The 72,089-nt window shown below is 38.2% G+C and overlaps 1 protein-coding gene across 1 annotated transcript; it reads left to right on the forward strand.

Annotated features, from left to right (window-relative positions):
• Positions 1 to 10,734: 10,734 nt before the first annotated feature.
• On the forward strand, positions 10,735 to 13,250 carry LOC148011956 (cytokinin hydroxylase-like). The gene has a single exon (XM_087670845.1). It carries the CDS (start codon positions 11,591 to 11,593, stop codon positions 13,013 to 13,015), a length of 1,425 nt encoding a protein of 474 aa, XP_087526971.1. The 5' UTR covers positions 10,735 to 11,590; the 3' UTR covers positions 13,016 to 13,250.
• Positions 13,251 to 72,089: the final 58,839 nt, after the last annotated feature.

Below are 72,089 nucleotides of genomic sequence, written 5' to 3' on the forward strand. Positions count from 1 at the left end.
AAAATCAAAAAGGGTAGAGTTGAGCTAGAAGATAAACTTCTAGAAGTCAAAAGGAGTCTGAGAGTGTTAGAAGAGGAGAAAATTGGGAATATTAAGCTCTATTTAAGGTCATGGTGGGCTAGAAAGATTGATAGGCCCACCAAAGAGATGTTTAACATTATTAACAAAAAAGAAAGATAAAGAGCTGGTCCCTATGCTAATTAAAAAGAATGGGAATCTAGAAGTCTCAAAAGAGGAGAATCTAGAAATGGTTAGAAGCTTTTTTGAAGAAATTTTTAGTCCACCCCCAATTAAGTTTGAAGAGGTTATTCCAGCTAGAGTAAAGATAGCTAGACTAATACAAAAAGTGGGTCCATAGTCAATGGCTAATATCCTTGACTCAAAATTTTCTAAAACAAAAATTTCAAACACAATTGACTCCCTAGCCAATGGTGAAAGTCCAGGGTTGGATGGATTGCCTAATGAGTTCTACAAATCATTCAAAGATCTCATCCCACTATTGAATGGAGTATGGAAAGAATCAATTATGTTTGGAGCCCTTCTGTTAGATCTTAACTAAGGAGTCATCAAGTTTATACACAAAAGGGATGATAAAAGTAACGTGTCCAACTAGAGACCTATTACTTTCTTATCATCAATCTATAAAGTGTTTGCCACAACTTTAGCAAGAAGGCTCAGCCTAGACCTAGATGGCTAGCTAAGAAAAGAGAAAAATGGATTTGTGAAAGGAAGATTCATCATGGACTCTATCATCAATCTATGGGGGGGTTTTGAGTATGCTAGGAAAAAAAATTGGGACTTTCTCTTTTTGAAAATTGACTTTGATAAGGCCTATGATATGTTGAACTAGTGTTTTATACTACAATCCCTACAAGACATGGGACATGAGAAAAAATGCATTAGATGTGTCAACACTTTATTTAGCAATGTTAGTGTCAAAATTGCAATCAATGGAGAATTCTTAACTCCCTTCCCCCTCTTCAAATACATTAAACAACGATGCCCCTTAGCCCCACTTCTCTCTTGCCATAGTCTCTGATACCCTGGGTTGGTTGGTAGAGGAGAAATTCAGACAAGGGAGATTAAGGGGTATCATAATCCCTAATGATAAAGACATGGTCCTAAACCTCTTTATTGATGATACTAAGGGGATGGTAAACAATGACCCTAGCTCTATCAAAGCCTTCGGGGGGTGCAAAAAAAGCTTCTGCCTTGCCTTAGGTCCATAGTTAATCCTGCCAAAACAAGGATTAAGTCACTGATGAAAACACCCCCCAATGGCTAATAGATGAGGGCTGTAAGGAGATTGAAGAGTGCAAAGTGTTCAAACTGGTAGGAATATCGATGGGGTTTGGGGTATATCTAAAATAGATACGGGACTGGGTACTTAAGAAAATCAAGAAGAAACTTGATTACCTGAGAAGTATACAAATTTGTTCATTTGCATGGAGGGTTGTAGTGCTTAAGCACATCCTCATCCTTTGTAGGGAGGGTTGTGGTGCTCAAGTGCATCCTCATCCCATCAACCATCTACTTCTTATCCTGGTGGATGCCATCAAACACAATATTAGTGAGTTTGGGAATCTTCCAATTCTCATTTTTTGAATACTAAAAAGGTGGCTCTCAGATAACATGCCCATAAGTTTCTCAAAACTATATGATATGACCTATCATCGAAAAGCGCTTTAAAAATGGAATCTATTGAGCTATGGAATGCTTGATTAAGAGTCATAGTGTTCAAGTTATGACAAATCCAAAGATTTGACCATGTGTCCCAAACTTATGGGAAATTCCCATATTCCCTAATATGGTGTTATCAAAAGCTAGACTTAAAAACTTGGAAGTTTTGGCAAGGAATTTCTTGTGGGTAGGCAATGGAGAAAGATTCAAGCTCCCTAAAGTTGCATGGGGGGACTGTACCAAACCCAAAGAGGAAGGGGGACTCAGATTACCCAACCTGGTTGTACGAGCAAAAAAGATGGTTACTAAGTGGATAATTAGAGCCTTCTAGCATGAAAATGAGAATTGGGCTATTGCACTTATCAAACACAACTACTCCACCTTTCCTTCAAGCATCTATCCCTAGCAGATGGAAAGGACATTTAGCCCAATTGGTAGCATTTAGCCAAGGAGAGTTTAGTATCAAAGGATGTTCTAACCTTACCAAAATCCTATGGAGTGCATGGTTCCCCTTCAAAGAGTCTGTTAGGCTCTCAAGCCGAGCTTTACCTTAGCTTGGAGCTTAATAGACTCAATATGGCACAATTTGTTTCTAGGTTATCCCCCTAGCCTATAAAATGAGCAATAAAGGAATGAGTCAATGGGTGGACCTCTGGGATTACAATACAGAGGAATGGAAGTCTCAAGCAATGCTTACTCAACAATATCGAGTCACGCGTGAAGAACTCTAGATTCTCATAATGAGACAAAATATGTGGGATCCCAATGTCATCAAAACTATACAACTTCAAATGAACTCTAACCATAGAGGTATCTGCTGCTATTGGGAAGATTTCAAGCCTCTTCTTCCCATCAAAAATCTAAAACCAAGTAAAAACCAACTTTTCACTCAGATTAATAAAAGATGGTTTCTCAATTGGACTGAGAACCAATGGAAGTATAGGTTCCAGATACTATGGAACCCATATATATAACCTAAATTCTGTTGCTTGCTATGGCTTATCATCCTTAAGCTACTTGGACTAATCATTGTGACCAGTCAAAATAGGGACATGCAACGAGCTGTGCCCGATGTGCTATAATCATCAGGAACATGAAAAACTTTAACTCACCTTTTATTGCATTGCAGGTCTAATGCTAAGGTGTTAAAGTTTTTATAGATCATCATTGATCCCTTCCACCCTGTAAAACAACTAACATGGAAAGAGCTCCTTGTGGGAGAAATTTTTGGCCTTCCGCTTGTCACCTGGAACTGGCTAAGAGGGCTATTTTTGTGGCAAATTTAGAATTTAAAAAAAAAAGGTTTTTTGAACAAAGGGATAAGGACCCTTTACAAATATTGAAGTCGAGTTTTTGTGGCAGGTTGGCTAAAAAAGCCAGTAGATTGTTAGAGCAGCCTACATCAAATTTCAACATGAAAAAGGCAGGAAGAAAAAATGTATGATCATAAGTGATCACAATTTGAGAAAGGAACTCGAGGAGCGAGGTGAGCCTCGTCCATGTTCAAGGAAAATATTTGGTTCGATGTTCGACTCCGCTACTTTGTCTCATCGGATGAGTGATTCCACCTCATCCCACATTTGACTTTGCCACTCCATCTCATTCAACATTTGACATGTGTGACTATTTTCCCGTTACTTTTGGGCGAGAACTGGCCATTCCCGCAACTAGGTGGAGGGCATGCAGCCCTTCTTGCAGCCGTTGGACGCCTTGGCCAACACTTTTAGGGGTGTGGTCGAGGTGCTGCCTCCTCCCACAGAGATTCCCCCTTCTCTTACTACTCCTTTGGTGACAAGTCCGTTCAATCATTGCACTTTCCCTCAACTTTTCATGAATGGAGATCTACTACGGACTAGAATCCTTTCCACACCTCGAGCCAGGATGGATATCATCACAGGGGCCATCCCCTCTACAGCAAATACTACATACCTCACCCCACTTTTCTTTGCCATACGTGCATGTTAACCCGCTATTTAACACCTCTCAAGATGTTAGTTCTGGACTACCCTAGGGTCTCACCTTTGGCTCACATATTGTAGGTACTTCGACATTGGCCAGCCATGGAATACCCCATTTCTCTAGCTTGCAAGGAACCTATTCTCCATAGGCGAGAACACATAGCACAGGCTTCACCACTAGAATGGTACATTCCTACCCTTAAGTGGCACACTCCAAAACAAGGTCCAAAGAGGAAACACCCACATCACAGACCGAACGTTAGAACTCCTCCCCGAACCAAGAAAAGGAAGGCATGTGCTCCATTACATAAAAGATCGTGTGTTTTTCCCATATTAATATTGTGCCCTTATTGGCCTTTGCCATGGCCCGAGACCTCCAATCGAGGTCCTGAGATCGTGGATTAGAGTGCACTGGGGCAACCTAGGATACAAGGTTGTGTCTACCAGATATCTATCCAATAACTATTTCATCTTTCTATTCGAGACCAAAGACATGGCGGTCTCCGTTCTGTCTCATGGACAATGGATGTTGTGTAATGATCCACTAACTTTATGCAAACAGTCTATAGATTTCGACCCTAATGGCCCCAAGCCTACAAAAGTGCCGACGTCTAGATTGAGCTCCCAACTTTTCCTAACACCTTCCACTCCCTCCTAGGCTCAGTAGCAGCCCCGTTAGGGAAAATATTAGGGCAGAGACCCTCCTTTGATATCAATCCAAGGTGGCATCCCCAGATTTTTGTGGAAGTGGATGTTAGTAAGAAGCAAAGGACAAGATAATAATCAAGAATTCGAAGGGTTAGCCCATTCGTACGCAACCACTTATATATAAAAAACTCCCCAATGCATGAAACAGGGACACTTTATTAGGGATTGCCCTAAATGGGGCAAAGAATAGAAGGAGAAGGAGCTAAAGGAGTCCCCCCCCCCACCCCACCACCAACAAATGGAGATGAGGAAGGATTCCAAAGAGAGTGCAAAATAGAAAACCTATTAACAAGAATCAAAAGTCTTAAACAGGGAAAAAGCATAATAATACTATGTTTAACTCTTTGAATAGATACATAGCCTTGCTTGAGAATTGTAGCGATATAGTCCATGACGCTAATGGGCCAAGGAAAACCATAGAGGTAGAATCTCACGAGGATGACTTTGTCGATGGAATGCAATTTTTTCAGGAAACACAGATGCAGGTAGATGAACTTGAGAAAGAAATTAATGACTTAGATGCAATTAAAATGGAGGTAACATTGGCCGAGGGGGTCTCACATAATGAGAAATCAAGGGCGGAGGAGGACCTACCCTCAACCTGTAGACGCAAGTCATCACCCTTCTCCCGCCCCATCCAATTTGAATTCTGGAAGTGCTGGAATCAATAAAAGAAGATTATCTACCATGAATGCAGGAAATGCCTGCCCCTGCCAACAGGTAAGGGTCCCAAGGCTAAAGGCTCCAACTCTAAAAATAACAATAATTAATGATAGAAAAGCTCAAGAGAATTAACTTCAACTATAAAGGGCTTACTGACCCCAATAGGGACCGAACCATCAAGACCTGGATCTTTCAGGACAATATCAAACTAGATGTAGTCTGCCTATAGGAAGTGAAGGTGGCCAGTCCCCATCTTGCAAAAAATCTAGATATTCTTTCACGCCAATTTCAATGGATTTTTACAAACCATCCAGGTGGAGGTGGTGGCATAGCCATAGGGATTTTAGTAAAATTATCCCATCTCATCAAAGCAATTTTGAAGGACATTGCCCATGCTTGGGTTTCAGTAGTCTTCAAAGGACAAAAAGACTAGGCGGTCACGTCAATCTACGTTCCCTCCTCTCCTAGAGACACGATCTCCACCTAGAAATCTCTAAAATCCATTCCCTTCCCCACGATCCTTGCAGGGGATTTCAACAAGGTGGAACATATCCAAGATCACTTTGAAAGTAAAGGCAACATCATAGGGAGTGCTTAGTTGCTAGAATGGAATGGACTAATGGTAGATATTAGCCAAATAGGGGGCTTTAGTTGGTCTAACAACCAAAACCCACCATATATGAGGAAAGCTTGTCTAGATAGGTGTTATGTATCTACAGCTGTCCTTACATCCCTTGCTAACTATATCCAAACCACATCACACACCATAGCAATGTCGAATCATAAACCAGTGATCTCTTCCTTCTCACTATCGTCATCTGCCTCATGTAGAGCGGGCTGGTTCCACATGGACCCAAACATATTTAAATACCATCATGTCCATAAGGGAATCGAAACCATATGGTTCAATTATTTCCCAATGACAGGTAGCCCATAAGGAAGTCTCTCTTTATGTTACAAATGCATTGCATATCTTTTGTGACACGGACTTGAAAGGTTGGCCTAATTATCATGATTAAAAACTTAATAAATAAAAGCCTATGTGACTAGGTGTCCCCTTTTGAATGGGTAGTTTCTTTCGAGGGGAAGAGCATTTACTCCCATGCTTAAGCTGGAGAGATAGTGGTGGTAATTGGATTTGTGATAAGTACTATAAGATGGATTGGATTTTGATGCACCCAAATAGGCAAGAGCAAAGGGAAAATTTATATTAGGAAATCTCTTTCATAGAAGATAGAATAACTAAAGGGAAACCTCACCTTCAAGATCTGCTTCTCTCTAGAAGGCTTGCCCTTAGATAGGAAGAGGCCTTAAAAACTAGAAGTTTACAACTTTTTTTTAGATATTGGTGGTCATACCACACAGATAGACCGACTAAGGTAAGTTTTAGTATCCTAAAGAGGTCAAGCAGGTCAAAGAGAGGCTTCCCCCTGCTGGAAAAACCTAATGGCACCTTTGCCTCTCAGACCAAGCATAAAACCTAACGGTCACCTTTAACCATTTTTTTGACCTTTTTGGTAAAACAAACAAACCTACATTAGAGCAGACAGCCACAAAAGCCATGATTTTTCGATATGGAAAAAGAGTTATCCCACCCGAATTAACTCCAATTTTGGACATAGATCTCTCAGCGGCGGTTGAGATAGCAGACTTAATTGATCCTTTAGCTAAGAGAAAGACCCTGGGCCTTATTGGGCTTCCCAAAAAATTCTTTCAAGAATTCAAAAACCTTTTGTCATGCCCCTTATGGAGATATGGGATGAAGCAGTCCATTATGGGGCTCTCCCTATCACAATTAACCAAGGGTGGTTAAACTAACTCACAAGAAGGGAGCTAAGCAATAACTAAGCAACTTGCGGCCCATAACCTATCTCAACTCCACGTAGAAGGTCTTCGCCAAGGCCTTGGCAAGGAGACTAGTACACCATATGCAAGATTGGATATGGAAGGAGCAAAAAGGCTTTGTTAAGGGCTGCTATATACTGGATGCTATCATCAGTTTGTGGGAGGGAATGGAATATGCAGAGAAACAACATCAAGACTTTGTGTTTCTCAAAATAGATTTCGATAAGGCCTATGATAGGCTGGAGTGGGACTATACACTACAGTCCTTAGTAGACATGGGATTAGGCAGAAAGTATGTCAATTTTATCTCTATTCTACTTGGGAATGCTACCACAACCATCTCAGTAAATGGCGTACTAACAGAGTCATTCCATTTGCACAAGTCCATCCGGTAAGGATGCCCTCTAACACCTCTCCTCTTTGCCAAAACTGTAGACGAATTAGACTAGATCTTAGAGCACTTTAGACTTTAGGGTAAAATTAGGGGCGTCAAACTACCCAATAAAGGAGAAGTGATACTTAACCTATTTGTAGATGACACTAATGCCGCACTCAATAATGATGCAAAGTCCATCCTCACATTTTGGAACTGCTTGGACATATTCTGTTTAGCCTCAGGCTACAAAATCAACCATACCAAAATAGGAGTCAGAACTCTTATCTAGGCCCCTCCTCAATGGATCCTGGAGGTCAGTTGCCAAATAATCCCGTAAGGAGAGGTTTTTCAGCTATTAGGTATCCCTATGGGCTTTGGAGTGACACTAAAACAAAGATGGCAATGGGTAATGAACAAAATCCATTCTAAACTAGAAAGATGGAAAGGATTCCCACAAGGAATGGCTTCATGCAGTGTTATTCTCAAGCACATCCTGATTCCTACCTATGTCTACTTCCTAGCATGCTAGCGCCCCCCCAAAGGATCCCTCAAACAACTCGAATCCTTATTTAGAAACTTTCTTTGGGGAGGAGACCCTTATAAATATAAATGTCCTAAAGTTGCTTGGAACACGTGTACCCTCTCCAAAGACAAAGGGGGATTGGGGCTTATAGACCTCTTTGTTCTTTTCGATAAATTAGCTGCAAAGTGGGTCATCAGATGCCTGCTTAACTAAGAGGAGGACTGGGCAATCCTTCTGCTCAGTCATATTCAAGATTTCAATGTTGATCAACACTCTCAGTTTAAAGACCTACCAATCCACACCATAGTATTCTCCCTAGACAAGTATAAATTCCGCACTGCAATATCCCCACTAATCAAACATATATGGGAAGCATGGCAGCAATATAAAAGGCTAATAACCATCCTTGAGGCCCAGAAGTCAAGGATATGGAGTAGAAGAGACTTTGTCTGGCTAAACCTCACTTGAACCTCATCAGTATGGGATAGCCTCCAAACTTAATAGGAAAATCAAAATCTGGTTGGACATTTGGGACAAGGACAATAGGACCTGGAGGGATCCGGAAGAGCTCAAAAGGCGGTAGAGACTGAAAAATGACGACTTAAGGTTCATTCAAGAGCGGAAAAGAGTCTGGCAAGATGTTAACCCAATGCTTATTCAGTGTAATGTGCAAGTTAAGGTGAAGGATTTCGGGTTGAACACCAAGTGCTCTCTACTCCCTCTGCCCAACTTACCCAAGGACAACAGTATACTAATCGTTGCCCTCAATTAGAGATGGTAACTTAACTAGAATAACTATCAATGGGAATATCATTTTCAACAAATATCAACCCTCTACCTCCCCCCAAAGATTTCTCATCTGCTATGGCTCATACTCCATAAGGCGGTCTGGAGAGCAGAACGTGTCGGGATAGGCAATGGCCTGTGTCCACGGTGCAAGAGGGATAAAGAAACCATAGTGCACCTTTTTATTTTATGCCCACGTAAGAGGTGTTCTTCAAACTGGTTACAACAATTCATCTCTCCTGGTCATCCATATAAACTGAAATGAAAAGAAATCCTCCTAGGTGAAGTTAATGGCCTCTCCCCCTCCTTGTGGACCTTGATACGCGAAATGCTTCTATGGTCCCTATGGTTTGTTCACAATGAAAAGTATTTAATGGTAAAGATGTTGATTGGGTCCCTCAACTAAAAGTGGATCTCTACTGGTAGGTTCAAAGAAATGCCCGAAAATTAGCAATGCATGATGTGTAGACCTCCATCAAACGTTTGGGTACCAGATGCTTCAAAGAGGAAAGAGAAGCTAAAATCAAGAAGGAGATTGCTGAACTTTTCCAGAGCATTCTAAGTACTATAATGACTAGGGACTACACCATCAGGATTCCAACCGATGTGTTCTTTACCTCGTCTGGTTGGGATTCTCCATCAATAATTTCTTGGGCCACTGGGAACCCATTTGCAATGGATAACCAATTTCTCGGGCCACTGGGAACCCCTTTGCAATGGATAACACGACATGCCAAATGACTAGTAACCCTCATGCCACCATACCCAATAGCTCCCATGATAGCCCTCTTTCTTCGCCACTTCTGACCCAACCTATGGAGCTCCCCCCAATAGCTCAATCCTAGGCCCCTTACATACTGGACACTGATAATGGTTCGCAAGTTGCGCCACAGCCAATTAGTAGACTAATGAACTCACCTCGATTCATCCAAATAGACTAGCTCCACAAAGTCCCTTTGTCTAAATATTTTGAAAATGTATGCTCACTGTAGCCTTGTTAGTCATGCTTTTGGTTGATAAAGACATACTTATTTTACTTAAATACATTTCATGTCTTCATCAAAAAAAAAACATGAAAAAGAAAACTTGGACAAAGATAAAGACATGGGTAGTAAAGGCATATTATGCACTGAGGAAGAGACTGAGAAGCTGGATGAGAACATCCTCTTATAGGTGTTTCAAGAGAAGTACCAAGAGATACCGGACACCTTGCGCAACCGAGCTCTCTCAAACCACTAGTCGCTCACAACCGAGCCGTCTCAAACCACTAGTCGCTCACATTTCCATATTTGCCCTTTTTTTCTCTTAGTTTAATACATCTTAACGTGGCTTTCTTCAATGTGGCGCGAACCTCGTGAGCTCGTGGATCGTCTCGACACTCGAACGGTCAAACCGTCTTGGCTGTCCATTCTGACGGCCCACGGGTCAGTCCTATCAAGTTGACAATGATCTCAGACTCATGGTCTCGTCTCTTTTCGCTGGTGTACGGTGACATCATGACTGCAAAGTTAGCGTTACAGAATGATTGATGGGTGTCGGCACCGAATCTTTCTGGTGGTGAGTCACACAATGGCATGGAGCCTGGACCCTGGAGGGGGCTGGAGGCACGCCGCAGCCTGCAGGGACTTTAAACTTTACGTTGTATTATTGGAATTTGGCATTGCGCATATATATTATATTTGTTGAAAGCCAAGCCTTCCAGGCTCGAACGACACGTCGTGACCATTTTTAAGTAAAAATCTGTAAGACACGACGTTACAGCCTTATTAATGAGTGTTCTTTTTTGTCCCCGCCGTACACTCCAGTCTTCATGGTCGCAACTTGCAATGAGTCGACATTGACAACATTAGTATTACATACAGGTGGGTGGGCACTGGGTACCTGTAAAAGTTTGCTTGGTTTTTTTATTTGCTGGAAGCGTGGAAATCTATAAACCCGTAAAAGTTTCCTTGTAGGGTCGAAACCAGCATCTTTTTTATGGTCCCACACTATTAAAAACCTAGTATACGATCAAATTTCAATATTGTGTCGCCTCTGGAGTCTGAGGGCATTAAGAGGTCGTGCGACTCGTGCCGCATGCGTTGTGAGCTTTCGATGGCATGAAGCTCGTGGGTTGGTACGGTGGTGCTGTATAAGCTCCCCCCTTGGATACGTACTATAAACAGGAACCAAAAGCAAACAATTTAACAACAGACATCACGTTGTGTCACACATCTGAAAACGCAAGCCCAAGGATGGCTACTAAGCTCTACGGATGCCTTTGCCTCTCTACTAATAATAGGAAGGATGCATCGCTGGAAACGGAAGGATGGCGAGGTTCGTGCTGCTGTGCATGCACAGTACACTCTGCCTTTCTAATATAACTTTGCAATGCAATGTGTACCTCTTGAGTATAACTTTGCCGCTCCCAGCCTTCCATCAAAAGGGAAAGAACGGCGGCTGTGGGTTCCGTTCACCTCCCCCTAGTCTCCAATGACTCTCCATTTCCGTCATCCTAAGTAGCTCTGAACGATGCTCCCGTGGGCCGCTACCTCTGAGATTCCGAACTGTAAACTATTGCAAAAATTGACGGTTTTCCATATTAGGTCAGTTTTCCATATTTGACAGCCAGCCAAAATGACTAAAACCGGGTGGAAGGTGGGTGCGACTCTCCTTCACGCGCACGAGGCACGAGTGCCTCTACAAAAGCAGGACACTGTATTGTGATGTCATCCCAAGCTCATTGACTTGCCCCCGCCCGATGGCTGATAGTTTGGCGACCCCCGAGGGCCAAGCCACCGTTGTTGAACCCCGGCAACGATTCGTGCCAGCCGTGCAAAGCGCGCCTGCAGTTCCTGCGAAAAAGAAAAAACAGCCCCCCTCGCGGGACCCCTCGGTAGAACGAAAGTATCTCCCTGCTCTCTCCCTCATGATGATTCCCGCATGGACAAGTGGCTATAAATGCCCAGCCTTCCCCTTCGATTGCAAATTGGAGCACTCCTTGGTGTGCTGTGTGTGCAATATATTCCGATTGAGTTGCTGCTGGTGTAGCCTCCCCTGCGCGCCGCCACCATGTTTGTCACTGTAGCCGTGATGGCGGTGAGCCTTTGCGCCTATGTCACCTTGGCCTCTCGCCTGGGCTACACCCCCCACCTCACACTCGCCCTCTTAGCCGCACTGCCCATCTTCGTCTACAAACACCTCTCTGCTTTGAAGATGTCCGTGTCCTCTTTTCGCCTCGCCACCTTCTTCAAACTGCATGGGCCTACCGCCTTTCTTCTGCTGCGAGAGAAGCTCTCCAAAGGTGACGAGACCTTCCCCATCGGCAAGTACAACCTTGTGGTCTTCAACCTCAACATCATCAAGCACTGCTTGGTGCAGAAAGCCTCCAACTATGACAAAGGGGGGCGAGCTGCCAGGCTCATGGGCGACGTCGTGGGACCTCGCGGCATTCTCGGCGCCCTGGATGAGGATGACCACGTACCCTCCCACCAAGTTTTGAACCCACATACCAAGCAAGCCGAGAGAATTCAAGCTTTTGAGGACCTGGTCCTCGAAGAGACGGACAACAAGCTCAGAGAATGGAAAGGACTGGTGACTAATGGGAAGGCCAGCCATGAGGTAGACCTGTATGTGGATTTGAATGAGATTTTCTTCAAGGTGCTCTATAAGTTCGCATTTGGGATAGACCTCAGCAAGGAGAAATTCCACCACGTGCATCACCTTGTGTCGAAGCTTGAGAGATACTCGGCGGTGGTGGGGTTTGTCCCTGCCAAGCTATTGCCACTCTACAAGCTCTATCGAAGTGATGTGCGAGCTCTTATAAGTGGCCTCAACAAAGTGGTGGAGGAAATCATCAAAGAAGGCGGTGCAGGATCACCCCTAGCGGAGTTGCAAGAGGATGCAGCAGGCGTGGACAGTGAGCAACTACGTGATACAGTGAAAAATTTGTTGTTTGCGGGGGCAACGACAGCAGCAAATGCGCTAGGGTGGGCGGTGCATTTGGTGTCCAACGACCTAAAGTGGGGTGAGAGGGTGACTAGGTCAGCAAGGATCAAGGATCTTAACTTTTTTAAGAATGTGTGCTTAGAGACGAATCGAATGTACCCGCAAGCCAATGTGATAACAAGGCGAGCAAAGAGTGATGACTACGTGGAGGGTTATGGGGCCATACCTAAGGGCAAAGTCTTGGTCATCCCCATCATTGCGCTACACTATCATCCAGTGTACTACAAGAATGCGCAAGTCTTCAACCCGGACCGTTGGGTGGAGGGGCAAAAACTACCACCACTCATGTCCTACATTCCTTTCACGGCAGGGCCACGACAATGTATCGGGCAAAGCCTCTTCAATCGAGCGGGGCCACCACTATTGATGCGTCTCTATGACACCTTCTCCTTCGAACCGTTGCACAGCCACCCAACACCCAAGTGGCCCAATGCTGTGCTACCCCCAAATGCTGGTGGCTTTAGGATGGTCATCCATCCCAATGCTTAAAGGTGTAGAGCTATCAGCCCTATGATCTCTTGTTTTATGTATGACACTCTTGTCCCCGTTTAGTATATGTATGCTTATGTGTGTATCCATCAAATAGGATTGGCCATATGCTCAAGCTTATAGCAACACTCTCTTCAAGTTCTACTTGAGGAAAAGCTTTGCCATGAACATGTTAAAAAATAAATGTAGAAATTTAAGCACTCATATTATTAGAATCTAATAAAAATCTTATTAATGGTTATCTTTCTTTACAAATATAATATTATATATTTATAAATTATTTAAAGTATTGGTAAATATATGTTTTACACCCTCTCATTTGTCATTGGTTACATATATTTTTATAGTTCACAAAACTTTATGCTAGGATAACAAGCTATTGAGACACTATTTCCTTGTTATTTTAAGTTTACAATAATTTGTGATGTGTACACCTACTCGAACAAGTGCTCGAATAGGAAAATATGAATTTCTCATTGATTGTGCATGTCCTAGAAATCACATGATAAAACTTCTTATGGATGAGAAAATCACTTTTAAAAAGAGGAGTTATCCTAGGAATTGCCTTCTTGTATATGCACCAAAATGAGCCATTCTCAACCTTTTTTGTTTTATCTCTCATTAAGATTTGATACTCAAAACATCATTGCAAAGAAATAATATGGTTGTCCTAAGTTTGGACCATAATACTAGCATATTCTTTGATTACAAAAACTAATAAATAAGACATGACATGTATGATTATAAAGTCAAGGTACTCTCTAGTTTACAAAAAAGAAAAGTCTAAGAAAAAAGGTGGAAGGTAGCTTGGTGACCAAATGTTACTAATTTATTTAGGAGTAAGGTCTATAATGTTTAGACGTGTGTAGAAATATTAGCCTATTTAGTTTCCTAGATGTGCCAAGACATAATAAAATAAAACTCTTTTCCATTGACTAGATTTAGTTTATGTTACTATGTTATGTTTAAAACAATGGCACTAGTGCCAAAAGCAATACCTCTTGTTTTGTTTCAATGAAGTTTCCAACACCAATTTAAACCAATGTTATTCATGAAAATAGTACACGAAAGGATATATTAGAGCTTAGTGTTCATCTATTTTGATGCAGAAATAGAGGTATTATTACACTTGATTTGGAAAACATGATGCTTTCTTGTATGAAAAGTATACCCCAAAGCAAGGCCAACTCTATGCCTTTGTGTCTAACCAGTAGTGTTCAATTTACACCTCATTTTTAAAAAATGTATCCAAGTAACTATTGTGAGTGTATGGTTTACCTAAACATCCAACAAATGCATTAAGAAAGGGATGTGACATCTAAGTTCTGAAAATATACATAAATAAGACATGATGCATTGTGAAGTGCAAGCAAAGTACAACCTAAGGCAGTGAGTGTATTATAAAAAGTATGATCTTTGACATATTTTCTCTTAGAGTCAATGGAATACATTGGATTGAGATGAAAAATTAAAGTCTTTTGGATACAAACTATTAAGTATGATTTTTAATACATATTACATGAAAATTGATGCAATGCTTCAGAAGGATAGGTGAAACTGTTGAGCCAAATGCACCAACAGTCAGGACTTTGGACGGACTTCTATTGTTTTAGAAGCTGCAACTCACTTCAGCGACAATCTCTCACCTTGTCTCTCACATTCCGCTCTAACTAGCGAAGCATCCTCCTTTCCAACTCAAGAAAGCAAGAACACAAGACTAGCTTTGAGTTGTAGTGAACTAACCTAACTTACCTTTTTGTGTTTGATGACTCGAAGGCTTGAAGATGGTTCCACAACCACGATCAACACGATCCAATGCTATCGCTCCTTCTCATCCACCACCAAGCACACCAACGAGTTGACGACCTAGTAGAGAAAAAGAGAAAAGCAAGAAGACGATGGAGAGCTTCACCTTCCCTCAATCCCTCGCGTAATACACCTCTCACTCTCTCCCTCTCAATCACTCTCACAATGCAATGGAAGCAAGATGATAGAATGGAAAGATAGAATAGAAAGCCTAAGTAGTCACATAGACAGAGCTTCCATAGCATGGATGTGCCAAAAGGGTGAATACAACCGAGACCTCCCACCCTTATATGGACCAAGAATTAGGGTTAGGGTTAGGGTTTGTGTTTTGTGTTTAGGGTTTTCTCCCCTTTTGTGTTCAAGGTTTCCACAACTATGAATTAGGGTTTGCACCCTCTCTTGGGCATTCTTTCCACTTACTGGGCTCTAGGCTGGTCAATCCTTGAAACATGCTTGTACCTTAACCTAAATAGACTAAGGCTATGCTAATCTAATCACAATTCCATGTGCGCAGCCCACAACACACATGGCATAGAGTCTCAAGGTGAGCCAAAGGTGCTCCAAGTTTGAATCTAGACAGAGATGATTCAGGTGAGACCATTGCCCCTTTTAGGGGGCCTTTTCAAATTGTGGGTCCCATGAGATTGGGTTACCCAATAAACCCATAAAAACCAACCCATCATCTTGACAAGTATCCACAGCTTGTAAAACATACATGTTCTAACTTTAAAATATTAAAAAATTGATGCAATGCATCAAAATGACCCACAACAAACTACAATACTCTGATGCAGTGTGGACTTCTAAAGACACAAATGACTCATTCTATGACACATCGCAATAGAAATTCATAAAGTCAATATTTAATCAATATATTGTTTTCCTTTATTTATTAAAAATTTAAACAAATCTTCGAGACATGGTATGCTTTGATGGCTATTTTTTGACTTTGTTATGCAAAACATTTTATCTATGGAGTTACAAAAACGATTAGTTGTTAAACATGTGCATGAACTAGACCTTGGTCACTTTTAATTGGTTTTACTAGTTTGAAATCTTGAAGGGGGATTTCTTCTTACCTTTATTTCCTTATGAAGCCTAAATGAATTTGTAACATGGTTGTCTTGATAGCATTTCTAGCCTTAAAAGTAAAAGCTCTTGTTAGAGAACTCACTTATACTCTTAGGCTTAAGGGTTTGAAAATGTACGCATTTTAATAACATGAAGTCCACTATGCATATATTCTCTTTAGAGTAAACCATCCAAGAAGTATGCATTTATACTCATTCGACTTTTATAGATGAATTTACATTAATCGAGGCACCAAAATAGATTAGATGAGCTAGAGTGATTTAAAAGCTTATAATCTCATGTTTAAAAATAGAAAAGTGATTACTATAAGATATAATAGTTATTTGGACTTTTGGATAGGTCCTATAATATATGAGTTAGTTTGAGAGGAATTCAGCATAGTAAATTTATATATTTCGTTTTTGTCTTCAGCTTTTGTATATTAAAGTTGACTTAAGTGTGGTAAGATTGCATTGGAATAATACAACATACATTTTCTTTGATTGTGTACTATCATTTGAGCTCAAATTTCCCCACCTTTTTGTGACTCAAGAAAATAGCAAAACCAAAAAGTAGAGGATTTTCTAGCTCATTTTCAGTAATTTGTGAATAAAGAACATGTCATTTTGAAAAGTGGCATTGAAAATACAAAAGTCTAAAGAGAATATTTAAAACTACTCCAAACATTTCTCCTAGGATGCAAAAACACCCAAATGGTTTGTGATAATGTTAGGACTAGGGCATTATAGGTGTTCCTTCTATTCCGGCATGCACTAACCCAAATATGCATAATGCACAAACACACCACTAGTGGTTAATGGTCATGACATCATGTCTCCCAAGTAAGTCTTAAATAAGTTTACAATTCGCACTAATGATCAATGGTTGCTCAAGAAAATGAAGGAGAATATACTATCTATTCCAATTTATAGAGCATTCACACATGAACTTAAGTCTATAGACAAATATGTTGAAATAGATTAACATGTAGTGTTCACTTGACAAAATCGTACCATGAATAAATTATGAACAAGAAAGCTAGATCCAAATTTGACATGTGAAGTAAAATAAAGGATGATAACATCTAGGAATATGTTTAGTTATTGCGTTGCAAGTTTTCTTTTAGAAAGAAGAGCAAAATTTCAAGTTAAAAGAGATATTTTTGTATGGTTCTTATAAATTAAAAGAAAAATGTCTTACATATGGTTCTTAGATGGTTGAAACAAAAGCCATAAAGGGGAGCAATCAATAGGCTATAGAGGGAAAAGCCCGTGTTAACACCAAAATAATAGATCAAGTAGAGTACAAGCATTCACTTATCATGTAATAATCTCATGAAAGAATAGAGAATTGAAACTTTGTTGGGACCATAGTTGTCACTTGCTTGCATGAATTTCTACTCGGGCTACATTCAAGTTACTTAAAGAAGTGATGTAGTTCTTATGAATTTTAAAGGAACCTTTGCTTCATATTAGCTTTGAAGGAAGGGATTACACCATGATGATCCTTTTTCTTGAAAATGACATTATTCTTGTTCAACCACACATATGACAAGGAAATCACTCCAAGAGTGGCAAAGTAAAAGGCCTACATGATTGCACACACCAAGAAAAATTTCTTGCCGATCGAGAAAAAAATGACATAAGTCTCTCTAAATGTTATGTAAAAATGTATGAAAGGGGGAGATGTGGGGATAAGAGAGAAAGATGAATGAGAGTCTTAGGATGAAGCTTGCATCTAGGGCAAAGATTATTTTGAATATCGAGCTTAGGAACCCTATCAAAAGTCTAAAGGGCCTTACATAAGACTAGCCACAAATGGCAAGCAAGCTTGTTACAAGGGGAGAAAGCCGAGATATCTTAAACTTATTACCCATCGATTATCAAACTAATTAAATGACCACCTTTCATTCAACCAAGTGAAAAAAGAGGGGAGTTTGGGGTGAGGTTGGGAATCTTGAAATGTTTTTTGCTACTAGACCATCTGAAATGTAAAATACGAAGGTTGTTATGGTTGTTAGACTTAATGGTAAAACACGTCTGGAAAGCTCAAAGTTTGTCCACTTAATGGTCGTACAAGATCTAGAAAGCCCAACTCTAGTTGTGAGATTTTCCACATTGATCCATTTGTCATTTTTACATTAGTCTTGCCAATGAATAGGCCTCTTATTGAGCATCTAATTATGAGCCTTGATTAAATGGTTGAAATGATTATGGTTTAAAGTAATTGAACCAAATAGAGTTGCCTAATGAAACCCTCTTGCCCTTTTAAAATGAACTTGTTCATATGTAAGGTGTTCATCTAGAAGAGTAAGAGCAAAAACTTTGTGCACTAAGTTAGATAAGAAATAGGCTTCCAATTGTATGTCACATCCCTATCCTCCCTCTTATGAACAAGCTTAATGACCTTGGTGTTCAGAAAGATAAGAAGGGCTATGTAGTATTGCATAGCCTCCTTTCATAAGATCATAAGGTAAGTTATCAAAGAATCTTTAAACTCAATGAGAAACTCATTAGGAAGACTATCTCATCATGGCTAGGGGTCTTGCCTACTTGAAAATTTTCAATGTTTAATTTTAGCTCCAAAGGGGAGAGGGGACGATCACATACTTGAGCAAGATTAAAAGGCATAGTTTTCTTCTTATTCTAGTAATAGATCCTTGATCCTTAGCAATATGGAAAGATTTCTCCATACAAAGATACTACATTGTATTTTTTGACAACAATAAAAGAACTTCTGATAATTCTTGTGACTTAGATATATCAAACATCGTGAATAGAAAATGGTATGGAAATCTCTCTCTCTCTCTCTCTCTCTCTCTCTCTCCATGTGTGTGTGTGTGTGTCCCCCTGTCTCTCACATCTTGGACCATTGCTTGTCAGCTAGCTACCTTAGTTGCAAACCACAAGGTTATTACTTCAATACTACCTCATTTGTTGTTCATATCAAAATATTCATTTCCAAGCATTGCAAACCACATAAAATAAAAGATTCAACAAAATGACAAATGCTTCGACTCTCCTCACAATGTTACAATGTGCAAATAGTTGTGAATATATAGATCTAACTAACAAATATCATTGTAGGTTGTGAATATTTATAAGATAGTTGCAAAAGTATCTAATGGATATTTGATTTTCTTTATTTTTTGAACTTCTCTCTCTCTCTCTCTCTCTCTCTCTTTCTCTCTCTCTCTCTCTCTCTATTTCTTTGTGTCTCTTAAGACACATATTCACCCATGTACACACAAAAGTTGAGAGCAACCATGGTTTCATTTTATGTGGGCATATCTAAAGGCCTTTGAAACTTCTTGATCTTTGAGCCTCACACACACACACACACACACACACATGTTTAGACACTAAGAGGAAAGACATAAACAACAAAACTTAGTTTAAGAGAAAGTCAAGCAAGTTGTAGTTGCATTGAGAAGTACACTTGTTTTGCTTGCATGATAATTAATAGATTTATTTTCATGTTTTTAATGGAATTTATTCTCATAAGATTGAGACATTAAGTGCCATCCATAAACGAATAAATTTCCCTACCCAGTAAATTGATCCAAAATCTAATTAATGAATTGAAATGGATAGTAATACTTAACTATCTGCTTATTAAGCTGTCTAAAATCTATGTAAATCTGAATCTAATTATTATTCTTCTTCTTGATGACAACTAGTGAGCACCACTTTGTGTGTTGTAGTGAAAATATTAGGCTAGCTTTCTATAGTTTTGTTGCTTTGTTGAATAGCATGTCCCTTAGTTCAAACTGCATACACCTTACTTTTGGACACGCATAGGGCAACCCTCTTCCTTTAAGGGGATAGTATGCATAGCCAAGTTGGGAGGAATGCCTCTTAGCTCATCATAACTCCAAGCAAAGATGTCGTAAATTCCTAAATCAAGGAATCATAGTCATTTCTCTTTTCCAAACTAAGCATGGACCCTAATTTAATTGGTCATGAATATTTCATTGTACCAATGTCTAACTCAACTACATCTACATCCCTTATCTTCTCGGGAGCTTCTACTGGCTCATTCAAAGTTACTTGATGGATATCCTCTGTAGTGGACCCCTCATTGGATTTATCAATTGACAGTGACTCACTTGTTGAGATATCGAGCTCCACTCGTGATATGCCAGGGTGACCGTTGTGCATTTATGTCACCGACGTGTCAGTTGCAGATGCGGTTGGTACACCGCCCATGAATAATAGCTAGATGACAGCTATCCTTATCTACTCTAGTTCGTGGCTCAGTTAGTATGCCACCTTAGTTAGTTGAGTTTGGTTTGAGACCTATATATAGGGTTCTTCTATTTCTTTGTACTTGACTTCTTTTTGGCTTACACAACTAAGAAGAGGAAAACTGTTTTTCAGCCTCCACCTTTGTGTTTATTCCCCCATTGTGCAAGCAAGAAAGCTACAAGTGAGACTCCTTCCTTCTCTCCCACAATCTTGACATGGTATCAGAGCCTTGTTCGTGGTAAGGAGCTCAAGAAAGCAAGCCAAGCTCGCGGTGTTTTGGTAAGAGGAGCAGTGTTGCTTTCATTTTCTGTTTTGGGAGCAGATCTCTGCAGGTAGCACAGCCGGAAATTGCAAGAGTGCATTGACTCAGGTTGAGACGCCCTTCGCGGTGAAGCAAGAGGGCAGTATATGCTGCGGGATTTGGCTAAAGCCCTTGGCGACCCTGTTTTTTTTATTTGAGGCCATTTCGGGGCCTGTTTTGGAGGCGGAAGTTTTCTGCACGCACTCAGGAAAAGGCCCAGTTTTATGCTGTGCAGCCACTGTTCTACAGATTTGCCCTTGTGAGGCTTGAAGCTGTGTTCTCTGCAGTGATAGAATTTTTTGCAGTATTCTGTAATGGCGTCTGATTCTCTTTCACAGATTGTAACTGAAAAGCTTGACAAGAACAACTTCCAAGCATGGAAGTTTAGAATGACGAATTTCCTTATGGGAAAAGAATATTGGGAATTTATTGCAGGAAATGAAGAAGAACCAGTTCTTCCTGATGTTCCCAATCAACAGCAAATGCAGACATTCAAAGCATGGCATGAGAGAGCCAGGAAAGTTATGTACTGGCTGTCTATCAATATTTCAGACTCTATGATTGTGCATATTCAGGATGCAAGTACGCCAAAGGAGGCATGGGATACTTTGTCAAAAATGTATAACACAAATACGCAAGCCAGGAAAATGCAGCTCAAGCAAGAGTTGCATAATGTGCAAAGAGAAAGTATGAGCATCAATGACTACCACATGAAGGTGAAGAAGATTGCAGATGCACTTGCTTCCATTGGGTCGCCAGTGGAAGATGATGATTTAGTTTCTGTGACCTTGAATGGTCTAGGAAAGAATTATGCACAGTTTCGGACATCCATTTCAGTTCGTGAAAGATTTCCTGATTTTGAGGAGTTGATTGCTCTTCTAATTTCTGAGGAGCAAAGAAATGATGGTGCATCTTCTTCAGGAGGAACTTCAAAAGAAACTGTCTTCTACTCAAATGCTGGAAGAGGTAGAGGCAGAGGTAGAGGAGGCCGATTTGGAGGCCGTGGTAGAAATTAGAATATGCAGCAAACTCAAGAAAACCAGTCCTATGGAGGAGGACGTGGTAACTCTAGAGGCAGGGGGAGCCAAAGAGGTCGTGGTGGATGGCAAAGAGGCCAAAATGCAAACAGTAATGTTGAATGCTACTACTGTGGTAAAATGGGTCATATGGCTAAAGACTGCTATAAAAAGCAGAATGACATCATGAATGGAAAACTGCAACAAGGAAATTATGCATCTTCTAGTAGACAGGGTGATGACAGAAATGAGCATTTGTTTATGGTGCAGCACATGAATAATTCTGTGACAAGTGCAGAAGAAAGCAACGATGTATGGTATGTTGACTCAGGTGCATCAAACCACATGACAGGTCATGCAGAATGGATGGAGGATGCAAGGAAAATGGAAAAACCAGGATTTGTGGAGATTGGTGATGATACTGCACATCCTATTGTGCAGATTGGAAAAATTCCTTTGTCTATGCAGGATGGGAAAAAGAAATACTTGTCCGATGTATTTCATGTCCTGAATATCACCAAGAATCTGGTTTCTGTTGGTCAAATGGTTGAGCAGGGCTTGCAAGTCATATTTAATCCTCATGGATGCTTTGTTGAGGATATGAAAAATAAAGGTCGCTTGATAGCAAAAGGAAAGAAGAAGGGCAGAATGTTTACGTTGGATGCAGACATGTCTGAATTGAGTGCAGCAATGTTTGCACATGGGACCGGTGTAGTTGCAGATATTGATATCTGGCATAAACGGATTGGTCATGTTAATGTACAGCGACTTAAATCAATGCAGGCCCAAAATATTGTTGCAGGATTGCCTAAATTCAAGGTTGCAGAAATGCATAAGGTATGTGAAGCCTGCCAATTTGGAAAACAGGCAAGGAAACCATTTCTTAGACATGTTCAAGAGAGTGAGAAGCCATTGGAATTAATCCACTCTGATGTGTGGACTACTAAAGCTGCATCTCTTGGAGGCTGTCATTATTTTGTCACTTTTATTGATGACTATAACAGAAAAGTTTGAGTGTATTTTATGAAAAAGAAAAGTGAAGTTTTTGGGCATTTCAAAACTCTTAAAGCTATCGTTGAAAAAGAAACAGGCATGCAAATAAAATGCCTAAGGTCAGATGGAGGTAACAGGGAACAATCTGCCCTTAGAAGGTCTTTTAGATGCAACCTCCAACTTGGTCATTACTCTTCTGATCAACTGGCTATTAAATTATCAACTTCAACATCAACACAAAGATGAGCATAATGGAAGAGAAATTGTAGCCTACCTTGATGTAAAGTTTTATTGCATATGTTCATTCATCAAGCATGACCAATGACAACACTAGCTATGCATGCATGATATTTCCAAATATATTCATCTTAACCAATACTTACTTTATGCGAAAAGCCCAACTAGAGAGTTTGATGGTGGGCCCTTCATAGTAGATAAATGTCTATTCTTCCATCCAAACCCACATGAAGCTCATGAGGCTCTTTATTGCTAAATCAACCTGTTATGAAAAAAGTATTTGATTATTAGTACAAAAAAAAGGACCAATATCACCATCTAAAACTTGATATAATATATATAAGAGGATTCATCACTAGCAACATGAGATACCTAGTTGTAGAGATTCTCATGCCTTGAGATGAATATGGAGCATCCCAATCATGATAAACTTGCATCCTCCTCCATACCCTTAGCCTTACTACTAGATCAACTCAGATTGTGTCAGAAATGTAGCAGGTCATCATAATCAGTTTAAAAAAAGTATAAAGCAGCAAGGAATCATAACCAATAGCAACTTAAGCGTATAGTCTGAGCTATCCATTCCAATGAGAGAAAAGTGTGACTTGAAAATGCACTATATCCTTGATACAGTCAAAGATCCAACTCTTATGTAAAGCTTCCACGAACATCTGGTGTGAGGATTATAAGAGGGAACAATCTGCCCTTGGAAGGTCTTTTAGACCCAACCTGCAACTTGGTCATTGCTCTTCTGATCAACTGCCTATCAAACTATCAACTTCAACATCAACACAAAGATTAGCATAATGGAAGAGAAATTCTACAATTTGTACTTATAGATCTTGGTTCTTCATATGTGGCTCCCTCTATATTAGTAGCTATACTACCCTGGTTATTTTAGATGTAGCATACTAGGACGCTTCATGGTTTCAACCTGCTAACCTACTGCTCATGCTTAAAATTAGAAAAGTGATTACTTTAAGATATAATAGTTATTTGGACTTTTGGATAGGTCCTATAATATGTGAGTTAGTTTGACAAGAGTTTGGCATATCAAACTTGTATATTTCTTTTTTGTCTTTAGCTTTTGTATATTAAATTTGACTTAAGTGTGGTAAGATTGCAGTGGAATGGTACACCATACATTTTCTTTGATTGTAGACTATCGTTTGAGCTCAAATTTCCCCACCTTCTTGTGACTTAAGAAAATAGCAAAACGAAAAAGTAGAGGATTTTCTAGCTCATTTTCAATAATTTGTGAATAAAGAACATGACATCATTTTGAAAAGTGGCATTGAAAATACGAAAGTCTAAAGAGAATCATTAAAACTACTCCAAACATTGCTCCTAGGATGCGAAAACACCCAAATGGTTTGTGATAGTGTTAGGACTAGGGCGTTATAGGTGTTCCTTCTATTGAGGCATGCACTAACCCAAATATGCATAATGCACAAACATATCACTAGAGGTTAATGGTCATCACATCATGTCTCCCAAGTAAGTCTCAAAGAAGTTTACAATTCACACTAGTGATCAATATAGATTAACATGTAGTGTTCACTTGAGAAAATCGTACCTTGAATAAATTATGAACAAGAAAGCTAGATCCAAATTTGACATGTGAAGTAAGATAAAGGCTGATAACATCTAGGAATATGTTTACTTATTTCATTGCAAGTTTTCTTTCAGGAAGAAGAGAAAATTTTCAAGTTATTTATAGAAGTGATGTAGTTCTTATGAATTTTAAAGGAACCTTTGCTTCATATTAGCTATGAAGGAATGGATTACACCATGATGATCCATTTTCTTGAAAATGAAATTATTATTGTTCAACCATGCGTATCACAAGGAAATCATTCCAAGAGTGGCAAAGTAAAAGGCTTAGATGATTGCACACTCCAAGAAAAATTTATTTCCAATTCAGAAAAAAGGATATAAGTCTCTCTAAATGTTGTGTAAAAAGGTATGAAAGGGTGAGATGTGGGGACAAGAGAGAAAGGTGAATGAGATTCTTAGAATGAAGCTTGGATCTAGGGCAAATATATTTTTGAATATCGAGCTCAATAACCCTATCAAAAGTCTAAAGGGATGTACACAAGACTAGCCACAAATGGCAAGCAAGCTTGTTAGAAGGGGAGAAAGCCCATATATCTTAAACTTATTACTCATTGATTATCAAACCAATTAAATACCCACCTTTTATTCAACCAAATGAAAAAAGAGGGGAGTTTGGGGTGAGGTTGGGAAGCTTGAAATGTTTTTTGCTACTAGACCATCTCAAATGTAAAATATGAAGGTTGTTTTGGTTGTTAGACTTAATGATAAAATAGGTCTAGAAAGCTTGAACTTTGTCCACTTAATGGTAACACAAGATCTAGAACGCCCAACTCTAGTTGTGAGATTTTGTTTATTGATGCATTGGTCATTTTTACATAAGTCTTGCCAGTGAACAGGCCTCCTATTGAGCATCTTATGAGCCTTGATTAAATGGTTGAAATGATCATGGTTTAAAAGTAATTGGACCAAATAGAGTTTCCTAATGAAGCCCTCTTGCCCTTTTAAAATGAACTTGCTCATATGTAAGGTAGTGCATCTAACAAGAGCCAGAGCAAAACCTTTGTGCACTAAGTTAGATAAGAAATAGGCTTCCAATTGTATGTCACATCCCTATCCTCCCTGTTATGAACAAGATTAATGACCTTGGTGTTCACAAAGATAAGAAGGGCTATGTAGTATTGCATAGCCTCATGTCATAAGATCATAAGGTACGTTATCAAAGATTCTTTAAACTCAATGAGAAACTCATGAGGAAGACTATCTCATCATGCCTGGGCGTCTTGCCTGCTTTAAAAATTTCAATGTTTAATTTTAGTTCCAAAGGGAAGAGGGGAAGATCACATACTTGAGCAATATTAAAAGGCATAGTTTTCTTCTTGTTCTAGTAATAGATCCTTGATCCTTAGTATTATGGAAAGATTTCTCTATACAAAGATACTACATTGTATTTTTTGACAACAACAAAAGAGCTCAAATATACCAAACATCATGAATAGTAAATGGCATGGATCTCTCTCTCTCTCTCTCTCTCTCTCTCTCTCTCTCTCTCTCTCTCTCTCTCTCTCTCTCTCTCTCTCTTTGTTTGTATGTGTGTGTGTGTGTGTGTGTCTCCCCTGTCTCTCACATCCTAGACCATTGCTTGTCAACTAGCTACTTGAATTGCAAACCACAAGGTTATTACTTCAATACTACCTCATTTACTATTCATTTCAAAGTATTCAAAACCACATAAAATAAAAGATTCATCAAAATGATAAATGTGTCAACTCTCCTCACAAGATTATTGTGTGCAATTAGTTGTGAATATATAGATCTAACTCACAAATATCATTGTAGGTTATGAATCTTTCTAAAATAGTTGCAAAAGTATCTAATGGATGTTTTATTTTCTTTATTTTTTGAACCTCTGTGTGTGTGTGTGTGTGTGTGTGTGTGTGTGTGTGTGTGTGTGTGTGTGTGTGTGTGTGTGTGTGTGTGTGTTTGTGTGTGTGTGTGTCTCTTAAGTCACATATTCACCCATGTACACACAAAAGTTGAGAGCCACCATGGTTTCATTTTATGTGGTCATATCTAAAGGCCTATGAAACTTCTTGATCTTTGAGACACACACACACACACACACGCATGCGTGTGCGCACACACGCACACGCACATGCACACACACACACATGTGTTTAAACACTAAGAGGAAAGACATAAACAACAAAACTTAGTTTAAGAGAGAGTCAAGAAAGTTGTAGTTGCATTGAGAAGTACACTTATTTTTCTTGCATAGATTTATTTTCATATTTTTAATGGAATTTTTTCTCATAAGATTGAGACATTAAGTGCAATCCATAAACAAATAAATTTCCCTACCCACTAATTGATCCAAAGTCTTATCAATGAATGTCAATGGATAGTAATCCTTAACCATCTTATCAAGCTCTCTAAAATCTATGTAAAGTTGAATCTAATTATTATTCTTCTTCTTGATCACAAGTGGTGAACACCACTTTGTGTGTTATAGCGAAAATATTAGGCTAGCTTTCTATAGTTTTGTTATTTCATTGAATAGCATGTCCCTTAGTTCAAAAGGCATACACCTTACTTTTTGATGCACAGGGTAGCTCTCTTCCTTTAAGGAGATAGTATGCATTGCCAGGCTAGGAGGAATGCCTCTCAACTCATCATAAATCCAAGCAAAGATATCATGAAATTCCTAAATCATGGAATCATAGTCCTTTCTCTTTTCCAAACTGAGCATGGACCCTAATTTAAATGGTCGTGAATATTTCATCGTACCAATGTCTAGCTCAATTACATTTGCATCCCTTATTCTCTCCTGAGCTTGTATTTCCTCATTCAAAGTTACTGGATAAATATCCTCTATAGTGGACCCCTCGTTGGATTCATCACTTGACAAGGACTAACTATCATATGGAGCATCTAGTGTGTTTAACTCTAATGAGGATAAAGGAACTGTCTCACCTTTGAGAAGATTCAAGATAGGCATCTATCACCACACGCCTAGAACCTCTACGAAAGATCAATTGACCAACAGGTATATCAACCTGAGAGTCTACTTGTAAGATCCCTAGCTTGCCTAGCAATACTTGATAGCTAGATGGCCTTGCAAACCTAATGCCCTATAGTCCAGAATGCATTCCACATTGGCAATGGTCACATGGACTTTAGTAATGCAATCTTCAAGTTGTCTTAAATCGTATAGGCACATTTTTTTATTTCTAATCCCAACCTCTAGATCAATTTTGAACTCATAATGTTGATAGAGGATCATGTGTCCACAATGTCATGATCTACTAATATTCCATCAACATATGATGCTAGCTGTGGACAGTTCTTTTCAACATGTTCTAACCAATTATCACCTACTCATGCTATTCCCAAGGGCTTAACCATATACCCACCAGTGTGAAGAATCTTCTTAAATTCTTTACACACTCCTAGGGATAACTTAACTGATTGTACGAGGTTTACATCCAACTTAACTTTGCAAAGAGAACTTGCTAAATCAACTTTATGATAGCTAGCAAGAGATTACTTTTCTCACCAGACCATTCTCTTGTTTGGTCTTTGAATCGTCTTTGACACCTCTTTCTTAGCTTTTGTCTTCTTCTTGGAAACTCCTTATCCTTCTTGGGGTCAGCTTTACCATCTATGAATTTTAGAGGTCAGCCTTTCATATTGGGATTAAGGACATGCGTTCCCTTATCATCTTACTTAGGAGTTCCCTTGACAAGTTTTACCTTGTCTTTATTGGCTTCTTTACCCTTTCACCTCTCGTAATAACACATTGTTGCAGCGCGTAGGGTTGAAGGTCACCACAGGGATTTGGCAATAGAAGAATGTATAGGGGTTCAAGAGTTTAGACTCCAGAGATGGTAGAGATAAAAGAGGGGTTGAAGGTTTCAAGCCAAGTTCTTAAAGATAAGAGACAACACGGTGAAGGTAGATTCAGGGAGAGGAGTAGATGGAAGAGAAGGGGTTCGAATAAATTGAAGACGTAGAAGAATACTCAAAAAAAGAATTAGAAAATGTAGAAGAATACTAACAAAGATGAAGCCTGTCATTTTCTTTCAGCATTATGATAAGATACAACTCTAATAAATAAAAACATGTATAAAATAATACCTTCCCCTAAGCTGCTCAGATCGCCAATCTAATGCTTCCATTGGCTTCGAAAGGGGGGTAAAATACCAGCACACCTAGCCAAAATTCTGCCAGATCACTCCTTCGTTATCTTGCCCTTTGGAGTATTGTTCACTACCTGAAAACAACAATCGCACGTCCCGCGATTTTGTCAATCTCTCTTTTTACATAAAATCTTCTCAAATTAGTTGAAAGCTACATGCTTTCTTTTACACGTCATCCTAATCTAGAAGTTGTCTATAGTTTTATATATTTTTATAAGAGATAATATCTAGAATATCAAAAATTGGCTAAAAACTTGTCAAAAAAAATCCTGATGTTTTGAACCATGGACACTAACACTAATGCCTAAAGTGGCATTGGCTCTCTAGATCTAAAAGGAAGCCATACTCTAGATTTTTTTTACACGGTGTATACGTAGTGGCAGGACATCCACCCCCTCCTAACCTGCACATCCTCTGGCATGTGTCAAAGTCTTACGGATTTGCAGGTCACAAGAAGTATCTTCTGTCATGTCAATGTCTTTATCTTCTACCTCTTCTTCTTCCTCTATGTGTTCATGTTCTTGAATTATATTATGTGTCAAAGTCTTACGGATTTGCAGGTCAGAAGAAGTATCCTCTGTCATGTCAATGTCTTTATCTTCTACCTCTTCTTCTTCCTCTATGTGTTCATGTTCTTGAATTATATTCAAATCTTCTAACTCATATGTTGAACTTTCTCTTCGTTTGAAGAGATTGATTCTTTTTTCACCTAAAAGTATCTTTATGGTGGTCCCATCCAATTCAGATAATGAATATGTGGCATTGTTATGAATGACCTTTACCACATATAGGCCAAACCAATACTTTACAATCTTCCTAGAAGCACTGTATTGATTGTCTAGGCTATTGTCATAGACAAGCACTCAGTCATTTTCTTAAATTGCTCTTAGCTGAAGTCAATATCACTTATCAAATCTTCTTTTGTTCTTTAGTCTTGCTGTCTTTAGCTTCTCAATAGCTGCTTGAACATCTTCAGCCCTTCTTTCTAGCTGCCATATGTGCAAAGTCAGTAACTCTTCTCTACTGATGCCTTCCTCCCAAGGTAGAAGACTCCATATGAGAATAGATTCTTCAATTGGCATAATTGGTTGTTGTCCATGCATAAGTTTAGCTGGCATATAGCCAATCATTTTACTATGAGTAGTCCGGTCAACCCATAATGCAAAAGGTATCATTTTAGGCCATTCTTTGATCTTTCCTCTACAAGACTTGGCTAGAGATTTGAGAATAGGTTGATGACCTCTCTCATTCTTTCCATTGCCTTCAAGATTGTAGGCTGATGTCAAAGCCAACTTGATACCCAATTGAGCAAAGAAGTTGCATGCCTCATCAGCACCCAATTCTCCTCTATCTGCAGTTACTTTACCCACACAACCATATCTGCAAAACACATCTTCAAGCAAAAAATGACAAACAACTTGAGTGGTCTTGGTTGTTAAGGCTTTGCCTTCAACTTGATTGGTTAGATCCTCTCTTGCAAGCACTAAATATCGCATATTCCATATTCCTGTAGGCATGGTTACAATATCAATAACCCATCTATAATGTATACCCATCTCGATGCGCTTGACCATAGAATACATTTGACACACATAACAAGGTTCAACAAAATGTGCTATGTCCCGATACATGTTTTGCCACCAATATTTTTCTTTGACTTTACTAAAGGTTCCCCATATGCCTCTATGGTCAGCCCACAGGCTTTCATGAAATTCCTTCATTACCTGTTGTTGTAATCTTTTGTTACCTAAAACTCGGACAAGCGTTCCTTTCTTCTTCTTCTTTGCGTGCTTCCATAGATGTCCTTATTTAAGAAAAAAGCCATAAGCTTTCCTCTTGATATGCTTGAACTCCTCATCAGTCCAAGTCTCCTTCTTCTTCATTGTGCTCAAATATTGGCCAAATCTTCTTCGTAATCTTCTTCAAGGAAATGAACTAGAACTTGAGCAATGTAATGAGCATGTTGGCTTCTAGTGAACCACCCTCTTGTTTTCAGCTTTGGATAAGAATATGCAGTAACTGAAAAGGTATTTTTAGCAGCCATGGAATGAAATTCAGCAAGTATAGATTCTTCAGCTTCATCTTCTTCCATCAGCTCTTTTTCATTGCCATATCTTGCACATGATAGCATGTCAGCAACTCGATTCACCTTTCCTACAATATGCTTTAATTCCGGGTTGGGAGATTCAATATATACAATCCATCTTAGCATAGCAATGTTGAGTGTAGAGTAGTTGGCAATCATGACCAAGAGTAGAAGACAATCAATTTCTACCACTATGGCAGCACCTATAAAGTATTCACGATCACACTTTAATGTTGTTACAACTTCTCACAATTCCCTTTTTACTTATCCATACCTTCTTTGACGTTCATTGAGAACTTTTTGCTCCAAAATGAATTGCATACCTGTTACCTTCAAGATCCTCTTGGCCAACAGCCCGCCAACAGCCCATCCTATTCCAATGGGATTTGCATCCAGAGTAAGGATGATGGGTTGACCGTTTGAATAATCAGCCCTTTTGAGAGTGGGGGCTAAAATTAAAAGCTTCTTTAATTTACACATAGTGAGAGTATGCTCATTTCCCCAAGAGAATCTTTGGCCTTTTCTTAATAATTGATAAAGATTTTCGGCTACATGGGCAAAATGTGGTATCCATATGAGATAGAATATGCATGCGCCAAGAAATCTTCTTACGTCTGAAACATCTGTGCATTTTTCTTGCATTCTGCTGATGGCATCTATCTTGATTGGTGAAGGTTTGCGTCCATAGGGGCCACATAGATGACTGACCACTAGGACTTTTTCTACTCCAAAAATCAACTTAGCTCCAGAAAGGGTAAGATGTACCTCTCCTAGCCTTGTCAAAATCCTGGCACAATCATAAATATGGTTAACTACAAATGTTCTGCAGCCATCTTTGTCAAGCTCCTCATTCTTTTCATTGACTTCACATTCTCCTTGATAGGTACATCATCAAGAAATGGAAGAGTAATTTATGGAATAAAGTCCCCTTAGTCTTTGTGCATGGCATTCATCATATGGGCTACGGAGTTTGTTGCACCTTGTGGTAGAGTGCACATGCGGACCAATCCAAGAGGTGTCTTCATTGTGGTAATGTCTTGGCTTTCTAATGAAGGCTAAAATTGGTCATATCCTGAATATAGATCACCCATAGAATAAATTGCTCTACCTGTAAAAGATTCAGCAAACTCGTCAACAATTGGACCCAAACCAATATTTCGGATTGTGACACAATTAACATGCTGTAGATCTTGGATGAATCATAAAGATCCATTTTTCTTGGGTACAATAAACCATCTATTTGAGTAAGCTGCTGAAGAAGGTTCTAAAATCTTCATTCGGATCTTCTCATTTAGAAGTTCCAATAATTTCGGCAGATGCGCCCTTGGAATGGGAATGGGCTTGAGGTTCCAAGGCACATGTGGGACTGTAAAAATGACCATAGGAGCCACAATATTTGGATCCACACAACCTATTTCACATGGTTGAAATGCAAAATCTTTTCCATGTTTCATTAGCATTTGCATAAAAGAGTGTTTTTCAGCCGACGAAATGAAAGAATTTTCACCTATTTTGAGCTCTTTTATACTTTTAGATGTGAACTTGTGACCCAATGTTGGAAGGATCACGAAGACTTGGCTGATTTTCTACCTTATCAGCCAGCCCTTTACTTTCAGGAGGCAATGGGACTGCCACAGGCTGACTTTCTTATCCACCATCTTGTATTTTATCTCCACTTGCGCTTGAGCCTTATTGAGTAAAGCAATGTCTTCCTGCTCAACAAATTCTTGAATTGTTTGATAAAAATCCAATGTAAATACTTCTATGGATTGATTTTCAGCCTGATTTTATGTATGAGCAACTGTATATATTTTAGCCAATGTGTCAATAGTAATCAGTAAAAAAAAAAGCCCAAAATGTCTTTATTTTCAGCCATCATGTCATAAGTTTTCAGCTCCTATTTTACATGACATAAATATTTTCTTTCAGCTTTAGTCATGACTGGAAGTGACTTATAACAACCTATACTATTGGATGTACATACATACAGATTTGCTAGAGACACGATTTTCGTAGTATAAGGAGGTTCAATATTTTTACATGACGCACTGCTATAGCCTCCTTTTATAGAAGTGCATCCCGAAAACCCTTGAATTCTTCGGCATTAGGAGACACAGGATAATCATGCAGTTGATCTCTATTTCGATAATGGTTAACACACATAGTAAGAAATTGGACAGCTCGTTCATTATTCTTACTTCGGATTCGAGGATAGGAAGAACAATCATCAAGAGCTTTTGTTTCCAAGCAGGCTTCAGGTAAGGTTGCCCAACAATGATAGGATAACTGCAAGAGTCTTTAACAAAAAAGTAAAAATGGTCTTTTATGTCTCTAATAGTTACCTGCACATTAGGACATGTAGCATATAACTCTCCAAAAGAGTTGTTTGCAGCTCTCATTCACCAACCTAGATCAACATCTCTGGGCCATCTGCCACATTTATAGAGACTCCTTGCCATGATGTTTATCTCCAAGCCATGGTCTAAGAGTGTAATACATGGTGTTTATTTTTCTCCAATTTTGATGATTGTCTCCGTTGTTTCTCGTGCCCAATGTGTACGAGAGTAGTGACAACTTGGAATGAACCAAGACTCTTCCTCCTCATGCATGTGTTGTAGACAGCCTTCCTTTTGAGAGGTGGGCTACCCAATTGGTTTGGACTCGTCGACCATTACATTTTCAGCTTTCACTTCTTTATTTTTGCATTCATGCTTTCTTTATCTTTAGCTTCAATTGTTGCAATTAATTCTTTAACTGTTTCAAGTTGAATTCCTTGTGAAGTCAGCTTCTCTTCATCCTGCACAAAAACTCGAAGAACTTGCAAAAAAGCATGCACTGTTTCTTCAGCTTCATCACCAACATATTGTCTTTTCCTTTTTATTACATTAATAATTTTATCATGGAATTCGCGTTTGGCAATTCCAAGAATTTTGCGTAAGGTGAATTCAATTTTACTTTCTAGAATTTGTTCTTCTAGGACTTGTTTGAGATCGATTGCAGATTCTATGTTAGATTGCAATTTGTAGCCGACTACTTGCCTTTCTTCTTTCCTTCGGTCTTCTTTGTTTGTAGTGCATCTTCCATCTCTTGATCTGGGTTTATATTTTCAGCAAGCTTTGGTTGTTTAGGCGTTCTCCTAATTACCCGTTTCGGAGGGCCAGAAGAGGAAGGCCTTGGGCCATCTTCTCTTCTTCTCTTTTCTTCAATCAAGACTTCTTTATGATTGACGTCAGCCAAATGTGCAAAGGCGGAAAAAGAATCTATCGGTTCTTTCCAACCAGTTATTCCTCGAATGCACTGAGTGGCGTTAGCTAAATCTTGTTTGGTTTCTTTACCACATTCCATTTGATCTAGTGCCTGCATCCATACTTTAGATTGCACATTAGCTTTACATAATTTCAAACTTGATTTAGTTGGCTCAATTTGCAACCCATAGCTAGTTGTATTAATTGCTGCATAGGCATTCTTTATAGCTAAATCTTCTAATCTTTTCTTCATTCCACCATTGCCAATATTTGGCTCCAGTGGAAGACTAGTTTCAGCTGCATGAATTTTTCCATCTTTCAAAAATACGAGCTTTTGTGCTTCAGCCTCACGAAAGGCAAAACACTCCCTCTTGTCATGTTGTTGGCTATCACACCAAATACAGTGCCTCTTAAAGCTTTCTCTCATGGTTCTTTGAGTTGATGAACGTTCTTATTCTTCAACTTTGATATCCAACTTCTCCACCTTGGAACTAATTTTTGTAAGATTCAGATGAAGGTCATGCATGCTTTTAATGAGCTCATCCATGACATCATTTTTAGAAGACACAGAAGAAGAAAGATTTGGTTGATTAGTTAAAGGAATAGGGGATTTTGAAGGTGGAAGAAGCTCCATCAATGGAGTTGTTGAAGTTGAAGTAGAGCTCAATCTTAGTTGCATCTGCTCTCTTCGAGCAATCATGTTAACTGCATCAGTAACATCTGTCAATGCAGTCTTGACTCCTAATTCGAAGGTAGCATCTTCTAGGTGATCAGTAAGCTTCTCTTACAAAATGGGATCTGCAGCCTTAAGAAATAATTCAATCTTCTCACCTTCCATACTTTGGTGGTCTTCAGCATCAAGTTGTCCAAATTTACTTTCAAACTCATTGTATAAAGTGGTTGCAGCAAGCAGTTGCAGCTAAACCTTTGTTGGGTTTCTCAACCCAACCAATGAAACTTTTCTTCATCATTCGGGTAGAGTCTTTTGAGAAGAAATCTTTGCGTAGGGCTTTTTTGAATGCAGGCCAATATGTATCTTGCTTAAAAAGACCATGAATTGTTTATTGAAGACTATGCTTGGCTAGTCTGGCAAAATAGAGACTCCATGCATGTTGCGGTACACCAAAGAAGAGCATTTTCTCAACATATAAGCGAATAAAAATAGAGACATTTTGACCATTAAATTGTTTTAATTTTTTCCCAACTTCTTTTAGGGCCTTGATAGCTGTGGAATCAATCTTCTCTTCATCTTGCCTTTGTTATTGTTGTTGTTGTAACATTTGGATTTGTTGTTGTTGAGTCTGCTGTAGTATGCATACCAATTGTTGTAGAGTATCTCCTAAAGAATCCCCCATATTGGAGTTCTCTTACACCGACCTTCACGTCAGGTTCACCAATGTTATAGCACATAGGGTTGAAGGTCACTAGAGGGGTTTGGCAAGAGAAGAATGTATGGGGGTTCAAGAGCTTAGACTCCAGAGATGGTAGAGATAAGAGAAGGGTTGAAGGTTTTAAGCCAAGTTCTTGAAGATAAGAGACAGCGCGGTGAAAGTAGATTCAGGGAGAGGAGTACATGAAAGAGAAGGGGTTCGAAGAATTTGAAGACGTAGAAGAATACTCAAAAAAAGAATTAGAAAATATAGAATAATACTAACAAAGATGAAGCTTGTCAGTTTTTTTCAGCATTATGAGAAGATATAACTCTGATAGAAAAAAAAATATATAAAATAATACCTTCCTCTATGCTGCTCAGATCGCCAATTTGATGCTTCCATTGGCTCCGAAAGGGGGGTAAAATACCAACACCCATGGCCAGAATTCTGCCAGATCACTCATTCTTCATCTCTCCCTCTTCGGAGTGATGTTCACTGCTTGAAAATAGTGATCACGTGTCGCGCGATTTCGTCAATCTCTCTTTTTACATAAAATCCTCTCAAATTGGTTGAAAGCTACATGCTTTCTTTTACATGTCATCCTAATCTAGAAGTTGTCTATAATTTTATGGATTTTCACAAGAGATAATGTCTAGAATATAAAAAATTGGCTAAAAACTTGTCTTTAAAAAATCTAATATTTTGAACCATGGACACTAACACTAATGCCTAAAGTGGCATTGGCTCTCTAAATCTAAAAGGAAGCCACACTCTAGATTTTTTTACATGGTGTGCATGTAGTGGCATGACAACATAGGTTAGAAGCTTCAGTGCCATTGACACAACAACTTCTATGAGGCATCTACTTAGAGGGAGTTCCGTAGCATCTTCATGTTAAACATCACATAGCACACACATAGGGAGTACCCCTGAGTTAGTCACCGTGGCTTCACTACTATGGCTCTCTGAAACCTTGGGGATTGGCCCCAAGATGCGTCGCGAACATAAAACACATTTGAAACAAAGTCCACTCTTTCAATTAAATGATCCAAAAGATGATAGATAAACTTCACCAAATAAACCCCAAGAAACTAAATATCTAATCATATGGTTTGGGATACCTCACACTCTAAGTGTCAAGCCATCACTCATACAAATAGGTGCTATGCATCCATGATACGATACCATGTGGTATATCAATACAAGTGTGAATATGACCATTGTGCCAAAACCAATATTCATTGATGGACAACAACGTGAAAGTATGAAGATAATTCTTTTCATGACTTTATTTTCCTACGATAGTGCTTCGTTGCTTAGGGCTAGCTCCGAGCTTCCTCGTGCTACTAGTCCCTTTGAATTTTAAACAACCATGAACCCTATATGATATGCACCATGAAACATCAGCATTTAATATACTTCAAGCACTCAAACACTCGTACTCCCTATCGTTTAAAATTTTGCATGCGTTGATAGGTGTAAGGCATGGTTTTTTATGTATTTTTCTTTATTGAAAGCAATAAAAAATCACTCTAATAAAAAGATAGGACTAAATTAAGGATAAATGTCATGCTTCAACTCTATCATATGTCCAGAGATATAAATCTTATTTTTTCTCATTTTATGATGCGAAAAACCTAATTTTCTCTAATTTTCTTTATTTTTCTATTTACTTATAGAAAATTGTATATACTTAGTAATTTTCAAGTGTAAACTTATTTCTCTTATAGAAAATGATTTTCTTTATATGTTTCATTCCATGGGAATGACAAATGCACACAAAAAACCCAAAAATTGTATATTTCTCCTTAAACCATCTAGTCTCGGGTTTGGCATGTTTTGCATAAAATTATTATACGACTAATTTTTTATGATTCTTTCAACATGACTAATCAAATAGAGGATTGGCAATGAAATCCAAGCATGCTAACCATTTCAAACAAGAATTCATCATAAAACGGTAAAATCTCCATTTTTCTCATAAAACCACTCATTATTATGATGTGCTTTTTTTTACATTAGAGGCCCGCTGATGCTCTTTCACGGCCGGCCGCTGATGATCCGTCCAACCTCAATTTACATCTCTTTCCACTCCTGCATCATTGTTTGAAAAAAAATGTCCATCTCAGCCCATCCCCCTCTCTTTTACATCGATCCATGAGAACAAACCATAAGAGGAGAGAGGAGAGAGAAAGATTAAAATCAGATCTTGCTATAGAATGTGTCATTTTTTATCATTTCTAAAGTGATGGAAATGAATAATTGATGGAGCTTGTTGTCTTGATGATTCCATATATGATGTTGATCACATAAATCCATTTTTTAATCAATTTAGGGAGTGTTAAAAAAACAGCGCCCCCCTATATTTTGCAAATTGTGCCCCTTCATATCATAAAGCTTATTTAAGATTTAAGCTTAAGTTTGAAGAAAACTGGTTCAAATTTTTGTGTTAGTAAGCTTAGATTTGAGATCCGTCTAGACAGATGGCTTCGTGATGTCATAATCTATAAACTCGATCATTGTGATGCACTTTTCAGCTCCCAGATCATGTAGATGCTTCATAACATGAAGCCTTAAGGGGATTAAATAGGGATTCAAGTGCACTATGATTGACAAATCAAGACTTGTGTTGGGTCATTGGCATCCAACTCCATCTAGGAAAACTCTAGCTCATTGATTTGGAACCGTTTCATTTTGCATGAAATTTTGGTCTTTTACAGCCTCCTAGGCTCTTTTCGCTTCAAAAATAGCTTCTAAAATCCCCTCTCACAAGCTTGGGGTGTTTTTCCACACTTAAGAACCCAGTGCATATATAGGAAAAGTGCGGTGAGTGCTGCTTAGGGAGACAAGTCTAACCATAGTTGAGTGTGACCTCCCTATAGGTGTGTCTTGCCTCCTTGAGGTACCCTAAGCGTGAAGTGAGGAAGAAAATGGGCTAGGAGGATAGACACGGAGCCGGTTGACTAAGGCCACTGGATGTGCCTAACTTGAGGACCCCTTGGTGCAATGATTGTGATAAGTCTCAAAGAAGTTCACAATTTGCACTAGTGATCAATAGTTGCTCCAAAAAATGGATGAGAATATACTATCTATTCCAATTTTTAGAGCATTCACACATGAACCTAAGTCTATAGACAAAAATGTTAAAATAGATTAACATGTAGTGTTCACTTGGAAAAATCATACCATGAATAAATTATGAACAAGAAAGCCAGATCCAAATTTCACATGTGAAGTAAAATAAAGGATGATAACATCTAGGAATATGTTTACTTATTCTGTTGCAAGTTTTCTTTTAGGAAGAAGATAAAAATTTTATGATTCTTGTAAATTAAAGAAAAAATGTCTTACATATGGTTCTTAGATGGTTGAAACATAAGCCACAAAGGGGAGCAATCAGTAAGCTATAGAGGGCAAAGCCCTAGTTAACACCAAAATAATAGATCAAGTAGAGTACAAGCATTCACTTATCATGTAATAATCTCATGAAAGAATAGAGAATTGAAAGTTTGCTGGGACCATAGCTATCACTTGCTTACATGAATTTCTACGCGGGCTACCTTAAAGTTATTTAAAGAAGTGATATAGTACTTATGAATTTTAAAGGAAGCTTTACTTCATATTAGCTTTGAAGGAATGGATTACACCATGATGATCCATTTTCTTGAAAATGATATTATTCTTGTTCAACCACACATATCACAAGGAAATCACTCCAAGAGTGGCAAAGTAAATGATGCCAGGAGGCATATTCCACGGTGGATTCCGTGAGGTTTTACGGTGGATTCCGTAAACTAACTTAGATGACCGGGGCTCATACGCAAAGAGGATTCTTTGTGCGAGAAGTTGATGGGGACGCCTGTCCTTTTTGGGCGTTTCTGGTGCGCAGATCGGATGCAGATAGCTCACGTGGTGAATTCCCAAAGGTCCCCAAGAACAAAGTACTCTACTTTTTAGCACAAAAACCAATGTAAAAGCAAGCACGACATGAGACAAGAGACAAATTGGGTTCAATCTCCCCCATGCCTTGTGTGAGCGCTTCACAAAGCATGTATTTAATGTATATTTCCAATCTTTATGCTCAAAAATAGCCCAATTACAAAAATATGACAAGCTTTTAGCTTTTGAGTTTGCTTTCTACCAAAAATAGGAAAATAAAGCTAATGGACGGTGCCCAAAGAGTCTGGCACGCCCAATCTCAATGTCCAAATAGAAATAACATATCCAGGCGCATAAGCGCATACAAAATAATAATAAATAATCGATGTCTCTATAGACATAACAAAATATAGGCATGGCGCCTATCAAAATATAGTCCAAAGATCGAAAACCCGCTAGACTCCAATGCTTTCCTCCGCCACTGCTGCTATCTCTACACATCAACTGAAGCATTCACAATCGTTAGTAAAATAACACAATTAAACCGACAAAAGTGAATACCTAGCAGTCTTCAGCTACATAAATAAATCAACTGGTTAGAAATAAATCCTAACCTTAATTTATTACGAGTGCGCACTCTAAACTCATAAACGTTTATTAATTTAATATGCATTTTGCGGAATCACCCGCTATGGAATCACCCATGTACACACTAAATTAATGAAACGCCCAAAAAGGACAGGCGTCCCCATCAACTTCTCGCACAAAGAATCCTCTTTGCGTATGAGCCCCGGTCATCTAAGTTAGTTTACGGAATCCACCGTAAAACCTCACGGAATCCACTGTGGAATATGCCTCCTGGCATCAGTAAAAGGCGTAGATGATTGCACACTCCAAGAAAAATTTCTTACCAATTGAGAAAAAAAGGATATAAGTCTCTCTAAATGTTGTGTAAAAAGGTATGAAAGGGGTAGATGTGGGGACAAGAGAGAAAGGTGAATGAGAGTCTTAGGATGAAGCTTGCATCTAGGTCAAAGATATTTTTGAAGATCGATCGCAGCAACCCTATAAAAGTCTAAAGGGTCGTACACAAGACTAGTCACAAATGGCAAGCAAGCTTGTTAGAAGGGGAGGAAGCCCATATATCTTTAACTTGTTACTCATTGATTATCAAACTAATTAAATGCCCACCTTTTATTCAACCAAGTGAAAAAAGAGGGGAGTTTGATGTTGGGAAGCTTGAAATGTTTTTTGCTACTACATCATCTTAAATGTAAAATGTGAAGGTTGTTATGGTTGCTAGACTTAATGGTAAAAAAGGTCTAGAAAACTTGTAACTTTGTCCACTTAATTTTAATACAAGATCTAGAACGCCCAACTCTAGTTGTGAGATTTTCTACATTGATCCATTGGTGAAAAATGCTTCAACTCTCCTCACATTGTTATCGTGTGCAATTAGTTGTGAATATATAGATCTGAATCTTTCTAAGATAGTTGAAAAAATATCTAATGGATATTTGATTTTCTTTATTTTTTGAACCTCTCTCTCTCTCTCTGATCTCTCTCTCTCTATCTCTCTCTTGCAATGTGTGTGTGTGTGTGTGTCTTAAGACACATATTCACCCATGCATACACAAAAGTTGAGAGCCACCATGGTTTCATTTTATACTGTCATATGTAAAGGCCTTTGAAACTTCCTGATCTTTGAGCCTCACACACACACATATGTTTAAATACTAGAGAAAAGACATAAACAACGAAACTTAGTTTAAGAGAAAGTCAATAAAGTTGTAGTTACATTGATAAGTACACTTGTTTTTCTTGCATGATAGTTAATATATTTATTTTCATGTTTTGAATGGAATTTTTGCTCATAAGATTGAGACATTATGTGTAATGAGCAAATTAATAAACTTATTTTAAATTTTTAAATGGAAATTCTACTCATAGGATTGAGACATTAAGTGCAATGAACAAATATATTCAAGTTTTAAGTTGAAGAAGGTTAAATGTCTTTCCTAATTTATAATGTTCTTTGTTTTTTGACTCTATAATGTACATTCAAATTCCTAAGTTAGACAAGGTTAGATACCTTCTCACTATGATAATGTTCATTATTTTGTGACTTGTTTATATGAGTTGCATTGGTGTTTGTGGCAAGGATCTCCATTAGCGATGTTGAGAGTTTATATGACTATGTTTTTTTATGTTTTTTGTAGGATTTTTGGATGATTTGAATATTGATTGATTGGTTTGAAAGTGTTTGAGAGAGTTTTAGATAAGTTTGAATAGGTTTGAGAAGTTCATGATGTTTTTTAGTGCAGATATGACGTGCTAAAAAGTTCTGTTGAGTATCTAATAGGTTCGGATTGGTTCTGTTACCCTTTTGTTTTGTTATGTTTTCATTTTGTATGAGAGGTTGGAATGATGATTGATCGAGTTTGAGAGTGTTCGGAAGATTATTGAGTGATTCTTGATGGTTTTAAATGATTTTAGTTGAGCTAAGTGCTTTCTGATTACTTTCTCTTAACCCTCTATTGAGCGTTTGTAGAGTCTCTATCTCTATTATGTTTTTGTTCTATATGCCTCTATAAGTGTTCTGTTGGATGAGATTTTAGCCTAGAAAAGTTTTCTAATCTTGTGAAGATATGAATATAAGCTCAAAATAGCTCAAAGAAGTATAAGAAGTAGTTGCTAAAGACTCAAGTAAAGACTAAAGTAATGGTGACATTGTTAAGCTATGAAAGGATATTATAGTTGCTCTAGTGACCCTTCATATCAAACGTACCTCTTGGGAGGGTTATCCATGACCAAAGAGGGGTTATGAATGATTATTCTTGATTATTCCAATGTACCATTGAGAGAGAGTATGGGTGAGAGAGGTAAAGAGTGAGAGATAGCCAATTTTTCATATAAAACAATGTATCTATGAGTGAGAGATCAAGAGAGACTATGAAGACAATGAAGCCATTGAAGGTAAATACTATGTGATGGTTTTCATTCAAAGTGGAGAATTTCTTTGTGTTCTCTTGTTTTTTTAAATGAAGAATATGAAGAAGTTTTGTTGTGATAAATTCGTGGAAAATTTGTTATGTAATGCTATGTGAAGATTTGAGAAGATTGGTGTTGTTTTTCTTATTATGGCTGATTCAAATATGAAGAAGATGCTTATTGATAATACAAGATAGATTTTTTTCCCTAGGTTCCCTGTTTCTCTTGGTATTCCTCTTAGGGATCCATGTTTTTGGTGCGTAGCCGGGAAATTATTCCATTAACAAGGACAGGGAAGAAGTGGCACTGTTGAAGAGAAAAAAAGCAATGGAAGATTCGAGAATCCCTCCAACTATTGAGTAATCATAGATCTTCATTACCAAAGCCACTTTCTACAAGAAGTTTATCCCTCAATGATGGAAGCATATCACTATCTTGATGTGGGCTCTATGTGACAGACTGATCCCATTATCCTTTGAAGCTACATAAAGTTGTATTACAATAGCCAACTATTTTACACAAAATTGAAAAAAAAAAAGCAAAAACAAAGAGGATGACCATTAGTGGGAGATTTGGCCTTTATTGAATAATTTCTAGATGTCATCAAGTGGGAGATTGTGAAGAAGCTTCAAGAGTCATGGGCAGTTGAAGTTCACAATAACAACAAGGAAAGGAGTTGGAATATGTTCGTGGATGCTCAAAAACAAGATGCATGGGATGCCTGATGCATTGACAACCTTCTATTTTTCCAATTTTTAACAACCCACTAGAAGTAGAGTTTCTTCACAATCTATGCTATTGAAATTCTCCAAAGTTGGTATTATCAAGACAATGGTATAACAGCGATCCTTAGAAGAATGATTTTCAGAACTGAATAACTTCCTCTCTATAGTGGAATGAAAGCTGAATTCAGAGATGTTGAAAATAAGGAAGTAGAAGAAATATTTGTAAGAGAGTCCTCTAGATATTGAAGCCCTTTTGATTTTGTTCCATTGAGTACAAACAAACTAGGTGGAGCCAACTCCTCCTTGATTGAATGACGCGATCAAGAGGCAAGCACTAGAATGAGTCTAGAGGCATGTGAGAAGAGAGAAGAAAAAAATTAAAGTCAAGAATAAACTAGCAATAGAAGCCTCATTTGATGCCCTTGCGGTGTCGGAGGGGTTTTTGTCGAAAGGTCGAATCCACTGGGGATCCGAGGTAGAAGGAAGTAGAGATAGGAGATGGAAGAGAAGAAAGAGAATAGACAAGAGGTAAACACGACAAAAACAAAACACAATGAACTAAATCAATATGTAATGAAAAAACCTAGAATCTTTGTACTACTCATAAGCAATCTCCAGGCATTAGATCTCCTGAAGCTTCTTCATAGAACAAAACATGCATCAAAATTACAGCTCCTTCTTTGTTGCTTGAAACCCAAATATGATGGCTTCGTTGGCTCCGTTGCCTCCAAAAGGGGAGTAAAACCTCAAGACACCTCAAGACACTTGCTCATGGCTCTCCGAGATCACTCCTTCTTTTTCTTTCAGTTCAAAGTGCAGTTTTGAGCTTGTTTACAGTAATCGCAACGCGTGCAATTTGTTTACAATAAATAATATAAAAAATAGGCTAAAATTATCCAAAAATCTAGTACTTTTGGATAATCCATGCAACTCACACTAATACTAGTGACTCAGATCAAATTGACTCTCTTGATTAATAAGAAGCCGGATGATGATGCATTCCATGTTTTTTCACACTGTGTCCACATAGCATCACGACATCCACCCCCTCTGAACTTGCACATCCTTCGGTATGTGCCAAAATCCTAGTTGTCACTGGATTCTAAGTCCTCCTCATCCTCTGTAACCATATCCTTTGCTTCTTCATCTTCCATATCTTCATGGCTATCCCTTTTATCATGGCCACCATTTTCTTCCAATTCTGGCAACTCATAAGCAGTAGATGCCCGCCTCTTGAATAATTTGATTCTTTTCCATGCTTTTGGAAGTTTTATGGTTGTTCCATCTAGCTCATTTAATGCATAAGTAGCATTGTCAAATACATGTCTTACCACATAGGGTCCAAACCATCTTTTGGAAACTTTACGCATGGCATTATGCTAGTTGTCTGAACTGGTATCATAAACCAATACCAAATCCCCATCTTATATGGTTCTTGGTCTCAGTCTATGTCTTTTGTCAAACTGTTTCTTGTTCAGTATCCATGCTGCCCTTAACTTTGCAATTGCTGCCTCTAGGCCATTTGACTTTCTTTCCAATTGTCTAATGCGTAAGGCCAACAACTCCTCTAGAATCAACTCCTCCTCCCAAGGTAACACACCCCATGTGAATATCATCTCTTCTATCGGCATGATAGATTTTTAACTATACATCAATTCTGCATGCATATGTCGTGTAATAGCACTATGAGTTGTTCTGTCGGCTCACAAAGCATAAGGGAGCAATCATGACCACTCTTTTACCTTCTCTCCACATGCTTTTGCCAATGCCTTCACAATAGGTGGATGACCTCTTTCAATTTTGCCATTTCCTTTAGGGTTATAGGCTGAAGTTAAAAGCAAGCTTTATCCCCAACTATACAAAGGAATCATGAGCTTCATCTGCATCCAACTCACCCCTATCTGCTGTAATTTTGCCCACACAGCCATACCGACAAAAGATCTCTTCTAAGAGAAAAGTACACACATCATTTGTTGTCTTAGTACGTAAAGATTTCCCTTCCACTTGATTAGTCAAGTCTTCACGGGCAAGCACAAGATACCTCATTTGCCAAAGACCTGTAGGCATTGTAACCAAATCCACCATCCACTTAAAATGACGAGACAATGGATATGTGGGCTGGAATCCATCCCAATGTTTCACAGATGAATACATTTGACATGTCGTACATGTTTCCATAAAGTGAGCAACATCCTTATACATATCCTGCCACCAATATCTTTCTTTGATATTTGCAAAAGTACCCCAAACACCTCTATGACCAGCCCACAAGCTTTCATGGAATTCTTGCATAACATTTACTTGTGAAGCTCTATCACCCAAAACTCGCAATGGCATACCCTGTTTCTTTTCAGCATGTTTCCATAAATATCCATCTTTTAAGAAAAACCCATATGCTTTCCTCTTGATTTTCTTAAACTCCTCATTTGACCATTCATCTCTCTTTGTTAATGTACTAAGGTATTGACCAATTCTCAACCACTCTCTTGCATATTTTTCTTCTAGAAATACTTCTACACAAGATGCAAAACATCTAAAGTATATTCTCTTTGTTTTCCAAGCTTTTGTTAATGCTGTAGCAACACCTTGCATTGCTAAATTCACTCTTGCAACATCATTTTCAGCCACGAGAAAGTCATATTCTTCCTCCTCATCCATCATCCCATCTTCATTCTCATAACGTGCTTGAGATAACATGTCTGCCATAGTTGGGGTATCTCTTCCTGCAATATGCTGAAATTCAAGGTTCAAAGATTTGATGTATGCAATCCACCGGAGCATAGCAATGTCTGGGGTAGTACAACTAGTAATCATACCCAATACCGGCAAACAATTGGTCTCAATGACTACATGAGCACCCATAAAATACTGCTTATCACATTTAAGGGTTGTGACAATTTCCCATAATTCTCTTTTTACATGTGGATATCTTCTCTGTCATTCAGTCAATACTTTAGCACCAAAGTGAATTGCATATCTTTGCCCTTTCTTATCATCTTGCCCAATTGCCCATCCAATCCCGATTGGGCTTATATCAACAATAATAATGATAGGCTTTCCATGTGAATAGTCAACCTTTCTCAATGTTGGAGCATATTTTAAGAGTTGCTTCAATTTCTTCATTGCTTTCTAATGCTTCCTTTCCCAATGAAATTTTTGACCTTTCCTTAAAAGCTGATAAAGAACATCGGCTACATGTACAAAGTGAGGAATCCATATCAATTAGAACACACATGCACCCAAGAATCTATGCTCCTCTAATACATTCATGCATATATCTTGCATTCTATCAATCCCATCTATTTTTGTTGGTGATGGTCTTCGCCCATAGGACCCACACATATGCCCAACAATCAAAACGTCTTCAACTCCAAAGATAGACTTTTGTCTAGAAAGAGTTAAATGCACCTCTTCTAGACGTGTCAAAATCCTCTCACAATCCACAATATAGTCTACAACAAAATGTTTGCACTCATGAGCATCCATCTCTCCATTCTTTTCATCCACTACACTCCCTTTGATTGGAACATCATCCAAGAAGGGCACTATCAATTGTGGTATAAAATCTCTGACTACCTTATTCATAGCATTTGTCATGTGTGCCATTGAGTTTGTTGCACCCTATGCGAGAGTACACATTCGTACTAACCCATTAGGGGAGTTTTGAGGTCTCGAAAATGCCTTTTAGGATGTGGAGAGAGAGTGCTCTAGACCAATAAGAGCAAAGCCTCCGTAACGGAACTTCTAATTAAAAAAAATTAAAAAATCATTTTACAAAAATATATAAATATGATAATATTACGAATTTGTATTTTTATTATGTATTTTTAGTCCCTTATATTCGTGATTATGACATATTTTGCATTAATGGCATAGAGTCTCGGCTACTTTTATTTAATGATGTTTCTAGATTAATGATAATGACTGATGTAATCGAAATTCAAATTGGTGAAAAGCATGGCGCTCAGTTTTTTCCCTCCTTTCTTTTATTCCTCTATTGTTTTTCCCTCCGTTATGATAGCCTAGTCCTGTGTGTGTGTGTGTGTGTGTGTGTGTGTGCATGTATCTCTCTCTTCTACCATGGATACAGAAATTCGACCTTCAACAAGGCGTCCAAGCTCCCAAAGCACATCCATATCAGTGTTTAACTCATTCCAAACTGATGGAAGATGGATTCCTACTATCATTAGCAAAGGTAGTTGGATCACCATGCAACAAGCAAAACGTGGAAAAAGGCAAAGACATGAGAGCTCGTTTATCTCTGCTTGGAAGGGCAGAATCCAAGATTTTAAGCTTGGACCAAATAAGAATAGTATCAAAGAGGTACTAGTGCAACATGTGTTCATGCATAGAGAGCTGTGTTTGAAACCTGGATCTTCAAAGCTTCCAATGCATAGACCAAATTGTAAGAATTTGATTCTTAAAGTTTTTCCTTTCTTAAACATGGTTTAGGTTTTTCCATTATAATATTTCTTTGTCTTGTAGATGTCTATCCCTCTAATCTTGAGGAATGGCAACCAGTGGAATCTATTATTGATGTTATTGATGTTATACATGGTTCAATTTGAGAAGAAATGTATAGAGGTAGAAAGAAGATAGAGCTTGCAGAGAATGGAATATTCTTTTATGACCATTCTTATGTTATTCCTATGCGGTGTTGCCAATGGGGATCAATAAAACTCCTTCCTTTGCCAGATTTTTCAAGCTTTGAGTGGCCTTTGCCAAGTCCAGCTACTAGTGAGGGCTATAGATGTAAGATATTTTCTGAGATCCAGAAAGCACTAAAATCTAATATCTCAAGTAGGCTAAGCAAAGTTACTTTATTTATGCCTATTAATATATTTATTGATTTCTTCTCTAATATGGAGATAAGAATAACAAAAACCATGCTTTCAGTGAAGAGACTAACATATGATCATATCATACAATTTGTTGATGAAGGATGGGATACAAGGACAGAAGGAAAAATTATATGTAAGATAGATCAAGACTCTATAGCTTGTAAATATATGATTGCTACTCAAAATTTTATCCTTAGCTTTTACTATAGTCGATGGAATTTTGTTGGTAGTAGTCTAGTTGCTTTAGACCAGAATCTTAATGACTTCAGCAAGGATCCTATTGTGGATCTTGATATTTGGTTCAACGAGGATATTATTGCAATCTTAAAGATCAGAAAATCATGTACGCTACATCAAGTGAGGATGGATTTACAAAATGAAGACATTGAACTACCATGCTTCTTTGTATTCCAACTTGACAAGAAACGAGTAAGTTTTCACATCATATTATATCTACTTAGATGTATATCAAGATCTCACTTTCTAACTAACAAACATTTGTAATTTATTTTTTGCAGATATCGAAAAGGAGAGAAAATAAAATACACTGCAATGACATTCAAGAAAAGATATCTTTACTATCAATATAAAATACATGTACAAATTTTGTAGCAGATGTCTATCTGCCATCTCTATGAGATATACAAGGGCTGAAGGGCAAATTTCTATATATGAAGGCCTACAAGGCGATATGGCAAAGCTATTTCTTTTTTGGAGAACTATCCTTTCTAGGAGTCCTTTTGCCTTGCTTTGATGTCTTGGGTATAGAAGGTGTTGAAGTTGTGGATTTGCCTTCCGTGGTTATAGGCACCGCATCTCCTTCATGGTGCAAATCCCCACCAATCTCTGTTGTTGGTTGTATACAATTGACCATCATATACTTCAAGAGCTTTGCTCTGATGTACCAAATATACTCAGATGTATAGCAATCCTTCGAAAACTGTCACACATTTATAGAAAAAAGAGTTTTAGTTCATTATTGTTCTTACAATAGATTATATTTTTACCATCAATGGACTATTTGCAATTAATATCTATCTTAAAGTTTAGCATCTTTCATATTACCTTTACATGTTTATCATCATTAAGATAAACAAAGTTAACCATTCTTCTAGCATTTGCAATCACCCTCCAGCCACAAGAATGGGTAGTTCATAGAATAAACTCATGTTTCAATTATTTTAATGAATAACTTACCGCAACTTGTCTATATTGCATTGTTGCAAGCAAATCAGATGGCATAGGGGGTCTTTTCTCTAGCTCTTCAATTAATCTTTTGGCACCTCTGTATATAAAATATGTTGAAATTTAGAGTACTTACAAAAAAAAGAATTGAAATATCAAGGAGCCCTTGGATAATATAACTTACAATTTAGCATTTCCATGGCTTCCTTTCATAGAGTTGATTAAAAAGCATTGCTTATCCACAAGGTCTATTGCAATCAAGCTCCAATGAGAACTAAAAGCAATCATATCTCAACAAATTAGTAGGATAAAATCTCAAAAACTCTAATAGAATATTGAATCACTTACTTTTCATTATATGGAATTATAAGCAGCTCCAAAGTATGGAAGTCAATCAAATTGAGCCAGTGCTCAATAAAACTTGCATCAAGCTCATTCCTCATAAAGAATGAGACAGATGGATCAAAAACCTCAATTTTTTGTTGTATATCCAAAGGAAACTCATGCATTATACACCTAGAAAAGGCATAGAAATAGTGAGTATAAACAAGAAAAATCTTATTGCTAAAAAAATATCAAAGAGTATAAGTAATTATGGATGGACATACCTTAGGCCAGCAAGAATAAGAGTGTCATTTACTTCTCTTCTTTTATCCTTAAGAATCTGAACACATCCAGCATCAAAGGAGAGAACCTCAGTTCTTTTGCCTAAGTCACCAGGTAAGAAACAAAACACACTGAATCCTTTTGGATTAGTTGCTTCAAGAAGGGTGGCTAGCTCATTTTCAAAGGACTCTAGTTGCTCTATTTCCCTTTCTTCAACCCTTTGCTTCCTATACTCTCTCCATTTATCTGCTTGTTCCTCTTTAGCCTTCTCCTCTTTTTCATGTTGCCTGGTATCCTTCTCATGGGTGACATCCTCAACCCTGACACCAGAATCATCTTTCTTTCTTCTAGCTAGGGGCACATTAAGGATATTAAATGTCTTCATATCAGTGAGGGGAATTGGCTCAAGGACCTTTGAAAATCTATATCTTAGCCTCCTAAGAATTACCATGTCCTTGTCCATGAGTGTGAGCCTATGAGCATGAGCAGCACAAATGTAGGCATCTTGGAAAAACTCAATTAGAAAATCCTCTGTGGCTTCTTGTATACAATTAAGAGCTGTTCTTGTCCATCTGAAACTATCCAAACTATATCTGTCACAAATTTCCCTGACAAGCCTCTGAAAAGACAACTTTGGAATTGCATTGTCAAGAGCATTTACTGCCTTCCTAATCTCCCTTAGACACCTGACATTTTGAGAAAACCTTCTCCTTGTCTTTGACTTTCTAGAGAGCCTTTGAGGCTTTGAAGACTGATGAATCTTTGATGCTAAATCCCTCAGATCAATCTTCCCTTTTCTTGCTGTTGACTTAGTCCTAGCCATCTGCCAAAAAAACATATGTTACTTCTTCTCCAGCATGTAAAGCAAAACGCGAGTCCCAGACAAGAGTTATCTATGCTGCATGGCGTTTTCTCGTATCAGCTGAATTTTTCTCGAGCTGTCTAGTGAAACGCGAGTGTCAAGCAAGGCGCCTCCTTGCAGCTGCTTCTTTTCGCGTTTCACCGGACTTGTTGTCCATTGTTACCAGTGAAACGCGAATTTAAGCCAGGAAACCTGCTTGAAGTACCTTATTTTCGCGTTTCACCGGACAGCTCATGAATATCATAAAAATTGACAATGTGAAACGCGAGTGTCAAGCAAGGCGCCTCCTTGCAGCTGCTTCTTTTCGCGTTTCACCGGACTTGTTGTCCATTGTGTCCAGTGAAACGCGAATTTAAGCCAGGAAACCTGCTTGAAGCACCTTATTTTCGCGTTTTACCGGACAGCTCATGAATAGCATAAAAATTGACAAAACCAAGAAAAAAGAGCTTTGATCCAAGGGAATCTTTTAAGATTACTTAAAATATCCATAGGGAGGAAAGAAACAGGCACCGAGAGCATGGAATGCTCAGATAAGTAATTATTAACAGCAGCATGGATTTCAGATAGCTCATGCAGATCACAGTAAGATTTCCTTAAATATCTACAATACTAAGGAATGCTTTCACTGTGGAAAAAATTCTTTTGTAGTGGTCATGAGCTAATAATAACATAAAGGATTAAGGAAAAATATTAAAACAATGCATTGAATGGAGCTTGTTATTGAAAAGCAAGATGCAGAAACCATACCTTCTTTTCAGCTTGTTCTTCACAATCTCAGCCTAAAGATGACAATATGCTTGAAGGTTTGGTTTGTTGGAGAAGCAGTGAAATGCTTGGAGATTGGAAGGAAATGCTTGGAGACTGGAAGGAACACCAAAAACAAAGATGGAGTAGCGATGAAATGCGATGAAAGCTGAAGGCGGTGAATTTGCATGGACTCAACGTTCTTCGCAAAGTGTTAATAACACACGTGTGACGTACTCTCGCTTATCGAAATTTTTTATTTACTTGGAAAAGGGTTATTTAACACACGTGTAACGTATTTTTGGAAAAAGAGAATGCGCACGTCTTCTGAGGAGTTTATTACGCTGTGTTAAGTCAGACACGTGTACACGTATTTTTCCATTATTACACAAACTTTTTCGTTGGAACTATCACCACATGCTTAACGGTCGATATAAAAGCATTTCAAACCCATTTCTCCGACATTGTCTTCTTCTCTGCCAAAATTTCGTCTCGACTTCCCTTCAAGGTCCTTGCATCCTATGTGGAGAGCAGTTCAACAATCTTTGATAGGTAACAATTTTTTTTATTACAAGCATTTTAACAAAATAAATTTGATTAATATAGAAAGAATGTTTTATAACACTTAAACAATTAAAGATGTTATGTGCTTTCTATCTTTCAAAAGCAGCATAGCTTTTCCAAAAATGATTATATCATCAATTTGTGTGTTTCCATAGAATTTATTTATTGTTCATGTTTCCTTTCTTCATTTGCAATTTTTAACAAGTAAAACGCGAGAAAATGTATATGTTGATGATATTTTGCTTAGTATCGCGTTTCACCGGCCACATTTTAGAATAATTTTTGTCTTCAAGCTAGTGTCCGATGAAACGCGATTCCTTCACAGGCATTTGCCTTTCACACTTGAATTTTCGCATTTCACCGGTCAACTAAAAAAATTCTCCTGTTTTGATTTTTTTGTCTTGGAAAATCAATGTTGGGGCCTCTTTCCATGATATCATCTTGTTTTATTGGATGTTGGTTCTTTTCTGCTTTTTTTTTTAGGGATAAATATTTTTCTGGTCAAAATGACAAAGAGGAAGCTATCTCTAGAAGGAATGGATGAGGAGGAGATAATTGAGACATCTGATGATAGGCTCTTTGATTTTTTACACATCATTGGAAATTCTTCCAAGTTTTGCTATATCAGGGAAATTTTCAATGTTCCTTTTGATTTGAAGGAGTTATTGGAGGATCTTGATGATAAACATAAGGAGTACAGATGTTTTTATGATAGACATGTGCAAGGTTTGGAAGTCAATGGATTTGTTCATTATAGTGATGTCATGGGAGCCACCAATACATCCAGGTCAACTTTGCTCGGCAGGTTCAACCTCATTGATGAGGAATTCAGAAAGAAAGAAACATGTTGCCCTTTCCACAGGTACCAACACCAATGCCTTCTAATCCACAAGGACGTTGGATTTATTGTGTATCTTCAGTACATGGAAAATTCTTCTCTAGATATAGACCAACAGAGAAAGCTAGAGGATATTGCAAGTATGGATAAGGAGGTCGAAGAGAAGGAGGAGATGTTCCAAGAAGATGTTGAGAATCAACTTGTCCAAGGTTTTGATGTAGGTTTATTCAAGAGTGACAATATCACAATGGTGGAAGAAAAGGAGATTGAGCCAAGTGCACAGGTTAATGAAGAAGGTCCTCTTGCCTGTGTTCCAACATTTCCCACTTATCTTATCAACAAGAAGAGATATGTGTTGCTAAATGATATTCAACATCTTTTTGATCTTAGAGAAGATTATTGCTTAGCAATCCTTGCAGGTTGGGGCAAAAATGACATGAATTTTATAGGTTATGAACAAGAACCACTAGCAAGTCTTGATGTTGAGGGAGAGAATTTCCAAGATAGCTCTATAGCCTTACATACATGTATTAATCAGATCATAGAATACGAAAAGGGGGGGCTACCTACAGAAGAAGAGTTCTTGCAGGTCCAGAAGAAACTTCATATTGATGATGTAGGGTATGAAGAGAGATTGAAGTCTCCATCAGATGAGAAGCCCAAGAGTTCAATAAATCTTTATGATGATAGTCTTCTTGAAGAAGATGAACACCCTAAGGTATGAAATATAATTCGAAGTTACCCATTGAGTTTATGTTAGACTTTATTATGCATTATAGATAAATATCTTATATCTTGTACTGTTGTGGTTTGTTGTATAGATGGAGATTGAAGATCTGGACAACTTTCTTGGAAGGGCCAAGGGCTCTAGGCCAATGAAGCTTGGAAAAAATCAAAGCCTTGGCCATTATATTGGAAACTTAAACAATCAAACAATTGTAATATATCATAGTAGATTGTCAAGCTCTCCAAGTCTACCAATGATGGCTTTGAGAGCTATCTCAAAGGTTATTGGATCTCAAGTTTTCAGCAGAGGTTTGGACAAGATCATTTTGGTGGAGAAGGAAGAAGCCATAAGAGTTTTTGGCTTTATGCCTGGATACAGTGGATCTAGAGCTGGATATTTTGGAGTTATTGGCTCCTATTTGCTCTCTTATGTAGGAGATAGTAAGAATTTGAAGCTTCTTCCAGGCTATCGGAAACAAGAGTTTTTGAAATACAGAGGTCTTATTGAGTGGGATGAAACAAAAGATTCCTCTAGAGGCCCTGTCGAGCTACCTGAAACCAAGGACTCCACTGAAGGCCCTGTCGAGGTGCCTGAAACTAAGGACTCTTCTGCAACACAATCAGACTAGAAGATGCCAAAGATTAAGGGTTTCTTGAAACCCATCTTTTCCCAACTCTTTGTTTGGTTTGTAACCATTCTGTAAATCTTTGCTTTGCGCAAGAATTTAAATATCTATCTTTTCTTCTTTGGGTAACAATTTGTATAGTCCTTGCTAAAGATGATGTATTGCTTGATGTGGTTGTATCTTTAAGCTTGAATTTATGCCAAATTTGTCGATAGAACCATTGAAAGACCTCTAATAAACTGTTGGCTTTGTGTCTTCCACCTCCATGTCTTGTATGTCTGAAATATTTTGTTCTTGCTTGATAATGTGATTTTTCCATACCTTGGGTTGACCTGATAGATAGAGATCCATATTGTTTAATAAAGTATGGAGCATGGTTGTATAGAATATGCTGCATAGTCAACAAATAAGGAAAGTTATTAAAAAACATTATATGAGTTCGACAATGAAGAAACAAACATATACAAACTTCTTACCATATAGTGAGTAAAGTGTTGATCACCCCAAGCTTCTGTCATCGCCTTTTTGAAAATGTTCAATTGGTTTTTAAAGTCTTTGAGATCATCGTCATTCCATTCAGTCTTATCACAATAAAAAAACACTTTGTCTAGTGTTTCCCAAACTTTAGCTTTTCTATTTCGAGCTTGTCCATTATCAGTGTGATCCTTAACTACATTATGTAGGGATTTCCACTGATTAAATTTAATAGTTGAGCCACCATTTCTCGAGTTTATCTTGCCAAGTCTCCCATGAAAGCCTAGAAACCTTCTAGCCTTCACTCCACCAATAGATGGTTTTTTTGGGACACAATTACCATCCTTAGACTTTTGAAGATCTGGTTCAATAACAACATTGCCACCATGCAAACCAATTGCAGAGAGAACTTTTTCAACCTTTGTTATAGCATCTGTTCTAGTTGATAATGGCTTCAACTTCCATGCAAATCCTATATAGAGATGAACAAGCTTTTCGATTATCCTGCAAAGTGCATGAAGTGTACAAATATGGGGATTCGCTAAAGGAATGTCCAAGACTGGTTTAAACTGTGGATCCTTATTGTGCCTAGAGGGAGCTCTATTCCAATTGCTTGAGTTTAACTCTACAGCTGGTGACATGCAGTATAAGCAAGGAGATCTCGAGTTAGCTCCCTTTGATACATTATACATACATTTGAGTGTCTTTAGGTCACCAGCTATGTGCCACTCAATCCTGTAGTTCCCTAATCCTTCAACAAATAGCTCTTCTCCTGCTTGTTGCCTTTGAATAACATTAGGTATTGATGTTTGATGAAAAACCCAATATAGTATATCAAAATTCTCAGTATCTACCTCAAATGCTCCTAGCCACCAGATGTTATATTCAGATTGAACACTAAATGATGTTGAGTGATTGCAATGACTTGACGAAAGTGCTCTATTCATCAAGGTGATAGAGATTCTCTCCAATTTTTTACATTTCAGAATCTCACTTTCATTAAGTTTAATCACAAATCTAGCCACTCCCTGTGCCTCAGCTACTGACAAGTCATAAAATTTGATCATTAAGCATTGTAGGGTGGGCAAGTCAAGGAAAATATTGTTAAACTCATTGAATGTAACCTCCTTTTTCTTGCCCTTGAAGCTAGCCTTGATATGAAAAGGCTCACCTAGAATCTCCATCACTTTGTTATTAACTCTCTGTCTGATAGTCCTAACCACAAATGGTTTCGGAAGTATGCAATTCTGTACCTGTCCTTGCTTCATATTTGATTGTAAAAGTTGGAAAAGTTGCATATAAGCATCTCGACTGATACCAATACTATCCAGTGTCTTCTGTACTAACTCAGAATCCAAAGAATGATCCTTCACAAATGACTCCAAGCATTGTTTCTTTGCCTTTTTAAATTTCTTCTTCTCCAAAATATCCTTTGAAACCACTGAAGGAAGAAGATGATAATAAAACTGAGTTGCTTTTAAAGAATCTCTTTCACTTGCATTTGGTTGTAGAAGAGATCTAAGCAAAATTAACATCACAAATCAATGCAAGTAGTTTAAATAAAGCCATATTTAAGATTTTTCAAGTGAAAAAAAATATACCTTGCTGCTTGGATCCTTTTACCACAGCCTCCTCCTCCTCGTTTGAGATTCTCAATATTTTTAAGAGCTCTTTGTCGATTTCGAAGGCCTAATAAAGTTTGCTTTTGTTGATAAGCTTTGATACGCTTTTCCAATGAATGAATTTTTTGTTGACAATCCTCTAGCTTCTGCAACAACTCTATATTGTGTTTCATCAAAAGATGATTCTCTAGTCCAAGGATATCCTTTTCTGCAACAAGATTAAGTGTATAACCTAAAAATCCATTGTAGCCATCACCAATAAACCTCATTAATGACGAGCTATTATAGAAAGGAGGAGTGCTATTTCTGCTAGGATCTTTGGGATATAGCTTTCCATCTAACCAAAGATCAATATTCTTCTTTCCTTCAAACCTCAGTATATGTTTCATAGACTCTGTAACCGTGATAGATTTTGTTCTCTTTCTTATCGGTTCATACTCACTGTCCAACTCAATATGAAGATGATAGAGAGGTCTTTTATGAGAGCTACAGAGATCATTAGATGATTGATCCATAGCTGAGTTACAGAGATCATTGGGTGATTGATCCATAGCTAAGGATATGATTAGAAGCAAGAACGAAAACAAAGAAGAGACTAATAAGGAGAAGAAAAAAAGAAGAGAGAAACGATGGAGACACGATGGAGGGAGGCAATCGAGTATCCACCAAAATTCAAATTGAATATTACTTTTCACTTTAATGAGGAGAGGTAAGATCTTCATTATGACAACCTTGCCAACTTTATGGCGACCTAGATTTCTAGGTTTGATGTGACCATGAGAATATCACGACAATGATTTATTAACGAATTTTGATATTTTAACTTACCAAAATATAAACCTTTTAAAAATTCTATAAAATGATTTTATTTCGTAAATTGTTTTCTCTCTCTAGGATCTCTTACAGGGCATTTTCGAGACCTCAAAACTCCCCTAATGCCCAAGGGAGACTTCATGGTTGTGATATCCTTGCTTCTAATTGCAAGCTGAAACTAATCCTACCCCAAGTAAAGATCACCCAAAGAATAGATCGCTCTTCTTGCAAAAGCCTCTGCAAATTCATCAACCAGAGGACCTACACCCACATTTCTTATGGTTACTTTATTGACCGGTTGCATGTCTTGAATAAATCTCAAAGCCCCATTCTTTTTGGGCACAATAAACCAACGATTTGAGTACGAGACTGAAGAAAGCTCCAAGATCTTCATGTAAATCTTTTCATTTAGCAAATCCATCAGCTTTGGCAAGAAAGCTTTAGGCACTGGAATAGGCCTCAAGTTCCATGGTACATGTGGCACAGTAAATATGACCATAGGAGAGACAACATTTGGATCCACACAACCTATTTCACTTGGCTGAAATGCAAATGCCTTTCCATGTCTAGCCAACATCTGCATAAAAGAGTCTCTCTCAGCAGGCAAAAGAAACCCTTGTGCACCAACTTTCAATTCCTGTAATGTTTCAGATGTAAATTGATGACATATATCTTTAGGATCCCATAAGCTTAGCTGGCTTGACACTTTTTCATACATACCCTCACTCTTTGGTGGAAGTGGCAAACCAATTGGTTTCACCTTTTTGTCAACTGTCTTATACTTTGTCTCGACAAGTGCTTCAGCCCATTGTAATCCTTCTTGTTGAGCAAACAATGCTATAACATCATACATATGCAAAGAACATACTGACAACACTCTGTTTTCAGCCTCATTTTCTACATATATAGTTACTGAAATTTCAACCATAGTGTCATTAATATTCAACCCATAAAAGATGCCTGAAATGCGATCATTTTCAGTTAACAACCCCAATGCTCTCAGTTCCTTAGTAGACCATTTCATAGATATGCGTTCAGCATTGTGCATAACTTCCATAGGCTTAAAGCAACATGAAATGTTTGCTGTAAACTGAGAATAACCAATAGGAAATACATGCTTCATTTCATCAAGAGGCGAGTATACCTTCTGAACAGCACTACTGTAGCTCCGCATTACAGCAGTGCTAAATGAAAATCCAGGTCTTTGAATTCCCTTGCATTTGGAGCCAAAGGAGACTCTCGAAGCATATCCCGATTTCTAGGATGATTAACACAAAAAGTAAAAAATTGGACTGCTTTTCTCCCATCCTTGTTTCTAAATTTTGCTTAAGCAGAACAATCATCAAGCACCTTTGTTTCCATATGCACTCTTGTAATATATGGCTGTCCCAAAATCACTGCATATGAGGAATTATCTTGCACAAAGAAGTGTTGCTCTTCTTGTACATCACCAATTGTCACTTTTACATTAGGACATGCAACATAAATCTCTCTCGAAGAATTATTTGCAGCCCTCATATGCCAACCATGATCAGTATCTACAAGCCATGCACCATTTTCATACAATCCATGCTCAATGACATTTATCTCAGACCCATGGTCAAGTAAAGCAACACAAGGAGTTTTACGTTCTCCTATTTTCACTACTGTTTTAGTGGTAGACCTAGCCCAATGATTTCTTGTGTAGTGACTTCGAGGAATAAATCCTAGAGTTTCTTCCCCATATTGTTACATTCGCCTTACTCCACCATGCATATTGCTACAAGACAATGCATTTTCAGCTACTTTCTTCTCTTTTCCACATGCTGTCCCCACTGATTAGTAGCATCCTGCATAGACAATCATGTACTTAGTTCATGCTCATATTCAGCCCGCATACCCAACAAACCAGTTTCCTCTTCAAATTGTAGCAATGCACTAGTGGTATCACCAAGAAACTGACTCTTCCTCTTAATTATGTCAATGATCTCATCATGAAATTCTTGCTTGGCAATGCCAAGCACCTCTCCCAAGGTGAATTCTACCCGACTGTTTAAGATCCATTCTTCAAGAACCTTCTTAAGATTTGTGGCTGTCTCAATGTCAGATTGCAACTTACATCCTGGCTGCTTGCCCTTCTTTTTGCCCTCTTATTTGTTATCCTGTTTTTGCTATTGACTAACCTCTTCCATAACATGCTCGGGAGGTGGCTGATTTGCAGCTTTAGGATTCACACTTCTTCTTGTCATTCTTTTAGATGTCCCTGCAATATCTTCATCTCTTTTTTATTTTTCTTCCACAGTACATTTGTGTTTTGTACCTTTGTTAAATATGCATACACTGAATATGCATCTACCGGTGATTCCTAACCAGCTATGCCATGAATGTTTTGCCCTGCATGAGACATTTCACTATCAGTGACCTTTCTCTTTTTAGCTGCATGTAAAGCATGTGTTCATATTTCAGCCTTTGGACCAACCATCACTTGGCCATGCATTCTATCCACTATAGACCAAAAGTAGAAGCATGTATCGTCGCATAAGCATTTTGAACTGCCAAGTCTTCTAGCAACTTCTGCATACCTCCCTTTTCAAAATTCAATGCAAGAGGCAATCTAGTTTCTTATGCATGGATCTTTCCATCTTTCCAAAAGATGAGCTGTCGTGCCAAGGCCTCCTCATAGGCAGCACAATCCTTTCTCTCATGTTGCAAAGTGTCACACCACATACATCTTTTTCCTAGCTTAGGGGCTATTGCCCATCCCCTTTCCTCTTCTCCTTTTTCATCTAATTTTGCAACCTTCAATTGAAGATCCCACATCCCTTTGACCAATTCATCTAAGACATCTTCCCTAATAGAGGGAACACTAGTAGGTACAACCATAAGGTTAGCCAAACAGAAGTAGATGGCTTACTAGATACATCAACTGTCTTGCTCGTAATAGTGGGCAAGCTAGAGACATGCAATCTTTCTCTTATTCTATGCTTCTTCACAAGTGCAGTAACAGATTCCTTGACATGTATCTACTCTATTTTCAAACCTGTCTCTGTAGTTTGATCCTCCAGCAAATCATCAATCTTCTCTTGAAGCTTAAGATCAGCTGCCTATAGAAACAATTCAATTTTGTGACTTGCAAGAGCTTGCTGTCTACAAGATCCAACTTCTCAAATCGACTTTCAAATTCTCTTAGCAATTCTGTAGCCACAAGACCCTTATTGGGTTGTAAAACCCACTCCTGAAAAGTCTTGCGTATAATCAAACTGGTGTCCTCAATGTAAAATTCTTCTCTGAGAGTCTTCCTGAAGGCTACCCAAACAGCATCCTGCAAGTATAATTCAGTAATCTGTGCTTTCAGTTCATGAACAGTAACACATACAAAATAACGGCTCCATGCAGATTGAGCCACCCCAAAGAATTCCATCTTGTGAGCATAGGTATGTACAACAGAGGCCTCAAACTGTTCCCCCCCAATGGCAAATCAACGACAATAGTGGAACCCTACTAATTGGAACCAACAACCACCAGCCTCAACAGGAGCTCTGAATCAGAATTAGAACAATAGAGGATCTTCTAGATCAACCAAACTAGTCTATGCAGTGATTATGAAGGCTTCACAAAGTCCTAATGTGAGTACTCTAGGAGCAGAAAATTTGAAAGACTATCTGTCCAATTCAATTGCAATCATCAAGAGGGAGTTGATGGATGTGATCACAAAACAGGTGTCGATGTTGAAGGTGAATACTACCAACATATCCAGACCTACAGGAGGTGGAAGAGATGTGATGTGATCTAATATATGGTACAAAAAGTGCCATCAAGTGAGACATTTAGCAATCGAATGTACCAAAATATCAACTATCCCTTGAGCTTTCTATTTATACTGTTTAAGGAAGAACCATACAGAGGATATTTGCTCTTTGAAGGAGATGCATGAAAGAAGGAAGAAAGATGTAGAAGTAATATTCAAATTGTTGGAATCCATGGTGACTTCCCAAGACATCGAACCAAAGCTTAGAGATTTTAGTCCTAATTTTGGCCCGAGGAGGTTTCCATCTCAGAGTTACAGAGGATAAGAATATGGTGGTGGCTAGAGATCAGAGGTAGAGTATTACAAATGTGGAGAAAAGGGACATATCTCACCAAACTATCCAATTAGAAGATCCATGGATTGCAAACCCTTATGTAGCCAATGCAAAGGAGAAGGCCACACTGCAAAAGACTATCCAAGTCTGGCTCCTGTGAAGGCTACCCCTTATACTCAATAAAATACCAAAGAAATAGCCTCCAATTTGGTGAAATTAAAATTTGTCACATTAGCACGTACCAAGAAAAGAGAACCCAGAGTTCCAAAGGAGAACATTCCCTTTGCCAAAACAGTGAACTTTAATATTCCCAAGGAAAAATAGAACAGAATGGTACAATACAGAGTTTTCCAATAGTACAGAAGGATACAAAGGCAGTTAGAGAGATAGGACTAGAGATCCAAGAGATAAAGAATGCAGAAATGCCTCCAATGGTAGAAGAAGGGTAGATGTTGTCATTGCTAGAAGAAAGGGAAAGGGCAAAAGTGGGGTTACTCCATTTCCTAGCTGATTGGAGAGGCTCATGGATCCTATCAAAGAGTATGACTTGGTCAAATACCTAGACACCTTCAAACCAAACTTAACATTCTGATAGTCATTAATGTTGTCTCCCAACTGTTGAAAGAAATTCAAAACCATGACAAGAAGACATGGCCTAAGTATTGCTCCTACCACCTCCCTAAGTTCAACAAAGCCCAGAGCCTATGAAAGAAGTACATGTGGCTAACATCTTTCTGGATCCTAGTACCCCATAGATTGGTGTGTGGATGTAATCACTGAAGAAGCAATGCTGCAAATGCATCTTAAAATGACAAGGAAGTCACTGTTTAAGGTTAAAATGTGGCAAATATCTCAAAAGTAAAATGTTTGGGAGTCATCACGAACTTGGAAATCAACATTGGAGGTCAAAGAGCATGTTTGGATTTCCATGTTATGCTTGCGAAACTTGGGGAATATCCTGTCATTTTGGGATGACCGTGGTTGATTGGTATGAGGTCCAAACAAGATTGGTATAAAGGTCAATTGGAACTCTATCTAGAGAAGCCAGCCCATAAGAGGGTGATCTTTGACATGAAAACATGGTCCATCATTCAAAATGGACATGAAAGTGATGTTGGAGGCAATGAAAGCAGTGATTCAGAAAATTCCATCCTTGATGAGGAAGATAGAGAATGGGAAGCTAGCCTACTGTCTAGGGATGTTGACCTCTTTGGGTTGTCAATCCAGAGTTTGAAAAGAGAGGAAAAAGTTGTAAATATTGCTACAAGAAGTACAGAATTCATGCAGGAAACATATGATCAACAAGCTGAAATGAATGTTGGACTACCCAAGCTTTTGAATATGCTAGAAAATGACTTGACTAATGATGAAAGAGAAAAACATTCAGACATTTTTCATAAATACCCAAAACTATATGCTACAGAATATCACCAATTGAGGGGTACTAATAACATTGTGCACCATATCAAATTGAAAGAAGGGTATAAACCAGTGGATAAAAAATTAGGAGACTTGGTACAATTCAGGGAAATGTACTTAAAGCTAAAATTTAGAAGTTTCTTGATGTGGGATTTATCTATCATGTTGATGATGCAGAGTGGGTGTATCTTGTTGTCTTTTGTTCTGATGAATGGCTATGCTAGTTTTTCAAGATGGGTTGGTTGGGTATTTTCCCCTTTCAATGGGAAATCTTTCTGGGTGTTTATGGACAACTTTTATGTGTATAGCTCAAGGGCATTATACTCTTAAAAACTTGATGAATTTTTTTGCAGACTTGATGAGGATGGCGGTAAGCTGAACCCTGATAAATGTAAAATAGCAAGAACTAAAGTGATACTCTTGGGTCATGAAGTGTATGCTAATGGTATTTCACCTAATCCTAGTAAAGTTGAGGCTTTACTTCTTATGGATTCTCCAAAAACTGTAAAAGAACTGATGAGCTTTATTCAAAATTTGAGGTATCTATCAAGATCATTCCATATGATGGCTGAGTATATATATCATTTACAGAAAGCAACTCAAAGGGATTCTTAGTTTGAACGCAAGTTGAAGAGGATGCATTCTTGAATATTAAAGAAAACTTAAGCACTTTGCCAGTTCTTATGCCTCCAAACTGGGATGAACCTTTCTTCATTAGTATCAATGTTGGGAAAAATGCAGTGGGAGCCATTTTAATGTAGAAGGGAAAGGGGATGTCTTATATGAGGCCTGTGTTTTATATAAGCAGATCCATTGGAGCAATTGAAAAAAGATTGGATTGAAGAAGAATTGTTGCTATGGGGATTGGTATATGTAGTTAAAAGATGGAAATTAGACTTGATTCAAAAACCATTTGTAGTACTTACTAGTTCCCAATTGCTTCCACAGGTTTTGCAATCTATTGAAAATGCTCTAAGAGTTACTAAGTGGCTGTTGGCTTTGAAAGAATTTGAATTTACATGTTTGAAGGAGGATACTATAAGAGCTAGGTTAGTTGATATTTTGACTTGTAAGAACCTGATGAAAATGTAGTTGTTATAAAGGAGAAACTAATTCTGCAACCGCAAATTCATGAGGAGATGAAGAATAAAGATGCTACCTTGTTTTTTATGGAAGTTACAGATAGTGTTGAAAAAGGGAGGCCTGTGTCTTATCATTATGGACACTAAAAATAGAGAATTTTTTTCTGGAAGTTAAGAAAGTAAAGATATACAAAGTAACAATGAAATTGAACATGCAAGTCTACATGCTAGCATGAAATAGTGTATTCAGTTGGGATACATGAAGATATTTACAAAAAGGTGATGTTCTATTGGTGGTCAAGCAGTTTCAAAATGTTTGGAAAGCTAATAAAGATATTTTGAAGGGCTGGTTGTTTAAGATAAAAGGCATCGTGAGGTAGCTATTAAAATTTGAAATTTGGCATATTGGTAGGGAGAAAAATTGTAGAGCTCATGAATTGACTGAAAATGCTCTTTCCTAGTATGTTGCTGCCATGACGGTGGATAATCCTAGATATGAGGGTAGGAAAAGCCTTCACCTGATTGAAGAGTTTCTAAAAATTGGGGAGTTAAAGTCATTGGCTAATAAATACAAAAGGTATGCCATTGTCAGAAAGGCCAGGGCATATGTGCTCATAAATGATCAGTTGTACATGAAAGGGATTGATAATGTACTGAGAAGGGTGTTGGATAGTTCTGAGATTCTTGCTTGCTTATCTTCCTATCATGAGGAAGCATGTGGTGGTCATTTTGGTTTTGAGCTTACCAATAGGAAAATTTTGCTGGTAGGACTTACTTGGCCTAGTCTGAGTGTCAATGTTGCTCATTGGTGTTAAAGTTGTCATGCTTGCCAGCCATATGCAAAAAGGGTACTAATTCTAGAACTACCAAAGCCATTGTTCCCTATGGATAGTTTGAGAACTGGGGTTTGGATTTTATTGAACCTTATCCTAGTACAAAAACAGGAGAGTCTTACATCCTTACTGCAAAGGCTATAAGTAATTGCAAGAAAGAGGATGTAACTCACTTCTTCATGGAGAACATATACTGTAGATTTGAAATACCATTAGAAATAGTAACAAATCAAGGTACTAGCTTCAAAAATAAGCTATTGAGAGAATCAATAGGGAATCTAGACTTGAAACATAGATTTGCTACTCCTTATTACCCTCAATGCAATGGATTGATGGAAGCATTCAATGGAACGTTATAAAAGACTCTCTTTAAGCTAGTGGAAGATCATCCTAATGATTGGGACAATTATCTACATTAAGCTTTATGGGCTTGTAAAATCTAGATGGGCATAGGTGGTGGAATAAGGTAAATAGAAGGGAATAGAAAATGAGGACCTTGGCAAGATGCCTGGTCATGTAAAAAAAGGGAGTAGGTACCCAAGGGATTTAGGGCTTGTATATAAACTCAAAAAGTGAATGAGAAGCTCATTCTTGGTGTGTGGAAAAGATAGCTCTCTTCTTCTTCTCTTATTCTCCTCTTCTTCTCCTCTCTTGCTTGTGCTTGAGAGAGGGAGTGTGAGAGTATGAGAGAGTGAGTGTGTGAGGGTGAGGGACTATGGTGAAGAAGCTATTCATATTCTCCTCTCTTCTTCTCTTCTTTTCTCTTCTCGCATGCATGGCTATGGTGGATGGAGCTTGATGGTAGAGCATTGAGCTTGCTTGAGCTCACATCATGGATCATGGAGCTAATAGAGTGCTTGAGGGAGGAGAATACTCATTCAGGCGCATCAAGGCGAGCTCACTACACTCATAGATTGGAGGCACGTTGGCTAAGTGAGAGGTAGCTATTAGAGCTCGCTTGAAACACTTGAAACAATAAGGTCCTTGGGTCATGGTGATCGAGCATGAGCTCCCACTTCAATATGGCTATTTGATTTGTTATTTTGTAGTCAGATTTTATGTGTTTTTTCTAGTTCAAGAAAAAATTTAATCAATTTATTTCGATTATTGAGTGTGGAAACTTGATAGCTTTGATAGATTGGAGTTTTTTTTTATAGATTGGTGATCGAGTTTGTTGATAGCCACCAAATATCTTGGAACATGTGTATTTTTTTTTCAAAACTCTTATACATCTCATGGAAATTATGTGTTCACGAGCACTTCACATTGCACTTGTCTCATGCGCTGCACTCAAGGGTCATCTCCTTATTTTTATCAAATACTTCCATGCCAAGGGTTTGGTTGATGTAGGTTTCGTGGAGCCCCAAGAGAGACACCAAGGAAAAGGGGATTCTACTGCAAGAAAATCTATCTTGTAACATCAACAAGCTTTTATTTCATTCTTTTGATGACCAAAACAAAGAAAACAACAAATCTTCATGTAGCATTATAGTAGATATCTCCCATGGATTTGATAGAATCAACCATAATCTTCAACATCTTCATAGAATCCTTCAATATAATAATGAATATAAAAGAATACACCATTTTTGAATGGAAATCAATCACATAGTATTCATCTTCAATGTCTTCATAGTTCTCTCTCTCAATCTCTCATATACAGTTACATTGTTTTGATAGAATCTGACTATCTCTGACTCTCTCTCTCTCTCTCTCTCTCTCTCTCAATATTACATCATATCCTCACTACAATACTCTTGTAATGACTCTCAATAATCCTTGTTAGGTCGTGGATGCACCTCCCAAGAGGTATGTTTGATGTGAAGAGGCACCAGAGCCACTACAGTGTCTCTTCATAGCTCACTACTGTCATTGTCACTTCAATCTTCAGTAGCTGCTTCTTCCATTTGTTTTAGCTCTTTTGAACTTTGATTCATCCTTTCCAAAAGTTATAAAACTTTTCCAAAGTCACACATACATTCTACAGAGCACTTATAGAAGATCTACAGAATAGTACAGTACACGACTAGAGCAGAGTAGATACAGAGGCTCTACAAAAGGTTTACAGAGGGTTACAGAAGGTCATCATAGAATAATAAATCCTCAAAAACTATTTCAAACTATCAAAAACTATTCAATAAGCTTTCAAAATATTTCAATCTTCATCAATCATCAATCTATGCTTCATACAGAAGAAAATCAGAACAAAATAGAAGCTATACAGAAGGTATACAGAACCAATCAGAACCTCAAGAGAACCTATCAGAACATCACAGAGCTTTATATCTCCACTAAAAATCATCATGAGCTTCCAAATCATAATCAATATCATTCAAAACACTCTCAAACACTTTCATTAACAACCATACATCATTTAAATCCATCAAAAATTAATCATTCAGACTTCAAAAACAACAAAAATCAGTCAAAAATTCAATCTTTTCCCACTCTCAACATATCCCCACACTTAGAAAGGAAGCGTCCTCGTGACCTAAGGAAAAGAAGAATATAAGTTCACTAAAGATCTCAATTTAATCTTCTATAGTATCTTCAATAATCTCTCCACCACGACCCCAACTTATCACCTGTATCTCTAGAAAAAATACTACTAAAGAAATACTTCATTATTCATTAACTCATTTGAATTAAAAGTCATAACAAATTTGTAAAGGATATAAGAGGTTCTTCTTCAACTTTCCATCATAGGCTTTTCATCCACCATCACCATCAATAGTTGAAAAGATAGCTCTCAAACAAATTATTCAACCAGCATGAACTCATCACATACAAATTATTACAAAACACACACAAACACAACCATCTGAATGACACCTCCAAAAAGAGATATATATAATTCATAATCATCCAAAATACATTGCAAAGACATCAATGAAGGTGATCCCTTTTGAAAGCTTGGTGATTTCGAAAATGATCCATCGAGAAGGACTCATCCACAAATGTCTTTGGAGGATTTTGAAAGAACTGAAGGCAGCACATCCTTTCTAGCAAAACAAGGTATCTGCTAGGTAGACATAGGGCATGAAAATATAGGACATCCAATTGTTGGGGATCAATGTTTACATTGACATTCATACAAAGCTTTGGAATGGCTTTTTGATCATTATGGGAATGCCTATGCATATATGCTAGATACCAAGCAAAATGAGCTTTCAATCTCACTAAAGGATCTAGAGATTGTGAATATTGGTGAGCAAAATGGAGGTAATTCTGGTATGCTTGACTAGAAGTTGTCCAGTCCCTTGGAACTAATGGCCAGTTAATCTGTGGTCCCGTGAGAGAATCAGTCGAGTTCCATCCTCGTCTTCTCAGAATCTGCTGATCAAATGCTTTATATTCACTAACCAACTGAGGGGGTTGAGAAATAGAAGTGGCAGGAGATGGAAGTGGAATAAATAAAAGAGGATGAAGAGATGGATAGGCAAAACCATGAAGAGATGAATAAGTTAAAGAAGTTGTCCTCTTTCAATTGATAAGCAGGAAAAGTAGAAGGTGTATGGATAGATGGAGAAGGGCATGGTGGAGAAGGGAAAAGGAAGCGATCTTCGATGAAAAAACAATAGGTAAATATAGGAATTTGAGGAAAACCCTGAGGTTGAAAAAGGAGAGGTAAGATAGCTATTGAGTTGGATTGATAAAGGGAAAGATAAGTATCATAGCGATGGGCCATTTGTTGATAGTATAATAGGCTAGGAATAGAGGGACCTAAAACAGATCATCTCTGGTAGGCATCAAATAAGGATGAATCAAATGGATTGTTCTTGGAAAGATAAGCTAGGAGATCCACCCTTAGTTGGTTAGTGCTCTACACATAAGTAGAAGTTGTATTCTGACGTTGATTCAGGACCATAGAATCAATAATTGAATGCCATGACGTGTCATGGCAAGTAGCCACTTTAGAGGAATAACACTGGAACATGTCATCTATCCTCAACTCCAAATAGTTGACATATAAGATAGCTTGCAAAACCACATCCCCCACATGCTAGGCCAAATCTACATCATCTGAAACTAATAGAGCACCTCGTAGATACATGTAAGACAACAACATGGTATCCTGCATCACAGAATCTTCAAAAACCATACAGACAACTTCTGTTAGCAAATCAGAAGACCAAGCCCCACTCCAACCATCCTCTGAAAGAGGAAGATCCATTATTGAAAGCTTCATATAGAAGGCCAACTTTTGCAACTGATAGTGGACAAAGAAGGAATGTTCTAGAGGAACATACTCCTGAAAGTGCTTAAATGTAGACCATAACAAATCCATCCTGGACTGCAATATTTCCACTTTATCTTGAAACAATGGACACAATGTGGCTTGTCTCTAGAGAACTTCCAAGTCCTGCTGAGATATAGAAGGAATCATAAGGACATTGGGACTTCGAGGAATGGACCGTGACTGCGTCAATTGGTCCTGCAACTGCTTAATCTGGGAAGCTTGTGATTCCAAGGTATTATGAGCAATGTGCAAAGCTAACAGTTTTGCATCTAAAAGAGTCTGAAACTCTTGAGCTTCTTTGGACATTTTCTCTTTCTACTGAAACTCTAGTGACCTCTGACTGAGCTTTTGCTAAGTGAATCTTCAAAGAAGATATTTCTTATCTCTGAGTCTCAATCATTTGGGTCTATTGCTCCATCTGCTTAAATAGATCTGCAAGAGTGTCTTTAGCAGAGGCTAACTCCGTGGTTGCCTTATGCAACTGGTCTTTGGAATGCATCAATTCTTCATAGAAAGAAGCATAAAGCTATTGAGCACAAGCTGTTATTGAGAGTTCAATCAAACTCTGGATGTCATTACAAAGGAATGGAATGGTATCTCCTGACACTAAACTATTCAGTGAAGGGATTGATATTTCCAAAGAACCCTCTCTATGTGCCCTAAGAAAATTGTTGCATGTGAGGTAAGCAGGGAGATCACTGCTAGATGTAGCAGGAACTCTGACTGAAGAAAGGACTAAGGGAGTTTTATCTGCCACACACTTCAAGCGCTTCCACTGAATGAACAATGGAGGAGGGGAATCAAGATCCTCTATGTCAATAGGTTCTGACTCTTCTGAAGGTGGAGGGGGAGGTACTGGATCAGATAGAGGAGGTGGTAGCACACCCTTCTTAAGGCCTGAGTATGTCAAGAAAGCATATAAATAGGAACCATAAGTGACATTTGTGACATTTCCTCTGGTCACTTTGACAAAATGTTGGTCCATCTTTGTAAGCAGGTAAGTACTCCAATCAATAGCAACCCCTTTTAACACCATCCTAGAAGCTGTGAAGAGTTCTTTGGATAAATAATGAGATGGTGTTTTGGCAAGGCATAAACCTGTCTTGGAGGAACTAACAAAATAACTTCCAAAGAGGATAAGTGATCATGGAAAAAGATACGCTTGAAGTATTAATCACTTTCTTGACATCCAGAACCTCTTTGGTCTGCTTCTGTAACAACTTGAGAATCTCATCATTGGAGAATAATTGTCTGGCTATAACAAAGGGTTCTCCTTTGTAGGGAAGAGACAAAGCCTTCCCTAATCCTCGTGGTGTCAATACCATGGAAGTTCCACAAACCATGCCTGATTTCTTACTGTATGATGCAAGAAACTCATCACACAGAGATGCATCGTTTGGAATCAATGGGAGTGAAGCAGCCACGAAAGTTGCAAGTCCTACTTTCGCTATAGGCTCAAAAGCCAATAAGGAAGAATAATCCCTATTGATCAACGGGACATACTGGACAGGAGGAGGAGCGTGAGGCGCCATTCAGATGGAAAACACACACACCACAAACACAGACAATCACAAAGAATGCCTGCAAAATAACCAAAATAGCTATAAAAAAGAAATCGATCAAATGAAGTACATACATAGTCGTAACTAACCAATTTACCACCCCAAACAACCCACATCTTAGAAAAAATTCGGCATGATCTCTACACATATGCGATCGAAAACTTCATGCGATACAATAAGCAGGCACCTAAGACCCGTATCAGGAAAAAAAGAAAAAAAAACTACAAATCGCACCCATAATCGTATCACATAAGCAAACTATAATACCTTTAAAAATCTAATCAAGACCTAACCATAACTTTGACCAACAATGTCAACTTAAAGGACTATACGTGCCCATCCCCCCCACGAAGCATGTTTATTAAAAAGGAGAAAAAAAAGTACAGTGTGGAAAAATGGTTTTAATGAAGGGTTCATTTTAAGAAATTATTAACAATGGGTGAAATTTTATTAGGTTATATTGGTTGATCTAATTTAGAGGGACTCTTTTGACATAGAATAACACCTAGCCCTTCAACAAATGCATCTGTGTGCACATGAAACTCCTTCGTCCAATCAGGAGGTTGTAAAATAGGTGCTTGGATAAGGCATTGTTTTAGGGCATTAAAGGCTTCTTCACAATCATCAGTCCAAAGGAAATCAGCATCTTTCCTTAGGAGCTTGTGCAGAGGGGTTGCCTTGGTTGCAAAACGTGTAATAAATCTTATGTAGTAACCCACATGATGGAGAAATCCTCTTAATTGCTTGAGATTTGTTGGCACTATCAAGGCGGCAATCTTTTCAATCTTTGCAGGGTCTGTTGCAATCCCTTGTGCAGAGACAATATGACCTAGAAGAACTCCTGATGAGATGCCAAAGACACATTTGTCGGGGTTGAGAGAAATCCATACTCTCGGCATCTGTCAAAACATTGCTCTAGGTGTCCCAGTGCTCACGGATCAAACTATAGACACAAATGTCATCAAGATACACCTCAATGAAATCATGCAAATGATTCTGGAAGGCAGCCAACATTACTCGCTCGAAGGTGGCAGGAGCATTACAGAGCCCAAATGGCATCACTCTATAGGCATAGGTCCCCCATTCTGTGGTGCAGGTTGTTTTGGATTGGTCCTCTTCTGCAATTTGGACTTTGTTATATCCATTGAATCCATCCAAGAGGGAATACAACTCATGGCCCGCCACTGTGTCCAACAGTTGGTCTATAAAAGGAACAGGGAAATGATCCTTCTTCGTCTTCGAATTGAGCTTCCGAAATTCCACACATATTCGAAGTTTCCCATTCTTCTTGGATACTACCACAATGGGTGAAACCCATTCACTGTTAGCCACGGGATAAATGAACTGTGCTTCAAGAAGTTTCAATAACTCAGCCTTCACCAGAGCAGAATAATTAGGATTCATATGCCTTTGTCTTTTCCTTACAGGTTTGGCATCAGGCTCTAGGTCAATGTGATGCTGGCGTACTGTGGAATCAATCCCCTTTAGGTCTTTGTATGACCAAGAAAATGCATCTAAGTTCTCCTTTAATAAGTCTCACATGACCACTAGTTCTCTTTCTGGAAGATTGAGACCCACTTTCAGGTGATGTTTGGTACCATCAGTATCCAGGAACGTTACTTGTCTTTCACCTTCCACCTCGCGGATAAATGTCCCACGGATTGCTTCCAGATAGAGGTCTAACTCTTTCAAGAGAGTAGTATCCTCGTCTAATGTTCCACTAGAACCAGTGTTCTCGTTCTAAACAGATAACTCATTTGTCTGTTGAGGTTGCTGAAAGGGTATCAGAGCTTTGTTTACTTTTGTGTGAGTGGTAATTTCTTCTGGACTTATGTATTCATCTCCAGAGGATACGTTCAGGAATGTCACATAGCACGGACCTTATAGAGGGTGTGGCTCTGATAGTTTTGGCTTTTGTTGGTAGGGGGCGTCATCATCATCTTTTCTTTGGACTGAACGGTCAGGGCGACATGAGCCACTGATGAACTTAATTTTTATGCCTTTAATCCATTTATTATGCAAATTCTGCATACTTTGTGGTCCATTGATCAACCCAAATGGAACCATGGTCATTCCATCTAGCACCTTGAGATCTTCAGCCTCTCAGGTCTTTGTAGGGACATCAACAAGATCATCCACTATCAGAGAAAATTCTTCATCTGCACTTTCATAGCCTGCTTCATTTTCTTCCTCATCATTTTCATCCTCATCCTCTAGAGGCTCTGTCTCTGCTTTTGTAGAGGCTATGTAGGA

This window comes from Lygodium microphyllum, chromosome 28 (genome assembly GCF_053477565.2).
Source record: "Lygodium microphyllum isolate KBCC chromosome 28, Lygodium_microphyllum_v1.1.10, whole genome shotgun sequence".
Lineage (NCBI taxonomy): Eukaryota > Viridiplantae > Streptophyta > Polypodiopsida > Schizaeales > Lygodiaceae > Lygodium > Lygodium microphyllum.

Excerpts from the sequence above, each read along its gene's own strand:
- LOC148011956 (XM_087670845.1), top strand. The coding sequence starts at position 11,591 with ATGTTTGTCACTGTAGCCGTGATGGCGGTGAGCCTTTGCGCCTATGTC.